The sequence below is a fragment of the Impatiens glandulifera genome, chromosome 3, assembly GCF_907164915.1.
Source record: "Impatiens glandulifera chromosome 3, dImpGla2.1, whole genome shotgun sequence".
Lineage (NCBI taxonomy): Eukaryota > Viridiplantae > Streptophyta > Magnoliopsida > Ericales > Balsaminaceae > Impatiens > Impatiens glandulifera.
Window position 1 is genome coordinate 40,736,967 of NC_061864.1, and position 72,089 is coordinate 40,809,055.

A 72,089-nucleotide genomic window follows, 5' to 3' on the forward strand; every position below is an offset into this window, starting at 1 on the left:
TAAAAGTTGTAAGATAAACTTATATATTTCATACATACCTTGATACTTCGCCTATAACCATTATACTTTGGAGTCGGATGAAATTTACTAGAAGTTTCTAGGGAACTAGGGTTTACGAGAAGAAGGTACATTTCTATTACTCTCTTTCTCTTTAGCACATGCTTGATCTTCTTCATCCAATAATACTTTGTTAATCGTTGTGAATTCTTTGATTTCTGCCATAGTTATTTTCTACAGAGATTACCACAATGATCAGAAGATCACTGTCATCGCGTATTCTCCCACTAGAGTTGTGAGTTTCATTTCGCCATTTCTCTAAGATCTGTCTTTTTTGGTTCAAGAAATTATGATTTCACTTCGCTTCGCGGTATATATATATATTCGTGTTTAAAAATTTCATGGTCTTCTTTGTCTTACTGGAACTTACTTACATCAATACTCATCTCCTTCTCTGAAAATCGACTAAGAAATAACGCTCGTGTTCTTCTTTTCGTATTTTTAGGTTTACAGCAGGATTTGAGATTAAGTTTCAAATGTTTGTAATTGAACATTTAAGTTTTCATTTGAATGTATTCTATGTTATTACTTCATCTGGAACAAAGAAAGGAGAACTGTTCTTAGCTGATGTGAATACTCAGTTAAAGAACAAGAATATTACTACAGATATCGAAGTAGACACAAGTGCTCCAACACGAGCTTTTACCCCCTTTCCTCTTTCGTTTCATTTCTTCTATCGATGCTTAACCTGTACTTTCTCTATTGTTCCAGCTTTTCACAACATTCACAATTGATGAATATATTCCTATGTTGAAGACAATCATTAGTTTCAGAGTACCTGATTAGAGATCTAGAAAGGTAAATAACATCTTATTATGTCCATATTTGATTTAGGAATGGGTCAGGGTACTAGTTTACTTTCATGAATGAATTATGAGAAAATTTTTGTAAATGACAAGTTATTTCAGAATCTAATCATCATAGATTGAGGATAAAACTCTTTTATAATTTTCACATACTCCAGTTCTTGGAGGAGGAGAAATTTAAGGAAGCTGTTCACAAGTAAGTTTTTATCATGTTTATCTCTTACTGTTTTGTTCATGTATGAGTGAGTTTCACATGATATTTGAGGCACATAGAAATAAGAAATTGAAGTACGATGTTCAATTCCGTGTTTATGCTAAACTAAAGGAGAAAGGGTACTGAGAGAAATGAAAATATGCAGATAAAGAAATGGGAGATAAATTAGAATTTGACATAACATGGTCAACTAATGTACTTGAAATAGAAAGCTTGTTATTACTAGTCGTTTCGATTCTGATACTCTTAATAAAGACTGCTTGTTCTGGTTTTTTTTGGATCAATGATGGAGGTTAAGATGTGAAAGACCTCTTTACCTTGTAGTAGGGGAGAAGGAGATGATTATTACATTTGAGTGCTTCTAGGTTCTATTTCCCTAAATCAAGATTTTCAGTTTGGTTAATAATTGCAATGAAGTTTTGCTTGCTTAGTCAGCAAATAATTGCTAACAGAAGTTTAATCAATCCATTTGAAAGTATCACTTATGCTTCTACTATTGCTTTGGGTTTTAATTTGATATACAAACCAACAATTTGCATTATCAAAACCTGAAGCAGAAACAACCACTTATTTCCTTTCTTAGCCTCTCTCACTAGTAGAGGATAATCCGAATGTTTTCATATGAATTTGATTTTGGTGATCAGACTTGAGCAAGAATCAGAATTTTTCTTCAACATGAAATATTTTGAGGAGAAAGTACAAGTTGGGGAATGGGATGAGGTGAAAATTACCTCTTTGGATTTACGAACTTTGATGACAATCGGTAGTCCATGAAGATATTTTTCGAAATTAGGAAGCAAAAGTACCTCGAAGCACTAGACAAGTACGTGTTTAATTTAAATATTTTTTCCTAGTTGAATTTGTTTTACATAGTTAAAAACTAACTTAGTTTTTCTCACATCTTTAACTGAACTAAACAGACAAGATAGAGCAAAGGTTGTTGAGATACTATATGGGTGATTTAAAAGTGTTTTTCAACATTTAATAAAGAATTATATAAAAAAAATTGCGCAGCTCTTAATGCTTACCAACTTCAGGTACACAATTGTTTAACACCAACTTTTGGATTATAAGAAGTAAAGTTTTATTCTGTCCTAAATGCAATGGAGCCCAGTAAGTTTGTGTTCCTAATGTAGACCTTATACACTATTTTATTACAATAACTACGATAATCATGATGTCACTGTCTACAGTTTAATGCTTGGGATTTGTGTTATTTCTTTTGGAGATTTGTCTTTACCTCACATTGGTTCATGATTATGTTAATATCTTCTACAAGAAATGTTTAATTTATCATATTACAGGTTGAATCTCTTTTGGTTCACTAGATGGGTTCTTCTACTCATTTTTTCCTTGGGATTATCAAAAGGTTCCCTAAATCAGACAAACAAGATTATGTATTCCAGGTAAGCCTGTCACTTGATTGCTCAATGCTCGTGTTATGGTGTTTATTTATCTTAGACGTAGATACAAGATAATATTAGCCAGAGAATTGGAGAATATAATTACATATCAGCAATGAAACCTACAAGTGTTGTGTTCACTTTGCTTCTTGTATATTCTAGTTTCATTTACTAGTCTGAAAGATATCTTGATAAATTTTTGCTTCTCATCTAAAACAAACCATCGCTCAAAATTTAGCTAACCAATCGGTGTTCATAAACTTCTCCCACTTCGTCTTCCCCGGACATCCTCTCTCTCTCTCCTTCAGCTTTACACACCGAGATTCGGAGAAGAGTAAGAAGTTGATCTAAATTCTTCTAAGTTGCGGATTTCTGCATCAATGGCTTTCATTTCTTTTATTGGCAGACTTCTCTTCGTTTTCGTCTTCATCCTCTCATCTTGGCAAGAGTAAGCTAGCTTCTTTCCTTTCTTTAATCAGATCCATCATGTTATGCTTTCGCTCTTCTTGTTTAAGCACGTTCTTTTCTCTATTCCTTAGTTTCATCTCATATTTTATTATTGCTTCGTAGTTTGGTGTTGGAAGATACAGATGAGATGAACTCTACCTTCAAGATTATTGTTTAGCTAGTTTCTGCTTATCATGATGCAAATTCTAATCAATAGATCTCGTTGGTGTAGTAGTGCATTTGTTTATTTTCCTGTCCATTATTTGCTAATACTTGTACAATAGATCTAATTTTGTATGTTTTAGTTACCCTCTAGGGTGTATTCTTTTATGATAAAATATAGTATATATATATGATTGTTGTTTTGTTCAGTCTTTGTTGAAGATGAACATTGACGGTAATTTCTCAAATTTTATGGTTATGAAGGTCTCGGCTTAGGTTTATCTAATCTACTTTAGTATATTTGTAACACAACTTTGTAGATCTTCTTATCTAAGTTTTTATAAGTTGTTGATTCTGAAGGAAACAAAAGGAAAATGGTAGTCTTTGATATTTATTAATATATTATGGGTATTAATCTTTCCCTTTAAGCAAATGGAAGATAATGATGATAAGATGCTTCTAATATACCATTGATGTTGGCTCTCAGGTTCAGTGAATTTGGGGCTGATGGTGGATCAACGGCCAAGACCCTGAAACCGAAGTTCAACATCTTCTTGAAACATGTGACTAATCATACTGGTTTGAAAGTGCCAGATGTTGAAGTAATAATCAACTAGTTAGTCTAATATAAGATGGTTTTGAAAAAAACGTAATTGTTTTATGATATGATTGTTCTTTTCTTTGACAGATCAAACATTTAATTGAAGCTTCAATTGTTATGAAGGGATTGAGAAGCTTTCTTTTCATCTTTGGGAGTTCAATTGGAGTCTATTTGCTGGTCTGTAGTGGGTATAATCTTTTTCTTTTTCATCAGAATTTGATATTGAATTCATCTCACAGTTTAGTTTTGTTTCAGCTTCTTCACAAATTGATAGCCACTCCAATCTTGTACGACTTCTACAACTACGATGATGACAGAAAAGAATATGGTCAACTTTTTGTTAAGTTTATACAGGTACAAATAACAGTCCATTTTTTCTTTATGATTGAAGATAAGAAACATAATTGATGGTCATTTTTTTTTGTTTTTTGTTTAGAGTCTGGCATTGTTTGGGGCAATATTGTTCTTCATCGGTATGAATAAAAGGTATTCATCACTCTCTTTTCTTCCCATTTCGTGATTTGTAAGTATTCCTCCTTCATTTCATAAAATTTCTATCTATAGATATGCATTTATCCATGTAATATCATCTCTATTAAGTCGATTCGAGCTTTATCTATTTCCGATCTCGATTTCTCGATCTTATATGAATTAGAAATGTATATACCATAGGTTAAAATCAAATGATGAATTATTTTCATGATTTGTGATAATTAGTTGTTTTTTGAACCGAAGATGTCAACAGCTATTGATGTTCCTCCTAAAGGTGGATTTAATCTCGATCTATGTCGGTGAAATGAAATGCTATTGAACAAAGGACTGAAATATTTGTCTTTCCTTAATACTGGAACTACCATTGTTGGCTTAATCTTCTAGGTAACTTGTTTTCTTCACGGTTCTCTGACTTCTCTCTATTGAACAAGCATTAATTATTGTTTATGAATTGATTTGCAGGATGGTGTTATTCTTGGAGATGATACCCGAGCTACTAAAGGACCAATTGTGGCTGATAAAAATTGTGAGAAAAATCATTACATGGCTTGATAGAAAAATTAAGTAAGTTAATTTTCAAACCAGCCATACATTACGAGTTTTGAATATTTATTCTAAATAATCAAAAAGGGAGAAATTGATAGAAAAATTAAGTAAGTTAATTTTCAAACCGGCCAGAAAACTAAACTACTATTAACTCTTATGCGCAGGAACAGATCAACTCGAATAAACCGGCTGGAGACTGCATAAACCAGCTGAAGAACATATCAAAGTAATCCGGCTCCAGATGATCAAGTCATGATCAAGAGGAACCGACCTCAACTTTCTCAACAGACCAGCTAGCAAAGAAAAGTTTTCATCCAAGCCGGATTATACTATGAAAGAGTCAACCGGAAACTAAGAGTTACAAAGATGACGCAATATGACGAAATAGACGTGTCTTGGAGAAATAAAAGAAGATAAGATCCGAATCAGAAGCATGCGATAAAGACAATGATGAATTACTGATCCGACTCTGACAGCCGGAAGGTGCATGCCTGACACGTGTCCAAATCTGCAAGTCGGTTACGTCATCCACACATGAGAGGTATATATGCATGCATGCCAAGTGTCAGGAAGTTGAAACGTGCAAGCAACCTTTCTGAAACGACGTGACCCTGAACTGACCAATCCCACAGTGAGAGAAGAAAGTGACCGTTGGGATCATCTTCACTATAAAAGGAAGACGAAGCGACCTCATTAATAACAGTTCGAAAATCATTAAGAGAGAGAAAGAAATCTCACGCGCGATCTAAAACTATTGTTTCATTTACCGAAAGCTTTATTGTGTTGTGTTATTGTTTACATCAAGAGTGAGTTGGTGTAACCGGTGAGTAGCGAGTTAGGCTCGACCGGCAGTGTAATTGTTGTAACTTTGAAAGTTAGTGGAGATCCTTCTCATAATCTGAGAAGAAGTGTGACGTTGGAGTGTTTGCTCTGAACATCCATAAAAAATCCTGTCTCGTGTCCTTTACTTATTTCTTGCTTATTTGACTCTAAAACCTGAATACATTAACCAAAACATAATTCTACTCCTTAATCAAAACCGGTCTACTCATATTCCTCAAACCGACTCCTCATAAACCTCATCCAAGTCGCTTGCGTTGCTTCAGACTGAAACAGACATTTCTGTCCTTGAACCCGGTTCAAGAGTCTGTGACAGTTTGTGTGCTGAGAACGGTTGTAGTCTTTAACCGAACTATCACCAAATCTTGTTGTGTTGTGTAAGCGGCAACCCTTCCAGAAACCGGAAACACCCCGGTCCTCCAAGGGCGTCCCCGATCCTAACAAGTGGTATCAGAGCGAGGTTCTTAGCACTCAAGCAACCGAAGAAGATGGGAAGCATGACCCACAGCGACAAGCCACCAATGCTAAACAATGAAGCGTTTAGCAGCTGGAAGAAACAGATGTATCTACATTTGATTACGCTGGATGATGAGATGAGCAGAGTTCTGAAGGAAGGGCCAATCAAGATCAACAAGGATATAGACGCATGGACAACTGAAGATCGAAGACGGAGTAACCTGGACAATCATTGCATAAGACACATCTACAAGGCTATAGATGATAACACACTGAACAATATATTAGATTGTGATAATGCAAAGGAAGCTTGGGAGACGATCATTCAGATCCATGAAGGAAACGAAAGAACAAAGGAGAATAAGATCTTGGTGGCTACTCAAAAATATGAGAACATCAAGATGAAACTGGGGGAAAACATGAAGGAATTTAGCAACCGGTTTACCAGCGTGGTCAACGAGCTTCAAACACTCGGAAAAAGATACGACAACCGGGAAGTAATTATTAAGGCCTTAAGATCACTATCGAGCACATGGGATATTAAAACCATGGTGATGAGGGAATCAAGCAACCTCGGGCAGATGAAACTACATGACGTGTTCGAGGATCTTAAAGCCTACGAGTTCGAGATCAAGTCTCGGATCGAGGACGAAGCATCTACGTCAACCGCAACCAGAGCTCTAGTTACATCGGTGGAACCGGCGGTCCAAGTATCAACCGTTCTGGCTCCAGTGAAAAACGCTGATCAGATTAGTGAAGATGTGATGGCGATGCTCGCTCAGAAATTTGGAAGATTAATGAAGAAGAACCAGACGCCATCTAACAACAACTTTAATTACAATTATGTTGATAAATCAAATAAAAGATGTTATAACTATGATGGTTTTGGACATTTCAGGTCAGAATGTAGGAAACCGAGAAGAGACGACAGAAAACCAGAAATCAACTATCAAGGAAACAACTATCAAGGCAACCAGTATCAGGGTAACAACTACCAAGGGAATGATTATCGGAGAAATGATAACCAACGGAACGATTACCGGAGGAATGACAACCAACAAGCTGACGAAGGGAAGGAAATACAGAAAGCACTCATTGCATCCGATGGTAGAAGCGAATGGGCGTATTCTGACAACGAGAATGATGAGGAAAGAGTAACATGCTTCATGGAAAACGACGAAGAGGTATTTGATTTCTCCTCTAATGAGTTTACTAAGGAAGATTTGATTTCTGCACTCAACGAAATGGTCGCTGAGTTCAGAAACATATCTGCCTACATACCGACTCTAGTGGAATATAAAACCGTAGAGTCAAGTGGTATCACTGATGAGTCATGCGAAACCACAGTGTATGAACCGGCTAAACTATCCTTAGAAAATGAGGAGACAGTTCAACCGGTAACTGAAGTAGATGAACGAACACTGTATGTTACGGCTGCATGGGAAAGATCTCGTAAAGCCGTAGATCAGATGTGTAATTATAAAAGACATCCCAAGTGTAGATTTGGTATTGGATATAAACTAAACAAATCAAACGAACTAAATCAACCTAAAGGGATGAAACTCACAAAAGACAATCTTTCATTTATAAGATTTGTCAAGAGCTCTTCAACCAACAATGAGGCAGAAACTGTCATAAAACTGGAACTAAAATACGTAAGCCCAACTGAATCAGAAAAATGGCTTCATCCTAAGAGAAGGAAAGCCAACCGGACAGTAAATAAAACAAGTACATTTCGACCTCAAAAACATTCATCACCACGATATAAGGCATTCTTGAGCAAGGATCAAGAAGTTAAGCCAAATACCATAAGAACAGATACCGGGAAGGTGATCCGACTCATTCAAGTCTGGATCCCAAAGGGACTAATCAACCATGGACCCAACTGAATGTGGGTACCAAAAAGGTGTAAATATTTCTATTTTACAGGCTACGAGAAGAAACCGCTAAAGAATTCGGAATGGTATCTAGTAGTGGATGCTCAAGACACATGACCGGCAACAGTGAGCTAATAGCAGATATCAAATATGAAACCGGAGCAGTCATAACATTCGGTGACAACTCAAAAGGTAGAACCGTGGGCAAGGGTAAGATTGTCCACGGTAACCTGTCTATAAATAATGTACTATTGGTAGAAAACCTGCATTTCAACTTGTTAAGCATCAGTCAAATGTGCGATGTAGGATACAAAGTTGAGTTTCATAAGAACGCATGCTTAGTTAAGAATCATCAAAATGACATTCTATTAACTGGTAACCGAATGGGAAATATCTACAAAGTTAATTGGAAAAATGAGTTTGAAAAACATGTATGCATGATAGCGGGAAACGATCCAAACTGGCTCTGGCACAAACGGCTAAACCATTTAAACTTCAAAACAATAAATTTCATATGTTCTAGGGAATTAGTTCACGGTTTTCCAAATGTTAAGTTTTCAAAAGATAAAGTATGTGCTGCATGTCAAATGGGTAAACAAATAAAGTCATCTTTTAAAAGTAAGGAAAATCATCAATCCGAACGGTGTTTAGAACTCCTGCATATGGATCTGTTTGGTCCGGTTAGAGTAACTAGTCTAGGAGGCATGCAATATACTATGGTAGTCGTCGATGATTATTCTAAATTTACTTGGGTAACATTTCTAGCTTCTAAGAATCAAGCAACACCAAACCTAATCAAACTGATTTTTAAAATACAAAATGAAAATTCTATTCGAATATACAAAATCAGAAGTGATAGGGGAACTGAGTTTACAAACAGCAGATTAACTACTTTTCTTGATGATTCCGGTATTAGACACGAGTTGTCTAGTGCCAGAACTCCTCAACAAAACGGCCTGGCTGAGAGAAGAAACTGAACTCTCAAGGAAGCCGCAAGGTCAATGATAGCCGATTCGGGTATTACTCAAAAATTTTGGGCCGAGGCTATCAACACCGCATGTTACACTCAAAATCGGTCTTTAGTAACCAAACGTTTTTCCAAAACTCCTTTTGAGATATACTATGATCGAATTCCAAATATACGGTATTTTCGAATTTTTTGCAGTAAATGTTTTGTTCACAACAACGGCAAAAATTACCTGACCGCTTTTGATGCTAAATTCGATGAAGGAATAATGTTGGGATATTCAGCTGTAAGTAAAGCATATAGGATATATAATACTAGGACTTTAACAGTTGAAGAAACATCTCACGTTGTTTTTGATGAATCGGTTGAACGAAACACCGCATTACCCTTCGACCTTCACAACAGAATGGAAAATTTCAATATCTATTCTGATGATGAAGATGAGGTTCCGGTTTTTAGACGATTTGAGAATGATCAAGCGGTTGATGCTGAATCTCAGCCTGCTCAAGCTGCTTTATCGCAGAAAGTTGACTCTTCAGTTTCAACTGAAGAAATCGGTCGGTCTGACTCTATTCGGCCTACCGATCAGTCTAACCTTGATCAGCCAACCGAAATCTTGGAAGACACGTCTCGGATAAACCTCAAAAGGAACAAGAATCATCCTCTTGAACTAGTAATAGGTAACATATCCTCACCCTTTGAACTAGGCAACAAAATTTGGAACACTATGAAAACTCAGCTTTCATATCACAAATTGAGCCGAAAAATGTGGATGAATCATTGTCAGATCCCGACTGGATTCTAGCAATGCAAGAGGTTAAATGAGTTTGAGAGAAATAAAGTCTGGTACCTAGTCCTTAGACCGAAAAACAAACTGGTTATAGGAACATGATGGGTATTCAGAAATGAACTCAATGAAGACGATTTAGTTACGAGGAACAAGGCCCGGTTAGTGGCTCAAGGCAATAAACAGGAAGAAAGCGTTGATTTTGAAGAATCACTTGCCCCTGTAGCTAGACTTGAGGCCATTAGAATATTTTAGCATATGCAGCTTTCAAAAACTTCAAAGTTTTTCAAATGGATGTTAAAAGCGCTTTTCTAAATGGTAAGGTAAATGAAGAGGTGTATGTTAATCAACCTCCAGGTTTCAAAAACTCATAATACGAAAATCATGTTTACCGGTTAAACAAAGCTCTTTACGGTTTGAAACAGGCTCCAAGAGTCTGGTATGACACATTAACGCAATTCTTATTTAATCACAAGTTTACAATAGGTTCAGTTGATAAAACACTTTTCAAATTTGAGAAAAAGGAACACATATTACTTGTTCAAATATATGTTGATGATATTATTTTTGGATCAACCGATCCAAAGTTATGTGATAAATTCTCGAAAATAATGACTGACAAATTTCAAATAAGTATGATAGGAGAACTGAGTTTCTTCCTAGGACTTCAGGTCAAATAGATTGAAACCGGAACGTTCATAAGTCAGCCAAAGTACACAGCCGAACTGCTAAAGAAATTTGGAATGGATACATGTGCTGAGGCGGCTACACCAATGAGTTCTTCTGTAAAATTAGACAAAGATGAGGATGGTCAAGCCGTTGACATCACAACATATCGGGGAATGATTGGATCCTTTCTCTATTTAACAGCCAGCCGACCAGACATCCTTTTTGCGGTCGGAGTATGCGGGTGATTTCAAGTCAATCCAAAGAAATCACATTACACCGCTGCTAAAAGAATATTGAAATATCTGAAGGGAACTCCAGATGTAAGACTTTGGTACCCAAAAGACTCAAGATTTAATCTCATAAGTTACTCAGACGCGGATTACGCAGGATGCAAAATCGATAGAAAGAGTACAAGTGGAACATGCCAATTCCTGGGTGACCGGCTCGTTACATTGAGCAGCAAGAAACAAACCTCATTTGCAACATCAACCGCAGAGGCAGAGTACCTAGCAGCCGGAAGCTGCTGTGCACAACTTCTCTGGATCCAACAGCAACTAAGGGATTTCGGAGTAATAGCTGAAGAATCACCAATATTTTGTGACAACACCAGTGCGATAGCGATCACATACAATCCGGTGCTGCACTCAAGAACGAAACACATTGATATAAGACATCATTTCATCCAGGAGCATGTTCAAGAGAAGCACATCCGGCTGGAATATGTCTCAACCGAGCAACAAGTAGCTGACATCTTCACCAAACCGCTACAGGAAGCTAAGTTTTCTCACTTCAGAAACATTCTAGGGCTTACTGATATCAAGCAACTTATACCATGATCATACATGCATACTGTTTACATACACTATCATGAAAAACCGGAATATGTGTTCAAGGAGAAGCCCTCGCTTCTCAAACCATACTCAAATAGGCCATTAAATATTCAAGGATGCTAACCAGGAGGAAGTCTCCGGTTATGCCTGATTATTTCATGATGTCAAACCATATGTATACTTACTACGCGGTTGAAATGACCTGGAAGAAGTGGATAAACTTAATCTAAAGTTGAACAAATGTTGATGCGAGTCAACATTTCGTCACACCGGAATAAAATATCCAACTAAAACCGGTCACGGAAAACTAATTAGTACAAATGCATTTTGGTTTAGATAAACTAAACTTTTCCGGTTAACGTAGAATAACTAACCGCGTTTTCATGCATACCTTGAGAAATGAAGCCTGTAATGAATAAAATAGTTTACCTCAATCAAGATGATGACATGTGTCCATCATCAAGAGAGGGAGACTAACATCTTGTCAATAGATTTATTGTCATCATGAATATCCTAGTAATGATTAACTTTGCATTGGAAATAAACATTATACACTTCAACAAGTTAAAGCCTATTAATTAATCGATGACATCACTAAGCATGATTAACCTATCGATCTAACCGAACCACTAGCTATATAAACAACTCCTTACTCTTCACAACACCTCACAAAATTCACTATTCACAAAAACTCTCTTGAACTAAGACTACCTTAAGATCATGAACTCTGATCCACTTGCCAAGAAAATCCTATTGGCTGATTTCAATTCTATTTATCAATTCGAAGACCATGAAGTTAAAGACATGTTCTTAGCCGTTGAAAGAAGAGGACTAAGAGGATTTTTGGAGAACAGATTCATCAACGACTACTTGGTAGTCGATGAGTTCTTCGAAACTGCAAAAGAAGTGCAACTAGACATAATCGTGGAACGGGTATATGGTCAATCCTTTCTATTCAGCGAGACGGATTTCGCTGAAAGCTGCGGTTTACCCACTAAAGGGGTAACCGACCTCACTTACTCCCCGGTGACCATTGAAGAAATGTGTCATCGGTTTTCCAACTCCAACATCCCGGTTAAGCCTTGGGGTGCTAAGAGCCAACTATCTCACAAGTACCAGATTCTATGTGAGATTCTGGGAAAGTCAGTTCTGGGTATAGAGAAAAGCTACTACTACACCCAGAGGCTCTTTGAGATGATGATTGTCTTCACGGTTGGGACACCGGTAAACTGGTCCTGGATCATCTTCAGCAACCTGAAGAAGATGATTCTCTCAAATAAAACCGGTTATGCTCCTCAGCTAAGTGGTTTTTGTGCTAGTCTGGACATTCACTTCGGACCTTTCGTCACTCTTCATCTGAAGCATGTGCTCACGAAGGAGAGAATCCAGGAGTTGATCGACCGGTGGGAAGCAGCAAAGGCTAAGAGGAATCAAGCTGTTGGTTCATCTAATGTTTAAACTCTCTTCATCTCTTTTCCATTCACCAAACCGATAATTTTGTTGTACTACAGGTTTGGTACGCTTTATTAATGAAAATCTTTCCTTTCCTTTTTCAATTGAAATCAAATGAATCCTAAAGAAATAACCAACATTAAATGCGCCATATCAAACCAAATCAAATTAGTCTTGAAAACTGAAATATTCGCTTTCCAAGAAGCACGCTTGATCCGATTAGACCAAACAATCCTTTACTTCCTTGAAAACTGATTAGGCATTTATGACCAGACATAATTGGTCTGATTTTTCAAATCACACTTCAAATACTTCTCTCTCTAAGCTCGAAACTTCAAAAATCTTATTCACTCCTTGCCAATATACTCTTCCAAAATGAATGCCGAGTTGAGAAACACAATCATTGTCGATTTCCGTGAAATGAGGAACGCCCGGTTTCACGAAACCATATTCTCACCGATTGTAGAATCGGGGCTACAAGGATTTCTCGAAGGCTCGGACACCATCCTCGAAGAGGAGATGTATGAGTTCTTCAACAACGGGCATATTCTTGATGATTACATTATAAGGACCATCATTAACGGAAGATTTCTTTGAATCACCGAAGAACATTTTGCTCATTTCTTCGAACTTCCAACCGAAGGATTTTCGGACTTCCCAACGCCGTACTTTCCGGCTAAGGAAGACTATGCCTTCATCTTCTCCTGCTCCATCCATCCGGTCGATGACCACGGAGAGAAGGATGATCTTGCTCCTCAATACCAAGTCTTTCATGACTTGGTTCAGCGGTCTATCATGGGCCGAATGCCTAACCAGAACTACAATCGGGAGGCTTACGACATCATGATAGCCATCGTCCGAAAATCGTCCATAAACTGGGCTACCTATCTCTTCAACAACTTGAAGAAACTTGTCCCTGCTCCAAGGGGAAGGATCGGCTTTGCTCCCCAAATCACCCGATACTTGGAGGTTCATCGTCGCAACCTCGGGCCCGGTGTTCCTGTCGGACCGGGCAACACCATGACTCTATCCATGTTGAACAGATGGATATCGAGGATTGAGGATCAAACAACCAACAACACTGTGGATAAGTGGGTTGACAGAATGATCGAGGGGGAGTGGCTCGATCTTCTTTAAAGTTCATGTATTTTCCGGTTATCTGGTCATTTTGTTGTAAGACCAGACAACCATTTAATATCTTTCCATTTCGACTTTATTTATAAGACTTCATATCTCTAAGTATCCAGTTTTCACATAATCCTCTCTCCGGTTTCACGATAACTAAACGAATTTTTGTTAATCAAAGCTTCCGGTTAACAAAATCTCCGGTAAATCGGAATCTCAAACAAAATCTGAAAAAGTTCAAAAATTTACCGCCCACGGTTTACCGCCCACAAGGTTACCGCCCATAGTTAATCTCCGAAATTACCGCCTAAAGTTACTGCAGTAACTTTTGGAGGGAAAATTGGCGCCAAAACACAAACCAAGTGACGGTTCAACTTCTAACCGTTCAAAACCGCTCCCTATATAAGACCAAAACAGTTCATTATTTGCACAAGCTTTCTCTCTCTAAAATCTTAAACTCTCTCTTGATTTCCAATCATCGCTGTTCTTCATCTCCTTCATTCATACTCTCGCCATGGATCTAGATAAAGCACCGTTTAAATACATGTTACAGGTCGATTTCAATGACATCGATGAACATGCCGCGGAAGAACACAAGGCCGTGCTGCAATCGCTTAGAGATTCTGGGTTAGAAACGTATCTTTCTGGCCCGTTCGTCGTGCATCCGACGGAAGTTGAAGAGTTCTTGACGACGGCGACTCTAACGAAGAGGACGGTCTCCGCCACTGTGAACGGCAAGGCGGTTAATGTCACTGAAGAAATTTTCTCGGAAGCGCTCGGTTTGCCGAACAGCGGGCTGGACTTCAAAACAAGCTTGACGGATGCGAAATCTAACGCTGTCTGGCTAGCCATATCGAGTGATGACAAGGATCTGGTGACTCACTCCAGCCGGAAGAACAAAATCAAGCCAGAGTTTAGATGGCTGGTGGATATAATTTCAAAATCGCTTTAGGGTAGAGGAGGAAACTTCGACAACCTGACAAAACTGAAATTGAAGATGTCGATGACAATTGTCCGCGGTGACAAGATTGACTGGGGAACCATTCTGTTCGAACAGTTCTGCGAAATGGTGGTGAAGAAGGATGGTCGGGTTCAGGCATACGCCATGCAGATAGAAAAGATCATACAATTCCTTCAAGTTGAACTCGGTGAAGGTGAACCGCTCCCATCCGGTAATGTTCTAAACTCTGAGCAGATGAGCAAGAAAACTGCTAAAGCGGTCAGGCCGAAAACATCTAGGACCAAGTCCTCAAAAGGAACCAGTTCGTCTGCACCGGCTGGTGAAAGTTCAAAACAAGCCGATCCTAAGGGAAATGCGGTTCAAACCGAAGTCACGCAGAAAAGGGGAAGAAAGAAGAAGTCAGTGAAGAAGAGCACCCAGAAACCGGAAGATTCCGAGAAAATTCTATCCTCGGACCATTCACCCAAGAGTACCGTAGAGGTTTTTCAGCCGATCCCAATCAACACAGTCCATCCCAATCCCGCCGACTCTCCCTCATCAAGGCAAACCAAACCCTCGGGGAGCCAAGAAACTCAATCACAGTCGAAGGAAAATCCAACTACAGAGGTTAGTATTCATTCCGAAAACTCCAAGTCCCCAAACAAAAACCTCGATGAAATAATGGCCGACGTAGGTTTAAGAACCTCAGAGGTCATAATGGACGTAGTCCAAACTATTGTTCACGAAACAGAAGACGATGTGACAAGTCTTCTCAAGCCAACTGATCAGGTCAAAGTAACCGGTCAGAGTGAAATCAAACCGGTCGAAGAAACGGACAACGAAGAAAACATCACCCCTCCGGCTCAGGAGGGAAATACCGAAGAAAGAGAACCATCCGGTTCCGTTGGGGGTAAATCTATTCCAACCGAATCAACTATCCAACCGGCTCAAGACGGGCAAACGAATCCACCGATCACACCTGAAGGTCCATCTCAGGTTAGAAAAGGCAAAGAAGTTCAAGTTGAGGACTCTCCGGTGAGAGGAGAAAGTACATTGCAAACCGGTTCACAAGCTGAAATCGTGTCCGAAGCCGAGGTTCCCATTTCAGCAGAAGAAGATGAGGAAATGTTCCAAAAGTTCATCAACGATATGAACAAGGAAGCTAAAGAGCTGGCCTCACCGTACCACTTATGGGTCAAGCTACGCTGTGAAACGAAGCTATCATACATGATGCCCGATCTTAGCGGTAACGAGTATTGGGAGAAACTCGTAGCCTTGGAAGAAGAAGCTCTCAAAGTAACGGGTACCGACATAATCCAAGCCGCATATGCCAAAACTATTGTGATTCAAGAATACGCCAAGTTGCAGGCAGTAGATGATGAAATGAAAAAGGCAGAAGGGGCAGATCTAACTCCAATAGAATTAAAGATTCTTGAGCGGTTTCATACGGTACGGAATGATCTCACACAGAATGTTGACTGGCTCGAGGCAGAATGGAGAGACGTGTGCAAACATGTCTTACCGCATGCCGATTATTTTCGAAGCAAACCTATTTTTCATACCGTAGAGTCTTCTAAGACAGCAGAAAACCGGAGTAGAGTTCCACCTCAGCCTGAACAGACTTCGGGACTTGAGAAAATGAAGGAGTAGTTGTTGACACAATTATCTCTTGCCTTCACAAGTACATCATTGCTACAGATGAGAAAATCGCAACCGTTCAAACCAATCTGACCGAAACCGTTCGGGCATCTATTCACTCTGAGATTGTCGAAACGGTTCAAACATCAATCAAGTCAATGATCGCAGAATCTGATCAAACCGCAACCGCTCCTCTACTTGACATGATGCAGGCCATGGCAGCTCAGATTGAGGAGTTGTCAAAACTGCAAGCTGATAAGGCTCAAGAGCAGATTCGTGCTGATGCCGAAACAACCAGGAGACTTCAAGACGAAGACGAGGCTAGGGAACGGTTAATAAAGGAAACCGAAGACAAGGACCACGAGTTGGCCAAGCAATGCAATGAGGAAGAAAAGGTCGCTCAAACAGAATCCACACTGGCACAAGCCTCTCACTCTATGAAAACAAGGAACAAGAACAAGCATAAGGAGGTTGTGACCTTGATGAAACAGGTGGAACGAAGCGGCTTAGAAGACTTTCAACCGGAAGGACAATTTGAAGAACCTCTAGATGAAGAAGAAGAGGAAGATGCTACACGACTTAACCGGCGAAAGAAGAAAGCAGTTGAAGCAGCAACCACACTTCCGAGCTCCGGTCCGATAGTTGCCCAATCATCTCGCCCACCCAGACCAGTAAGCGGTGGCTTCGGGTTCAACAAGCGAACTCCCGATATATCAAGTGTATTTACCGGATGGCAAATTGACGAAGAAAGAAGAGAACGGGAATGGAAGGCGAAAGAGGAGGAGGAAAGGAGGCAGAGAGAGAAAGAAAAGGGAGGATCATCCAATCTTTAGCTTACTTTTCTTTTATGAACAATTTACTTATATTATTTATTAGCGTGTTTGTTTCAGAATCAAGTTAATTCTCCTAATATCTCAAAGTAATGATTTCACTAGATACCTTTTGAAAAATCAACTTGTTTTGAAATTTTTCCTTAGAAAAACATCAAAAAGGGAGAAATTATTAAACACATTTTTCAAACCGGCCATACATTACGAGTTTTGAATATTTATTCTAAATAATCAAAAAGGGAGAAATTGATAGAAAAATTAAGTAAGTTAATTTTCAAACCGGCCATACATTACGAGTTTTGAATATTTGTTCTAAATAATGAAAAAGGGAGAAATTGATAGAAAAATTAAGTAAGTTAATTTTCAAACCGGCCAGAAAACTAAACTACTATTAACTCTTATGCGCAGGAACAGATCAACTCGAATAAACCGGTTGGAGACTGCATAAACCGGTTGAAGAACATATCAAAGTAATCCGGCTCCAGATGATCAAGTCATGATCAAGATGAACCGGCCTCAACATTCTCAACAGACCGGCTAGCAAACAAGAGTTACAAAGATGACGCAATATGACGAAATAGACGTGTCTTGGAGAAATAAAAGAAGATAAGATTCGGATCAGAAGCATGCGATAAAGACAATGATGAATTACTGATCCGACTCAAACAGCCGGAAGGTGCATGTCTGACACGTGTCCAATCTGCAAGCCAGTTACGTCATCCACACCTGAGAGGTATATGCATGCATGCCAAGTGTTAGGAAGTTGAAACGTGCAAGCAACCTCTCTGAACCGGCGTGACCCTGAACTGACCAATCCCACGGTGAGAGAAGAAAGTAACCGTTGGGATCATCTTCACTGTAAAAGGAAGATGAAGCGACCTCATTAATAACAGTTCGAAAAACATTAAGAGAGAGAAAGAAATCTCACGCGCGATCTAAAACTATTGTTTCATTTACCGAGAGCTTTATTGTGTTGTGTTATTGTATTACATCAAGAGTGAGTTGGTGTAACCGGTGAGTAGCGAGTTAGGCTCGACCGACAGTGTAATTGTTGTAACTTTGAAAGTTAGTGGAGATCCTTCTCATAATCTGAGAAGAAGGGGTGACGTAGGAGGGTTTGCTCCGAACATCCATAAAAAATCTTGTCTCGTGTCCTTTACTTATTTCTTGCTTATTTGACTCTAAAACCTGAATAAATTAACCAAAACATAATTCTACTCCTTAATCAAAACCGGTCTACTCATATTCCTCAAACTGACTCCTCATAAACCTCGTCCAAGTCGCTTGCGTTGCTTCAGACTGAAACAGACATTTCCTCCCTTGAACCCGGTTCAAGAGTCTGTGATAGTTTGTGTAGTGCTGAGAACGGTTGTAGTCTTTAACCGGACTATCACCAAATTGTGTTGTGTTGTGTAAGCGGCCACCCTTCCAGAAACCGGAAACACCCCGGTCCTCCAAGGGCGTCCCCGATCCTAACATGGCTCCTAATATTTATTTTTGTGGAGCTGGTACTGCGGATGATACTGAGGTTGTTACAGGTGATGATATAGTTTTCTATTTGTTATTATGATAGCATCGATTTACAAAATGTTAAACGTCTTTTGTCGTTTTTATTGTCTGTTTAGATATGGTTAGTTCACAGTTGAAGTTACATCGATTCCATACTGGTCGTAATTCGAGAGTGGTGACTGCTCTTACATTGTTGAAAACTCGTCTTTTCGGGTATTAATATTATCTTGTTATTTGGATGTTTGTTGTTTAGATTAGTTTATAAACTTAGATTTGATGATTCTTTAGTTACCGAGGACATGTCTCTGCTGCTTTGGTTCTTGGTGGAGTTGACATTATTGGTCCACATTTACACTGTGAGTTATATCTACAGAAAAATAATCAACTATATAAGAAAATGTTATTTTTTATGCAATAATTGGTTTGCAGATTTATCCTCATGGATCAACCAATACTCTTCCATTTGCCACGATGGGTTCTGGTTCACTTGCTTCTATGGCAATATTTGAACGAAATATCGTTAAGGTCTTATTGTAAGTAGGATTATATTATCACTTATTAAAAAAACAGTCTTTTGAATTATTTTTCCTGATTATGGCTTTCGGTCCTTAGAAGGAGGAAGGGTCAAGTTGGTAACTTATGCTATTTGCTCTAGTATATTCAATGACTTGGGCAGTTGAAGCAATGTTGATGTTTGTGTGATCACAAAGGTTAGTTCACTTTCTCAGTTTGTTTTAGGAGATAGACAAAGATGACCATTTTGAAGAAACACTTTCTTAATGTCAGTTATTTTAAGTTTAATATTAGACATCTAGAGTTTGTTTAATGTTATGTGAAGGATAATTTTTTGATAGTTTGGTTGATAATGAAGTAAATTATGATTGGCCCTAATGTTTGATTATGTACGGTCTTTGCAGGGACAAACAGAGTATTTAAGAAACGATCTAGCGCCTAATCCTCGTACTTATGTTAGCGAAAAAGGTTATACCTTCTCCAAGAATACTGGTTAGTAAACCTCGTTTATTCTGATTTATTATTCTACATACCTACATCATGTGTTTTAGGAGAAAATGTTTCTTCATGTTTGTAGTGCATTTCTTTGTCATACTCCTTTTTCTTTCTTTGAAAATAAATGATTTTGTTACTTGTGATAAAATATGAAAGTAAAACCAAACCTGACATTAACTATGACTATTTTTTGTTTTAAATTGTTTGGATTCTTTTACTTTTTAATTTATGTTTTATATTTCATTAGCGTGAAGAAATAGAGGTTTTGCTTCTTGAAGTGAAAATGTCGGACTGCAAAGTGAGGTAAAAATCTGCAGTTATCTTAGCATTATAGCATTAATGGTATTGAGTTATTTGGCTAATATGTTTTCACAAGTTCATTAATAGAGCTTGAGAAGAAAGTTGAGGGAATTGTGTTATTAATAGAAGCTGAAGCAATTATACCAACACTCAATGAAGCACTCAAATCGCCAGAGGATCCGGAATGAAAGTGTGACAAAAAATAGTTAAGTTATTTTCAGGAACTATTTATTTGAAGTTTAATGTATTTTATTTAAATAAATTGAACATTAAATGTAAGTTAACTAATTAATGTTTTTTATTTAATTATTAAAGTTATTTTTTATTACCTTTAAAAATTGAAAAGGTGTTTTTCATTAATTATTTAATTTATAATAAAAATTAAATAAAAACATCTTAAAAAATGTAGAATTATAAATAAAAATAAATAAAATTTTAAAAGAATTGTTAAAATAATAGGTTAAAAATAAATTAGACTTTTGGCGACGTTTAATTACTGTTACCAATGCTTAAATAAGCGTCGTTAAAATTCCTTTCTTTTGGCAACGCTTAAATTTTTAATACCGACGCTTAAATAAGCGTTGTTAAAACTTGCGCCCACCCTGCTTTCGGCGACGCAAAAATAGGTGTCGGTAATATTTTTGGCGATGCTTTTAAAGGTTGGTAGAGATCTTTTTAAGCGCCGTCGTTGGTCTTTTTTGTTGTAGTGTCAGAAAATAATAACAAATCAAAAACTCAATCGCATCAACGAAAAAGTAAGAAACGTCGTTCGTCGATTAAAACACGATCGGCACGATCGACACGGTTGGTACAACACAATCGACGACATGATCACCACGGTTGGCACAGCACAATCGATGGCACGATCGATACGAACGGCACGATCAACACGAACGGCACGATCAACACGATCGGCACGAATGATACAATTCGCGAAGTAAGTGACGATACTCTAAATCTCCCAGAATTTTGTTGGTAGCTTTTTTGGATGCTTATTTCCTGATTGTTAGCACCGGTGTGTTCTCTAATCTTTGGTGTTCTTGGAAGATTGCCTTTCGAAACGATTTTATCACTAAATCGTTAAGGTTTTTGAATTGTCATGTTTCTGCATTTACTCTGCTTTATTAATTTGTTCTGCTCTTCAACTATGGGGAAAAAGAAAAGTAATAAACCAAAGGAAGTCAAAGAGTTTGTTATGGAAGGTCTCAGGGAGATTGCTGATGAAGTCATTCAAGAAAAACATGACAAAAGCAAAGGAAAATCAAATGTTGTGAAAAATTCTGAAGACAATAATGCAGGAAAGCAGGGGAAGAAGGTTTTTGAAGAAAATAATGCAGGAAAGTAAGGAAAGAAGGAAGAAGTCTACAACGTTGGCTAAATGAGAGAGCCAATCTGTTTGGCCTCAAAAACCAGATCACCAAGCTTCTAATGCATTCTAAAAAATAAGAGATTATTCTTAATAAGGAGAAAGTTCAACATATAACAATTCAACTCAATATTCATTATCTCCGGGACTAGAATTTGCTGAAGAAGGAAGAATATGAAGAGATAGTAACCTGGTCAGTGTCTATAATGAGGGAGTTGATGAAGGCCTCTAAATCTAAGACCTATACTATCAAGAGCAACTCTATCTGGAAAGTAAATGAGGTATGGAATAAAAATGCAGGAAAGAAAGCTGAAGACTATACCTACAAAGGGAAAATCCTCTTGGGGGATATTACAACAAAAGTGGAGATACTTAATTCTCCTTTTGAATTTAAACTTCCTAATGAATTAGAAGAAAAGTGCATAAAGGAATGGGAAAATATGGTGGTAGGGAATTATATTGGAAAAAACAGAGTATTATTCTCAATCACTAAAGAAGCTTTAATGAAACAGTGGAACGAAAATGGGCTAGAAAAGATCTCTGTAAATGTTCATTATCTCTATTTTCTTGAATTCAAGAATTGATCGAATTTGGATGAAATTGTAGAACATGGGAATACATATATTGGATTCAACTACATGAAATTGGAAAGATGGTCTGAAGATTTGAACATGTTAAGTAAACCTATGGAGACAACACAAATATGGTTCAAGCTTTAAAATATCCCTACACACATGTACAAAGTAGAAGTCATTAGTCATTTTGTAGGGTTATTGGGAAACCATTATACATGGACCCAATAACAGAAAGAGGAGACCATCTATCATTTGCTAAAGTTAGCATAAAGCTGAATTTTCGTAGCACATTGTCGAATAATATGACAGTGGTCGATAGGAAAGGAAAATCTAATGTCATGGGAATCACTTATGAATGGTGACCGGACATGTGTGCACTTTGCAATACTTTTCAACATGTGGGTACAAAATGTGCTAAAGCTATGGAAGATGAGCAAAAGATACTGAAATGACAAGAAGCAAAAAATCAGGAAAAAAGAAACAGAAACAGGGGAGTCTAAAATCAAAGAGAAAAATGTGGAGGAAGAGAAATAAGCAGAAACCAATGAGAACTCTAAAAATGAAGAAAGCAATGAAATTGAAGAAAATATATTAAGGGGATTTCTGTTGAAAAATAGAATAAAGTTAGCAATGAGACATAGAATGAAAAAGATGAAGGAAATTGATTCTCAAGCAAGTCAAGCTGTAATACAGGAAACTAGAGAGGAGAATACTCAGAATAATCAAGCTGGAGTAGATGTTACCAAGGGTATTGCAGAGGATACCATTGGTGAAGATGAGGGAAATAAAGACAAAATCATGAGACTCATCTAGAAATTCAAGTTCAGAACAACAAGGTGAAGAGTCCGAAAATCCTGAAAAATAATTCTTTCTATCAAATCAGAACGGGTTCATATAAAGAAAGAAATAAAAATAAGTATATGCAGTATCCATCAATCTCTTCAGTTCATCCCCCTTTTATTTCAAGAGGAAAGGGAAGAGGAATGACAATGGGAAAAGGAAGACAATTTGTTGATACAACAGGTTGATATGTAAAAAAAAATTCTGATTGGGATAATTAGGATTTGATACAGTGTATAATCTTTGTTAAGTGTCATGCTAGTTCTTCATAATTCAATAAAATTACAAATATAAATGCTAGTTCTTCATAATTCAAAAGAAAAATTAAATAAATAAATAATTTACAAATATAAATTTCTCAATAAAAATAATCCAACTATAATTGCAATTTGTTAAGTGTCACTCCAAAAACGAACTAATTTTTTTTGAGGGGGGAGGAGAAACGGCTTAGCGTCATTTCATTAAAAATTCTCAAAAACGAAAAAAACCATGAGTTTAAGAGATCAATCTAGACAGGCCTAAAATGATTTTGAAGCCGTGACATTCTAAATAAAAGCTAAAAAGCTAAAAACATAAATGAATTATCTAATTACAATGTTTTTTTATTCTAATAATTTCAGTAAACGGTAAATTCCAATTTTGCTCCATAATTGGAATTTTTCTCCACGTTCTCGCGAGGGCGCCACAGTCCGATACTATGTCCTGAATAATTCTTTAACGCTCCTGCGAGTTCTGTCATATACTCTTGCATTCTGTTCATTCCGGATGTTATAAATTACTGCTCCAAAGCCACACTTGAATACATTTGTTGCGAATTTGTTTCCTTTGGCTTTGAGTAGTGTTGCGTCTTTGATTTCTTTTCATTCCTTCTAGAGGTTGATCAGCTTCAGGCTTTTCAAAAATCTGTTCGACATCTCCGATGCTATGATGCAGCTCCCAAACAGGTGATTTATGGTTTCTTCATTTCCGTTGCATAGAAGACAACTCACATCCGGGATGCTCATATACTTGCTGATACGGTCACGGGTGTTGAGTCTTTCCCAGAAAGCGAGCCATAAGATGAACTGATATCGATGAATGATCTTGGTTGACCATACAAGAGGAGCTCATTCTACTTTCTGTGCTTTTTCCTGGGTTACATCCCATATTCTCTTTGAGACCAGTTTCACATTGTCCTTCGCTTTACATTCATGAATTTCGGGTATGTCATAGAATTGAATGTTACTAATATGATCCAATATCCTCTGTGTTTCTGAATTTCTTCTCAAAAGAGAGTCTCATTTCCCGTCTTTGAAGACGAACTAATTTGAGTTATAAACAATGAGTGTTGAAATAGAGTAAGTTGAACGAAACATTGAGCGACATTAAATATTTTTAGATCAGATAATTTTGTTTTCTTTACTGTTAAGAAATGAACTAACACGAACTTAAGAAAAAAATTATCAACATAATTGAAAAATATGAACAACAAAGACTCACCATTAGAAATATTATTCAAAAAAAAAATTCAAACCGAATCAAGCTTCTCCTAGTATTAGAAAAATTGTTGAAAAAGTAAATTTCAATAAAAAAAAATTGACTTTTCAAATTCTGGTTAAAAAGTAAAAAAAAAATGACTTTTCTAGTTCTTCAAAGAGTTAAAAGAGACGAAGTTATTTGATAAATCTTTCCATCTCTTCCCTCTCTTCCCATCTTACATCTTCAATTAAATTAAAATTAAATTAACATAAAAATGAATTTATTTTAATTTAGGTTCACAAAAAGATTATTTAAAATTTAGAATTGAAGGACATAAATAAAAAAGAAATTTCAGTTTGACTTTAAATTTTTAACAATATTTTATGGATTTTATCATATTATTATATCAAACTAGCATGTATCTCGTGCATTTGCACGAGTGATTATATAAAAAACTGTGAAAAAAATATTACGATAAAAATTTTATGGGCGGGTCAACCCAATATCCGACCCAAATATCATTTAATCTCACATACATCCAAATTAACCACAGCTCTCGACCCGGCAATCCGGACACTTTAAAAATTAAGCATCATTATATATATATATAGATTAGTTAGTTACAAAGTTAACTTATATTGTTAAAATGTCACGCGTTTATCAAATTTTGGGTTGAATTTAAAATATAAAGTGTTATTAGCCTAGTTAGTTAAAATGTTGTACTTGTTTTGTTAGGTTGCAAGTTCGAACCATACCTATAGCAATTATAATTTTATTTTTAACCGTTTTAAGTTTATGGGTGGGTCAACCCACCATCCGACCCAAGTATACATTTACTCTCACATATATCCAAATTAACCACAACTTGACCCGGCAATCCGGACACTTTAAAAATTAAGCATCATTATATATATAGATTAGTTAGTTAAAAAGTTGAACTTATATTGTTAAAATGTCACGCGTTTATCAAATTTTGGGTTGATTTTAAAATATAAAGTGTTATTAGCCTAGTTAGTTAAAAGGTTGTACTTGTTTTTGTTAGATTGCAAGTTCGAACCATACCTATAACATTTTTAATTTTATTTTTAACCGTTTTAAGTTTATGGGTGGGTCAACCCACAATCCGACCCAAGTATCCATTTACTCTCACATATATCCAAATTAACCACAGCACTCGACCCGGTAATCCGGACACTTTAAAAATTAAGCATCATTATATATATATATAGATTAGTTAGTTACAAAGTTTAACTTATATTGTTAAAATGTCACGCGTTTATCAAATTTTGGGTTGAATTTAAAATATAAAGTGTTATTAGCCTAGTTGGTTAAAAGGTTGTACTTATTTTTGTTAGTTTGCAAGTTTCAACCATACCTATAGCATTTTTAATTTTATTTTTAACCGTTTTAAGTTTATGGGCGGGTCAACCACAATCCGACCCAAGTATCAATTACTCTCATATATATCCAAATTAAACACAGCTCTCGACCCGGCAATCCGGACACTTTAAAAATTAAGCATTATTATAAATAGATAGATAACATAATAAAATAATATAGTACCATCAAATCAATGAAACCCAAACAAAGAATTAACTAACTAAACAAAGTAATCAATAACATTGAGTGTATTAATATCTACATCATCTAAGTCAAATGTTTTATACATATCGATGGATCACTTGTTTCTTCGTATATAACTTACCAACCATGCATCCTGTAATTAATAAATAAAATATAGTCTTTGATAATCCCCAAAATGGTAATCTGCAAGGGTGTTCAAATTAAGCTCTTGCTTTTATAGAATAAGTAAACATTCGGTCGATATAAAATCATTTGTTAAGTTATTGCGTCATTATCCCATCCCTATAAAACAATGAGATGCAATGTTTAACACATCAATATGTAACTCCAAATTATAACATCATCTACCAATACAATAACAAAATTGCATCAACATATATAGTCATATCCTTATAATCTAGTCTCCTTATCAAACAAATCAATCAAATGGTCGAACTGATCATTCTCAAGAACCTATATCTAAACAACAATCACCGCACCCCATATCCTAGAAGCAGGGTCGGCGGCCCTGAGAAGTCTTGAGATTTTGGGGGCCCTATGTAAATTTAAATTTTAGGGCCTCTAAAATAGTAAAAAAAAAAATTAATTTTAATTAATAAAATAAAATATAAATAATTAATATATTATAATACGAAACTAAAAAGGAAATAAAACAGTTATTTTTATAATATATATTTAATATTAAAGGAGAAAAAAAAGGAAAAAATAATATTAATAATATAATATTATTAAATAAAAATAAATTGGACCCTATAAAAGTGGGGCCCTTATGGAAGTGCATTAATTGCCTTATCCTGTGCCGAACCCTGCCTAGAAGCTAATACAATAATCTTCTTCCATTAAGTAATACAATCATTTTATAGAGTAACAGTTAATTAACATTGATACCTTTACTACATGAACCAAATCTTACATTAATAAACTAGTATGTAATTCTACAATGTTACTTTGTCCTAGTCCCAAATTATCCATATAGTTTTTTTGGAACACTTTATATTAACTCATGATCATTGTAGGTAATCGTGAATCAACATTGTTAACAATTACAAATTAATGAGAACAATTCTGGTTGGAATTTGTTTGGTGTAGTGTCAATCATACCTTACTTTCTCTGGTTATGTTACATCATATATATAGTTTCTGATGTAGAAAAGATATATAAAAAAAATAAAAATGTAAGATTGTATCTTAGAAGAATTAAAGTATTTTTTTTTTCATTTCATTTTTGTGTTGTTCTACTTAAAGGTTCTAACTATTTTTCATGATACATAATCCATTTAAAAAATATGTTCAATTATTGTTGTCAAAAATATATATATAAGACAGCCTTTTTTTTTAACATAAATATTTTTTTTATGGGCAATCAATGACATTCAACTGAAATTACTAATTGTCTATTTAAGAGAAATAAAACTTGTTAATATTTAACATTGAAGGCATATAAAAGTCATAAACGGAACCTTGCTGATTGCAATAGCAAGCTGCAATTTGCATTCTCCAAAAGTCCAACCTCATTAATTCAAAGATTATTTTTCAATATACCGAATTAGAGACCACAATTAGGGTTGATTATCTAATACTACACTTTATTTTTATTTGATACGTACGGAATGTTGATTTGTTAGATTATAAACGTGATCATATATATATATATATATATATATATATATATATATGAAGACTTCTTCAATATCTTCAATGACACTGGCACTTTATTCTTCATACTATGTATATAGTTGTAATGTAATGTTTAACTTAAATATCATTTGCTTATAAGTCTAGTTATCTACCGTTCATTAGTTAATTAAGGAAACGTTCTATAGTTAGAAAAGTAAGAACTACTCATTAAGAACTTATATTAAACAATAATATGATTAGACAATTATATTTCATAATATAGTAATCTTAAGAGTTGAAATTAGGGGTGAACATATCTATCACGAGTTTACTGGATTCATATACCATTTCAAGTACGATGTAAATTATATATTTCGGTAACATAGTTTGAGTTCGGTTGAATTCTCCTTATAAGAAATTTGGGTTGGATTTTAGTAACTTACATGGATTTTAAGTAATTTACAAGAGTGTGTTTTATAAGAATAATTAAGAAAATAAAAGAAATTATTTTGATTCATTTTATATTTATAACTTAATATATTATAAAATTTATAATTTATTCTAAATAATAATTTTAAGTTAATTAAATTACTTTATAATTTATTGAATAATGTAATCATATTAAAATAAACTTAAATCACATTATTTAAATTATAATAAGATTTTAAAAAAATATATAAAAACAAAATAAACTTATTACTTAGATGAAAGGAATTATAATTAAAAAAATTAATGTGATTATTTTAGATTTTATACTTTCTAATTTATAAATTTATTTTAAAATTTTACTTAAAATTTATTTTTCAGGTCAAAAAACATGCTAAATAGATCAAAATGTGTTAATCAGCCAAAAGAAATTGTGTTAAATCGGTCAAAATTATATTAAACGAGCAAAACAAGAAGGTTTTAAACATGTCAAAATGTGTTATATAGGTCCAAATGTGTTTAGCAAATAAAAACGTATCAAACAAGTCAAACAAATAAAAAAAACATATTGGCCGGGTCAAAATTTGTTAAATAATTAAAAAACGGATTAAATAGATACGAAATATTAAACTAGTTATTCACGTGTTAAATATAACAAAATGGGTTAAAATAATAAAAAGAATATTAAACTAATTAAAAAACGTATTAGTGAATTAAAACGGATTAAAAACGTATTAAACGTCTAAAAACGTATCAAATAAAAAAAAGCGTTTAGTTCAAAATATGTTAAACTTTTTAGGGATAAATTGAGCATATTTTTAATAATTCAGACTAAAACTTAACCAAATACAACGGTGATCTCCACGTTCAAGCAAAGGCCAGTATGGACGAAAAGGAATAAAAGTTGCAATGTCAGGAGCGATCAAACTCACAACTAAAAAGTGAAATACACAATAAATTAATAATAACAAATATATATATATATATATATATATATATGACAAGATTTCGGATTCCGATCAAGACTTGATTTATAAAATTTTTTTTTAAGGATTCAATACTTTGTTTTATAAATTAATTTTTGTATAAATTTAAACATTATCTTTATAAGTAACCGTTTGTTTTATAAATAAATTTAGAATCTTTAAATTCTTTCTAATCCTTTTAATTTTTTTAAATGATGAATATATATTTTTACAGTTTAATATTGTTTGACCGTCATAACTAAACATGGAAAAAATTCGGTATAAAGGACATGAAAAATATATATTTCTTATAAAAAAATTTATAAAAAAATTACCAAATAATATTAAAAAGAATGTTATATTGAAAAATTAAATATCAAAGTTTTTTCTTATAAAAATGTGAATTAAAATATATAAAAATGGAGCTCTTTCTCATGTTAGGATATTAATTATGAGGATATAAAGAAGTGATGCCAGCTAGGTAGTATGCTGTATGATGGCAAGAAATGGATGGTTTTATGTAGAGCATTTTCATAAGTTGAGTTATTTCCTTACAATTTCTATGGAGAGAGATTCGTGGGAGTAACATGTCTTAAAAAATACAATTTATTTGATTGAAGTGTTATTCACAATTCATTAGGAGGATGGATAAGATATGGAATTTGTGATGACTTTGTTATTATATTAGCCGAAAAAATGATAAAATGTGAGAAAATAGGAAATGACTTGTTATTACATCAGCTGAAACAATGAGAAAGGAGAGAAGAGAATAAAGCGAAAATTTATTATTTTTTCATCCAATTAGATTGCGACACGTAATTCTCTCTCAAATTTTCTATCCCAACCATTTCTCTTTATTTAATATAATTTTTTTTAAATATTGTACTTAACTTTGTTTTGATTAAATTATTCTCATATTTTTATTTTCAAAAAAAATAATATATATATATATATATATAAGTAAGAGAATTAAAAGATCACTTCGATTATATTTTTGGTCGCATTTTTTATCTGTAAAGTTTGAGAATAAATTTTAATGGACATTTTGATAGTGTTCATAAAGATCATCAAGGTTAATTGCTTCCAATTTCCAAATTCTTAGTTTAAATTATTGTCGTTAAATCATTTAGGGTGTGTTTGATAACCCTGGAATTGACATTGGAATTGAAATTGAAATTAAAGGGTTTAATTCTAATTTTTATGTTTGTTAGACACTTTAATATTAAGAATTGGAATTGGAATTAGAATTCGAATTCGAATGGAATTCAATATATTGTAATTTTATAGTTCTCAATTCCAATCATTTTTAGTCAAAATTGTAATTCCAAATTAATACGTTTTTGACATGTTTAACACGTTTTTCTCACATTAAACACGTTTAACACGTTTAACATGTTTTCATATTTTTGGCACGTTTAACACGTTTTTGGCACATTTAACACGTTTTTAACACATTTAACACATTTTTCACGTCCTTGACATGCTTAACACGTTTTTGACACGTTTAACACAATTTTAACGTTTTTAACACGTTTAACACAATTTTCACGTTTTTAACACATTTAACACGTTTTTGATACGTTTAACACGTTTTTTACATTTTGGCACATTTTGCACATTTTGGCACGTTTTCACATTTGTAGGAAAGTGATTTTTAACTACGGTAAATAAAAGTTATTATTTAAAGGCTTTATGTGTATGGCCTTACACTCTTAGAACAAATTATTAGAATATAATATATTTATAAGATATTCTCAAAATATGATAAATTGTGATAATATCAATATTATATTATCTTATTATATTAGTTTTCTTATCAATTTAATTATGTAAGATATTATCACAATATGATAAATTGATATAATATCAATATTATATTATATTAGTTTTCTTATAAGTTTAATCTAATATTTATATATCAGACATAACCTATGTAACTCAAAAACACGATTCAATATAATCTCCTTTCTCTCTATATTCTAACATGGTATCAGAGCTCTCTCAGTGAGAGGTTTCGTTTTTAGTCTTCTGTTGTCTCCATCAATGGTTATTTTAGCCATTGATGGAGGGATATAAAAATGCTCTATTTATTATTATTATATTTTAATAAAAAAAATTTCTTTAAAAAAATTATGTTGATGAACTTATTTTTCTTCGCCAATCACAATCTTTGAGTTTTATTTTCAGTTGTTGCTTTATCCCAGTAGTCAATGCCCCAATTTTATTGGTCTTAATCCAATTATATGTGCTTATTGACGTTATTTAGTCAACACACTACCATTCTTTTGTTAGGATGAGTTTATTTTCAAGTGTTGTTTTCTATTCCCATGGGACTACCTTCTTTGTTGGTTTTTAATTTTAGACAACACATTGTCATCCCGTTATTGGATGGATCTCGAAACTCACGAGTAATTTTAGAGTTTCTTTTCGGTTGTTGTTTCACTCAACATTCAATGCCCATGGGATTTACTTTCTTTAATGGTTCTCTTTAGTAAACACATTGTCATCATGTAATTTGATGGATTTAAACACTCACGAGTTTTTGAAGCTTGAAGAATACATCATCAATATTTCAACATCTCGATCGTCTTCAACCTCAAGTTGTTCAAGCGTTTTCCATCTTGAGTTTGAGGAGAGGTGTTAGAATATAATATATTTGTAAAATATTATCACAATATGATAAATTGTGTTATTATCAATATTATTATATTAGTTTCCTTATAAGTTTAATTCAATAAAATATTATCACAATATGATAAATTGTGATAATATCAATGTTAGGATTGAGATCGTCAATGGAGATTGGGGTCTCACAGAATTGAATACTTACACACACTTCGTTCGATATTAACTCTATTAGAAGTTAATATCTGGTTTTTATTCTTCACAAGTCGTCACAAACACTTGAATCGAGTTCAAGTGCGGAAATGCTTGTTTCTACTTGAAGCAACACAACGAAATTATAGTAATGTAATAGAGAAGAACACATGACACAGAGGATGTGTATGAATATTCGGAGATAAAGCTCCTATGTCTCCCTTCTTCTCAACCTTGAGAAGGATATTCACTAGAAGATTTGATTGAATAAAACACATGTACACAACTCAGTCAAACAGTCAGGACTTAGTTACTGCCTGATTTTGAACTCCTAGCACACACTCTCTGTTGAACATAAACAAATTCTATCAACTTACAATGCTAACAAACTCATACAGAATAGGTAGTATTGTAATACAACTTTAAAACTCTAAGACTCTTGAAGGCTTATGAAATTTTTTTAGATTTTGAAAGAGTTGATAGCAGAAGGATTGTTCCGAAAGTCGGTTGTTCGAAAAAGATAAGGTAATGTTCAGTTTGTTGGGTTTCTGAAGAAGATTAGCCTCTGTCTTCTATGTAGACAGAGTATCAACAAATATATTTGCTGCTCAACGGACATATTTTGTTGCATAGGACATCAGTCTTGATCTTGATTGGTTGAGGTCCAGAATAGTACTTTAAATGAGATTTACAAAATACAAATTTGCAAATATACCAGATGCGTGCTTTGCAAAATACCAATTTGCAAAAATATCGGACGCGTGCTTTGATATAAAACTGATGTTAGAAAATGCCGACTCCGCTAAAATACTGATTTTGGATAAAACCGGTTACGCTTCACATAATACCGATATGTTAAAATACCGATTCCGCTTCTACATAGTACCGATATGTAAAAATACCGATTATGCTTCATAAAACTGATATGTCAAAATACCAATTCCGCTTATACATAATACTAATTCACTAGAAAACCGACTCCGCTTTTGCAGAGTACCAATGTGCTATAAAACTGATCTTACATAATGTCGATTACGTGTTTATACAAAGAGCCGATATATGGAAATACTGATTCCGCTTTATAAAACCGATATGTCAAAATACCGATTCCGCTTTATAAAACCGATGTCAAAATACCGACTTCTTTTATTGTAGAATGTCGATATTACAGATATCTTTTGTTGTAGAATGTCGATACTCATATTACCAATATCTTTTGTTGTAGAATGTCAATATTCATAATACCGATATCACAAAACTGTTGATTTTGCTTCTTCGTACGATGTCGATTACTTAAGAAGAGTATTGACTTCACTTTAAAATATCGTTCATCTTTCTCTGATTTATCTGCACATGATTAGTTTGTCACAGTTAGGTTCTTATTTAATAGTTAATTAATACTAATACTTAATTAACTATTTTACTTATCAATATCTCTCTTTTTGATTTTTTAAAGTAAATATTCAAAACATGATATTTTTGCAATTGTTGTCTAATTTTCTTAAGTTAATTGGCTAATTTAAACAATATCTCCCTCTTTGATTGTTTAGAATAAATTATCAAAAATTTCTATTTATTTCTTAGCAATTTCTCCCTTTTTGATTGTTTTAACTTAAAACTATCAAAACCAGTTAACTTGATTCAAAAACATTTATAATGTGTAACAATTAACAACCATGTCTAATAACTAAAACAGTGAACACAGTTAGTCAAAAATACAAATAGTTCCACAAAAATATTAAGAAGTTCATAAGTGAAAAACAAAGGAGGAAATGGTATTAGTGGAAAGAAAGGTTTAACGTCTCCCTTTTGATGCCCTCCTTTCCATGTCCTTTCTTAGCCCGGGCATGAAGGTACCACTAGGTTTCCCTCCGGCATTACCTCCACGACCCCTCCCCCTTGATGGAACATGATCTTCATCAACGGCAGAACCATCACCTCGGCGTAGTCTTCGATTGGATCGAGCACTGCGTGAAATGTCAAGTTGAGACCGAGAGTTCACAAGTTGGTTTTTCATTTGGGATAGAGTCATCTGATCTTCCTCAGTCTCAGTTTGTTTAGCAGCCTCAACAGCTGCATTTTCTTCATCCTGAATATGTTGAGCTAGGGCCTCCTATTCTTTTAACTTTTCAGCATCGGCATCATTTTGAGACTTGGCCATTTCTAGTATTTGAGAAGTAAGAACCTCAATAGCCGACTTGTCTTATTTTGGAGATTAAAGTATTTACTGAAGAAAGGTTCGAACTTCTTGAGATCTTTTCACATCTCTTTTCTCAACTTTTCTAATCCTTGGTTGTGAGCGTTAAAAGAGGACGCTTGCAAGGTCTCCATTCGTTCCAGTCCAGATTCAAAAGATTGGAAAATGTCTTGTAGTGGAGCTATGGTTTACAAGACTATCTGTATGACATCCACTTGTCTTGGTGTTCCTTCCTCAGATGTGGATTGATAGGTGCAAATTGGAACAACATTAATATGAATAGGGTGACGAGTTCTAACCTCCATTAACATCTTAGGTTTTGGTGGAGTATCTTGTTGTCTTCCTGATTTCCTTGTCTCATGAGTGCGATTAGAAATTCCTTTAGATTTAGGAGACTTACCTATAGAGGAGTGAGCTGGAGTTGGAAACTTGGGATTTTGAGCTTCGATCTCTTATTCAATGGCCATTTGGTTTGGAGGAGGAACTTCATCACCGGTTGGTTCAGGATTTTCGACTGTAAGACCCTTGTTTGTTGAGGGTGATGGAATCGAGTGGGTTTCATCTTGCCCAACAGTACCTTAAGATGGAGACCCGAGGAGTCCTGAATCTGTTACGTCAGTAGACGTAGGTGTCGTACGTTTATGAATACGCTCCCAATCCTGCTTAGACAAACTGCCGTACTACTCCTTAACACACGGTCCTTGTACTTCATAAACATCGGACTCTTTACGTTCTTATACGTTCGTCTTTTTTTGCATGTATGATTGAGCTTCTTCAACCGGTATCTGCTCAGTTCTTATCGGTTGAAATTCGCCTTGAGGAGGAGGCATGTCTTAAAAGAAGTCCAATGGTTCATTCTCGTCGTCATGGTTTAAGTCGGTTCGATGAGAAGGAATGCACAATTCTTCTGAGTTGGAGCTTTCACCTCCATCCACATATTTAAGGGTAGTGGATATGTACCTCTCCAGTAGACCATTAAGGTGATTAATTACTTCAACATCTGTTTTTGTTGTGTCATAGGTGGGGTTAAAATTCAGTCGGCATGCTTTGATGGAAGGAAATATTGCGCGACCCCTTGCATAAGCTTCCACAAACTCACTTCTTTTGAGGGTTACGACAACAGTCCTGGTTTTTGTGATGGATAAGACTGATTCCTCCAATTCCAAAAGTTTTTCCATTTCTGATCTTCTGCTAAGTTCAGGAACACCTCACTGAAATTCTTTTCCAATCTGAGGTTCGCCCAAGAATTAAAAACATCAATTTTTTTTCATAGCCTCAGCTTCAACCTGTTCAAGAATCGACTGAATGGATGTATGTGCCTCTGGGTGTCATCAAGAGGCGAATTAGGAGGAGGAAGAGTGACACCTTTGTCTGGTTTACCTTTGCTTGGCTCGACAACTTCTGCTTGTTCAGATTTTGGAATGGTTCTCTAATCTCAAGTTGTCTTGTTGTTCTCATTGCAGCAAAAGAAAAGAATGATTCAATCGGATCCCTTCGTACAACATGTTCATTTGAAGGAGGCATCTTAAATAAAATTTCTCGAGGAAATGTTGGAGTGGGAATGAATTCCTTATTCGCGAATGTTGTAGTCGTCTGAACATCAATAGTTGACGAAGTCATTACCGGAGTTGGGATCTCCTTCTGAATGGCTTGATTAAGATCGATTTGATTGGTTGTCGCAATTTCGTGCTGGTCAGTTTTATCAGCTTCGAACTGATCAGTTTCCAAAGGATTAGACCGACTGGTAGAAGCAACTTTTATCTGTTTGGTTTGGACACCTTCAATTTGCCAGTCGGTTTGCACGATATCAATCCGATTAGTTTGAGCAACATCGGACCAGTCGGTTTCAACAGCTGACCGATCAGTTTAAGAATATTATTTAGCCGATCGGTTTAAAAAACATTCGAACGATCAATTTCAGTAATAGGGGGCATTTCGGTAACAGTGGGATCCACAATTTTGGCCGAAATATCAACAACTCCCAATTAAGCCTCTAAAGCCGTAGGCTAATTCAGAATAATACCCTAAATTGCACTTTTCATAGGTAGGAAAGAGACATTGAAAGGAGGAGGAGGGGGAGTATTTACCTCAAACCGAGTTCATTTTCGGGATGATGTGATCTCACCGTTTTCTCCTGATCCGGTTCTAGCAACACTTTTCGTGCTAGTGGTAGACTCTACGTTCGATTTGAGTCTTTTTGAGGACGTGGCACGAGTGGCGGTATTAATGCTCTTTGAGCCACCCACTGATCTTCCTTCTACCGTTTTCGTGCCGCTAGTTTTACCGCCACTTGACTGTTGGCCAGAAGCTTTGGAGTTAGACTCCTTGGCTTTGTTGATTCTGGTGAAGTATCGACCAATAGATGCAGCATTCAAGATCTTGCTAGGGTTTATCGAAGTACATAGACCGGTAGGCACATATAAATACTTCAGAATCCAACCTATCTATACTGCGAAACCGAGGCTTCGTTTGTTATGAGAGGACATCATTTCGCATAAGGTATTGAACAGAACCAGCCACTAGTTAATAAGATAGCCTCTAAAGATGGCACCCATCATATCGAACTTGGATTGAGTGATAGTGTCGAAATTTCTGTCTCTTCCCTGTAGTGCTTTAGCAGCAATATCGCATAGAATACGGTATTGGCACTTGAGATCCCTTTTCTTACCGCTAACGCTTAACGGAACAGTGCTGTCATAAAATATGGATTGTAAGTGGGCTAAGGTTTCAGGAGACATTGCTTCAGTAAATAAGAGTTGACAGGCTGTTTTTCAAAAACCGAAATAGGAGGATACTGAACCGTCACATTTCTGGTGTGTGTTTCGAAAAAATCACTAATAAGGAAAAATGGCGTCATTTTTGAAAGTAGACATATTTCCTAGAAATAGGTATTATTATTTTGACTTATGAGTGTAATATAACGGTTATAAAATTTAAATTTGAAAATTAACTTATAATGACATTTAATGAATGCACCTTATTTTTAATAACCCATAATTTTTATTAATAAATAGTTGAATAACCGATTAAAATATATACTAGCCGGTTCATGATACAAAATGACCGGTTCACATTTTCTTAATCCTAACATGATGAAGAGAAGACATATCCTAAATCTTGTGACTCGGAGACCCTAGGAGCATTTCCTTCTTATCCCTTGGCCTTTCTACCCTAGTGATGTAAGAGTAGATTCTTTCATCCATTATAAGTTGGGAAGGAGTAGGTTTGATTCCTGGTCCAATATAGACATTTATGTCGAAGAAGAGACCACTTAACTAAGACACATAATCGGTCAGCATTCTTTCTGAAGATATCATTTTCTTCAGGTTGTCGAAGATAACTTTCGACAAGTTGATAGGAATGCCTATAGTTATGGCTATCATCATCTCGAAGATCTTCTTGGAGTAGATGTGAGTGAAGTCTTTGGCCAAAATGGATTTGCCAATGATGTCATTACGAATCTGGAAAATAGTTTTTAGGAGAGACTTAACCCCATGGGTTTCGACGTGATTGGATGAATTTCAGAAGAGAGTTCACATTTTGTAAATAATGTCATCTAGAGAAGGAGAGAAATAAGAGAAACCTTATGTTGGATTATCGTAACTTCGTGTAAGATCTTCTTCAGAGAATAAGAATTTTTTCCTTGGACTTTGGACATGATGAATGTATCTTCAATCACCCTAGCATTTTCGAAGAACTCAAATATTATGTCATTATAAATGGCATGAAGGTCCTTAAGAAATGTTCTTAAGCCTGTGTTCTCCAGGGATTTGAACATGGAGGTAATTTCTTCATCTCCGATGGACAGAACAAATTCGAAATCGATAAGAAGAGTTTTACGAACAAAAGCTGGATTCATTTCTTCGATTTCAAAGAAGAAGAAGTCCTTTTCTTGAGAGGAGAGGATATAGATCAATAGAGGATGAGAGCTTAGATTTCTTTGAGGAGATTTTGAAACTCTTCAGATGGATAATTTTTCTTCAATAAAAGCATCATTAAATAAAGAGACATTTATTTAAGATTCATCCTAAATTCCATTGGGCAAGAGAAAGTGATTGTTAGATGTATGTGAAAGTAACCGTTTCAAATATATTAGTCATCCTTTTTGAACGTTGAGAGACACATGTCTTCACGTTCTTTGAGGTAGGACTGTTTGATTTCTAAGAGAGAATATAATCAAACAGATAATTAAAAAATTGGACAGCTGTCCCATTTTGATTTGAAGATAAAACTACCGAAATTTTCCATGTAAATAACCGAAAAGACTGTCTGCAAACTCTATATGTATAGAATCGGTTATTTAACCTTGAAGAAAAACCGCTTCCTCTTGAAAATAGCGAAGATTTTAATCGAGCGGTAATTGTTCAATCTTATAAATAACCAATCAGTTTGATTATTTAGTTAGCTTATGTCGTTCGGTTTTATCTACAATTATTTCCGCAGAGTGATCTGGTCGGTTTCAAAAGGAGAAAACTGTCCGATTTTATCTGTCTGATTAGTATATTTTCCCTCTAAATTTATGCACACATATGTTTTATAAAGTTATGCAACAAGTATGTTTTGAGAAGCAGAGGCTTCTCCCTAAGTCCATTCATGGTGTTATTATTAAAATCAATTTTATCACAAATATTTTTGAGAAGCACCGGCTTCTCCCTCAATGCATGCCTAGTTTGTGTGAAAGTATATGCAATGTGAGTATTTTAAAAAAGAGGGAGCTTCTCCCCAAATGCATGCTTTTTTGCAAGACCCAAAATATTTCTAAAGTAAGAAAACTTAGTCTCTTGGAGTGGCTTGGTAAAGATGTCAGCCACTTGCTGATCGGTTGATACATATTCCAGTCGGATGTGCTTCTGCGCCACATAATCTCAGATGAAATGGTGCCTTATATGAATGTGCTTGGTCCTTTAGTGCAACACCAAATTGTATGTTATGGCAATGGCGTTGGTGTTGCCACAAAAGATTGGGGACACCTCAGCTTGGATACCGAAATCTTTAAGTTGTTGTTGGATCCATAAAAGCCGAGCACAGAAACTTCCAGAAGCAAGATACTTTGTTTCAGCCGTTGATGTTGCAATGGAGGTCTGCTTCTTACTAAACCAAGATTCAAGTCAATCACCAAGGATTTGACATGTCCCGCTGATGTTTTTCTTATCTACCTTACAACCTACATAGTCTGCATCAGAGTAGCTTATCAAGTTAAAACTAGATTCCTTCAGATACCATAGCCTCACATTTTGCGTGCCCTTAAGATATTTCAAAATTCTTTTAGCAGCTACGTAATTAGATTGTTTAGGATTATCCTAGAATCTCCCACAAACACCAACAACGAAAAGGATGTCTGGCCTACTTGCTGTTAAGTAGGAGCAATGATCCGATAATTCTTGGATAGGAAGTTATATCAACACTTTGACCATTTTCATCCTTATCAAGCTTGATTGATGAGCTCATTGGAGTTAAGGCGGTTGAGCAACTCTCCATGCTGAACTTCTTTAACAACTCATTCGTGTATTTTGTTTGATTGATGAAGGTGCCTCCTTCAAGTTGACGAACTTGAAGACCTAAGAAGAAAGTTAGCTCCCCCATCATACTCATTTCAAACTTATCTGTCATCATCTTAGAAAATTTCTCACAAAGATTGGGGTTAGTTGACCCAAATATAATATCATTAACATATATTTGGACAAGTAATATATGAGAATCTTTTTCAAATTTAAACAATGTTTTATCAACAGATCTTATAGTAAAAGCATGATTAAATAGGAACTTAGTAAGTGTATCATACCATACTCTAGGGGCTTATTTAAGACCATAAAGTGCTTTATCCAATCTAAAAACATGACTTATCAATGTGGGATTTTTAAAACCGGGAGACTGCTCGACATACACCTCCTCATTTATTATTCCGTTAAGAAATGCACTCTTAACGTCCATTTGAAAAACTTTGATGTTTTTGAAAGTTACAAATGCTAAAAAGATTCGGATTGCCTCAAGTCTGGCAACAAGAGAAAATGACTCCTCAAAGTCAATGCCTTCCTACTATTTGTATCCTTGGGCCACTATTCTAGCCTTGTTCCTCGTGACCAAACCATCTTTACTTAATTTATTTCGAAAGACTCATCTAGTTCCAATGACAGATTGATTATCTGGTCTTAGAACCAAATTCCATACTTTGTTTCTTTCGAATTGGTTTATTTCTCTTGCATTGCAAGAATACAATCTGGATCTTGAAGTGCTTCATCCACTTTCGTAGGTTCAATCTAAGAGATGAAAGTCAAGTTTTCGAATTCATCTAATGATTGAAGTCTAGTCCTAAGAGGAGTAGAGGATTCACCTATAATTAGCTCAGAAGGATGATTGTTGTTCTATTTGAAGTTTGGTCCCGAAACATTTGCTGACCGACCGGTTATTTGATCAAGATTTGATAAACTAGTGGGTTGATCAAAATCTGACCGACTTTACTAGACTTTCATTAGCCTGTTGAGTTGCGGTCTGATCTTGTTGAATTTTAACATTCTCAACCATCTAGTCAGAAACAATGCTTTGAATGACTATATCTTCATCTTCGCTATCAGATTGGAGGTTGACGTCCTCCATTCTGTTAGACAAATCAATGGATGTTGAAGTGTTACTTTCGACAGATTCATCAAACACAACATGGGATGATTCTTCAACAATTAGAGTTTTATTATTATATACTCTATATGTTTTACTGACTTCAGAATATCCTAACATAATACCAACATCAGATTTGGCATTAAAATCGTCAAATGATTTTTGTCATTATTATGAATATAACACTTATAGTCAAAGATTCTAAAATACTGGATATTGAGGACTTTGCCATGGTAAATTTAATAAGACGTTTTGTTAAAAAAAATTATTAATTATTGACCGATTTTAAGTATAAATGTTGTGTTGATAGCCTTTGCTTAGAGCTTTTGAGCCACTCCAGAGTCAGCTATCATAGATCTGACCGCTTTCTTAAGGGTTTTGTTTCTCCTTTCAGCTAAGCCATTTTGCTGAGGGGTTCTAGCACTAGACAACTCGTGTCTAATACCAGATTCCTCAAGATAGCATGAAAGAGTCCTATTAATAAGCTTAGTACCCCTATCACTTCAAATTCTATCAACATTTACCGATTTCTCATTTTGTACTCTTTTAATCATTTTAATCAAGTTAGAAGTTGTTTGATCTTTAGAATCTAAGAAAATAAACCAAGTGAACCTAGAGTAGTCATCAATAATTACCAAAGTATATTCCATGCCTCCTAAACTAGTTACTTTAACTGGGCCGAAAAGGTACATTTATAGAAATTCTAAACATCTTTCAAATTGAATATTTCTTTTACTTTTAAAAGTTGACTTGATCTGTTTACCCATCTGACAAGTAGAGCATACTTTACCGTTAGAAAACTTCAAATTTGACATACTTACGACTAGCTCTTTAGTGCATATAGAGTTAATTGTCTTGAAGTTTAAGTGATTTAGTCTTTTATGCCAAAGCCGGTTTTAATCATTCTTAGCTATCATGCAAATGATATTAGGTGATTTATTTTTCCAGTTAACTTTATAAACATTACCTATCATGTGTCCTGTTAGTAGGGTACTTCCCTGTTGATCCTTAACTAAGCATGTTTGCTTATGAAATTCAACAGTATATCCTATATCACACATTTGGTTTATACTAAGCATGTTATAACATAAGTTTTCAACAAATAACACGTTGTTTATAGTTATATTATCATGGACAATCACACCCTTGCCCATAGTCTTACCCTTGGAGTTGTCACCGAATGTGATTCTTAATCCAGATTCCTTCACAATGTTGGTAAGAAGTTTTCTATAACCGGTCATATGCCTTGAACATCCACTATCCAAGTACCATTCTAAATCCTCCAGGTAACTGACCCTTTTATCCTTTTTGACCGCTTATCATGTTCATTTCTAGTCGATCGGCTGGCTTTCCTTCTCTCAGGACTAAGACATCGTGACTTATCGGTTGGCTCCACATATTTTATTTCCCTTTAGTTGTTGACTCAGTACCCTTGACAAAAATTATGAATGGAAGTTTGCCTTTTTTAGGTTTCAACTCTTTGCATGACTTGTCTGGGTTGATGCTGTCGTATCCTAGTCCAAATTTGTATTTGGTTGGCCTCTGATAACTCTACATCTGGTTGACTGCACCCCAGACTTAGTCCATTCACAAATCACGTAGTTAGTTCTCTCGTTTTCCTTTGTCAATAGCTGAACTGTCTCCTTGAGCTTTTCGTTCTTAGAGGATAGTTCACTCGTTTCATTGATTGTGTTATCTGGTTGAGTTGAAACGAGGACGGATAGTTTCTTGTACTCAATGACTATGTCATTGAGTGTAGTAACTAAATCATCTCGAGTGAACTCTTCAGAGGGAAAATCAAATACCTCTTCATCGTTGGCCATGAAACACCTGACTTATTCATCATCACTATCCGAGTCACTTTGAGCTCAGTTGCTTTTGCTCTCCTCTACCACCATTGCTTTTTTTATCTTTATTATGGTTTGATGATTTATTTTCCTTCCTTGGTTTCTGGTCAGCTGGTTTCTTGTCATCTCTTATTGGCTTCATACATTATAATCTGTAATGACCTAAAGTATCACAATTAAACAACGAATGTTAGCCTTGTAATCATAAGATTGGTTGTTGTTGTTGTGGTAAGATGAGTTGGATTGATTTTTTTTCATGAATCTGCCAAACTTCTTCACGAGTAAGGCCATTGCATCTTCGTTGAACTGCTCAGCTGACTTGTTAGACTCAGGAACTGCTGGTTCCACAGATGTTACTAATGCCCTGGTTACGTTTGAGGATGATGGCTCATCTTCATTCCTTGTATTCATCTCGAACTCATATGCTTTCAAGTCGTCGAACAAGTCATGCAAGGACATTTTGTGGAGATTTCTAGACTCCCTCATCACGGTTGTCTTGACCTCCCAGGCACTAGGAAGTGCCCTCAATGCTTTGACTATGATCTCTTTGTTCCCATAGTCTTTTCCCAAGATGGCAAGCTCATTCACAATACTAGTTAAACATTCGTCAAATTCATTCATCGTTTCTCTAGGGCGCATCTTGATATTGTCGAACTTCTGAGTGGCCACCATAATTTTGTTCTCTTTGGTTTGTTCATTGCCTTCATTTTGTTGGATAATCTTCTCCCATACTTCCTTGGAGTGGTACATGTTCTGAGTTTTGCAAAAGTATTCTTGTCCATAGTACCGTATATAGCATTTCTGGCCAGGTTGTCTAGGTTGTTCTTCTTTATATCATTATTGGTCCAATCGAATCTTTCCTTCTCAATCTTGATTGGGTCGTCAGTAAAAACATACCACATGTCATCATCCAGCGAATCCAGATACACGTTCATACGTAGCTTCCAGTCAATAAAATCTTCACTTTTGAACATAGGAGGCTTGGTGAAAGAAGTCATGATGATAGTCGAGTTCTTGAGAATAGAAACAAGCTGCTCTGATACCACTTATTAGGACCAGGATCGACAATGGAGACTGGGGTACCACAAAGTTGAACACTTACACACACTTTGTTCGATATTAACTCTGTTAGAAGTTAATATCTGGTTTCTATTCTTCACAAGTCGTACAAAACTCTTGAACCGAGTTCAAGTGCAGAAATGCTTGTTTTGACTTGAAGGAACACAACGAAATTATAGTAATGCAATAGAGAAGAACACATGAAATAGATGATGTTTATGGATGTTCGGAGATAAAGCTCCTACGTCACCCCTTCTTCTCAACCTTGAGAACACTTGTACACAACCCAGTCGAACAACTATGACTTAGTTATTGCATGCTTTCAAACTCCTAGCACACACTCTCTGTTGAACAGAAACATATTATGTCAACTTACAATGATAACAAACTTACACATAATAGGTAGTACTGTAATACAAGTTTAGAACTTTAACACTCTTGAAGGTTTATTAATTTTTTTGAGATCTTGAATGAGTTGATCGTAGAAGGATTGTTCTGAAAGGTGGTTGTTCGAAAAAGATAAGGTAATGTTCGGTTTGTTGGGTTTCTAAAGAAGATTGGCCTCTGTCTTCTTAAGTAGGCAGAGTATCAATGGATATATTTGCTGCTCAATGGACATATTTTTCTTCATAGGACATCAGTCTTGATCTTGATTGGTTGAGGTCCAAAATAGTAATTTAAATAAGATACACTTTAATTTTGTCTGTTCTTGGATGATAATAAGCCAAATTGTCATTAATTTGGTTATGATTTACGAGGAGCGTAAATCTCAAAGGTTTTGACTTGTTTTGATTCTTTTATCATATCTCTGCTGCTGCCAAAAAGGTCTTCATTAGTCTTTGCACCAAAATGGAAACAAATTGTTGAGTTCAATAAAGTTAATATCTACAAGTACCAGGAATTGTTTATATAGTTCTGAGGCTGATAGGTTGCGAGAGGCAAAAAGCGTATCAAAAACGCTTCTAAGTAACTGCCGATTTTATTGAAAATTGATTTCAATAAAATACAAGGAATTCTTCTTATATAACTGAAGTTATATAATACCGGAAAATAAAAGTCGGATGCATGCTTTTCAAAGTACCGATTTGCAAATATATCGGACGCGTGATTTGATATAAAGCATGTGTTAGAAAATGTTGACTCTGCTAAAATACCGATTTGGGATAAAACTGGTTACGCTTCACATAATACTGATATGTTAAAATACCGATTCCACTTCTGCATAGTATTGATATGTCAAAATACCGATTCCGCTTCATAAAACCGATATGTCAAAATACTGATTTCGCTTCTGCATAATACCGATTTTCTAGAAAGCCGACTCTGCTTTTGTAGAGTACCGATATGCTATAAAATTGAAATTATATAATGCCGGTTACTTTTTTATACAAAGAGCCGATATGTAGAAATATCGATTCCGCTTTATAAAACCAATATGTCAAAATACTGATTCCGCTTCATAAACCGATAAATCAAAATACTGATTTCTTTTGTTGTAGAATGTCGATATTCATAATACCGATATCTTTTGTTGTAGAATGTGGATATTCATAATACCGATATCTTTTGTTGTAGAATGTCGATATTCATAATACCGATATCACAGACTGCTGATTTTGCTTCATCGTAAGATGTAGATTACTTAAGAAGAGTATTGAATTCACTTTAAAATACTAGTCATCTTTCTCTGGTTTATCTGCACATGATTAGTTTGACACAGTTAGGTATTTAATAGTTAATTAATACTAATACTTAATTAACTATTTTACTGAATAATTTCTCCCTTTTTGATTATTTAAAGTAAATATTCAATACATGATACTTTTGCAATTGTTGACTAATTTTCTTAAGTTAATTGACTAATTGTAATAATTTACCCCTCTTTGATTGTTTAGAATAAATTATCAAAGTTTGCTATCTATTTTTTAGCAATCAATATTATTTTATATTAGTTTCTTTATAAGTTTAATCTAATGTCTATATATTAGACATAACCTATGTAACTTAAAAACACGTTTCAATATCATTCAATACAAACTCTTTTCTCTCTATATTCTAACACAAATGGTTGCTAATTAGTACTTAAATTTTATGAAAAATTTAAATATGTTTTTTATTATTCCACAATATTGGGAAGATTACAACTATTGGATACAAAACTCAAAAATCTATTACAAACCAAGATTATATTTACTAGATGGTACATGAATATTAAAAAATATATAATAATTGTTAAAGTAAAATGACAAATCATGATATGATGAAATAAAATTATAAGCAAACAAGTCACAAATTTAAAAATAAAGAAAGAATACAAACTCGTTATCCAACAAATTATGGAGTTTATAAATACTTCAAGATATTAATTATTATAAATTAATATTTTTAAATTAAACGACAACAATTTTATCACAAGAAAAAACATAAAATGGTGGCAAGACAAAAAGAAACAACTAGATTTAGGACAAGTGAGTTCAAACCGATATTAAAGAGGGCTCTCTTTTGTCACGGTCTTTCTTGACTCTTTTGCGACCAAAATTCACTCCACGGAGTTGATGTTTTTTGAAATTTGAATTTAGTTTCTCATTCTTCTCTTTTTATCGTTTCTTGTAGAATTATACCGTATCCTCATTTGTGTTAGTGTATTTACCAAGTTTCTTGAAAACGCTCTTAATGGAAGAAGAGGGGTGTCATATTTAGTTTTCTTTATTTTCAAATTTTTTTATATAAAAAATGGGTCCTTGTTTTGAATTTTTCCATCAATGTTTCATTTTTTTTTGTAATTGAACATTTACTTGTTTGTACTGCAGTTATATTGGGCTAATAACTAACTTTTAATCTCGTACTTTCTTTCAACTACATTTGTTCTTATTATAAACTAATATTAACTTAAAAACAAAATAGTAGGATCACAATATATTTGAAACTGTAGTACAATATTTACGGTTTATACATATTGTTTTCTCAAATACGAAACAATACATTAATATAATCTTCCAAGTCACATGACAATCATTTTGACTTTATATCACCAATTAAAAGAATAAAATAATACCTATTCTCCAATTCCCCGCCTATAAATATTCTTAAGCTACATATATGTCTAAGCCTACAAACACAAATCTTAATCTCAATCAAATTTTCATCTAATATAAGATGTCCTCTATTTTCCTTCATTGGATCTACATTGCTCTCTTTGTTTCAACACTTATTGTTGTTACTGTCAGTCGGCCAAGTTGTGATAAAACACTTTATGTCAATAAATCCGGTCAGGGTCGTAATTTCTCGACCATCCAATCAGCCATCGACTCTATCCCGTTGAAGAATAGCCATTGGATTTGTATTTCCATCAATGCGGGTGTTTACAAGTAATATTAATTATAACATCATTTTCATATAAATAAATTTTAAATATTTCTTATGTTTTTTATTGTTTATAAGAATTCATAATATGTTCAAACTAGGTTTATAGAGACATATCAAATGAATGCTTATATATAATTGAGTTATTTCCAATAACATTTTAGGAATTTGAAATTATAAAATGATAATATGATTAATAAAACAACATAGTAATAATAATTTTAATTAATGTTGAGTTTTAATGGTAATGAAATGTGGGTCAAACAAATTAATGTATTTTAATAGTACTTCATTAATACAGACATTTCATCAAATTCACTCCATCTCTTGTATTTTATTTTTAATTATCTATCTTATTATAGATATATATTATTACTTATTTAATTATAATAATCCAGAGAACAGGTTAAAATTCCAGCTGAAAAGCCATTTATATATCTAAAAGGAGATGAAAATAAAACAACCATCATAGTTTGGGGCAACTTCGGTGATGTTCATACAAGTGCAACTTTTATCTCTCTAGCAGATAATATTGTGGTCAAAAGAATAACATTTCAGGTATTAAATATATAAAGATATGGCATAAACTCATTTAATATTTCTCACTTCAATATACATATTCTGCTTATAACATATAGCTATATATTTCAACATTAAAATTTAATAATATTTTCCACTAAAAGTTACATTTGAATGACACATTTTACTTTTTTTTTATTTTTTTTGTAGAACTCGTACAATTATCCACCAAATAATGTGAGAGTGACACAGGCACTCGCAGCTCTAATTGCGGGTGATAAATCATCATTCTACAACTGTAACTTCTTAGGATTTCAAGATACTTTATTGGACGCCAAAGGAAGACATTACTTCAAGTCCTGCTTCATCGCCGGAGGAGTCGATTTTATTTTTGGGGCTGGTCAATCCATTTACGAGGTAAATATTTTTCGATTCCTTGAAAGTATAATTATATGCAGGACTAAATGTATCGTTTATAGTATGTACAAACTATATGAATAATGTCTTACACTATTTTTTGAAAAGGTTAAATAAATTAATTAATCAAGTAAACATGAAGATTGCAAAACTTTTAAAGTGATTTTTGAAATGTAAGTTTCTTCAAATTACAAGCTTATACTATTGCAGAGACATTTAATAGAGAGGTAAAATTGTATGAGAAACAAGTTTTCATTTTACAAGTTTCAACTATTTAATTGATCACACCATGACTATGAAATAAAGGTTGGAAAAAAGCTCTCAAATAATGACACATTATGAATATATAATACAAGAATTCTTAGTTAATTTATAATTTATTATAACGATGAAATAAACTTATCCAATTTATGGGTGTAAAAATATTTATATTACTCCAACAAATTCAAAAAGAGATGCACTTTAATATCAAGTTTTTGTAAGAATTGAAATTAAATTAGAAATTGAAGTGGATTTTTGAATATATTGAAATTAATTTGAAATTGAAGTGTCTTTTGAACATTGTTTTAGTCGTAATTCATAGTAAATTTATTGGACAATATAATTATACAATATCATTTTGTATTCATTCAACTTGTGACTCAGAAGTCTTTTTTTTTTAATTTTGATTTAAAAATGAATTTTTTTTATTTATCCATAATAAAAAAGAATAATAGAAAGTGACAGACGTCAAACAGCACACTAAGTTAGGATTTGAACTTTATGGAAAATAAGAAAGTGAGTTATAAGTTGATTATGAAATATTATATATATATATATATATATATATATATATATATATATATATATATATATATATTATGTTTATTATAATTTATATAAAATTATTTATATTAATAAAAATAAAAGCAAAGTAATTTCACATTTTATATAATAGACAAGTGACCATGTATATTATACAACCAAATTTATATTTTTAATTATTTAAAATATAATAGTTAAAATACTTACTCATACTAATTGAAGTGAATAAGTTTGAAATGACAAATTTAACGTTTCAAATTTAAATTTCTCCAAAATTTTAATGGAAGGAGTCAGACTAAGTTATGTGAGGGAAGAGACACTAAACTAAAAGAAAATTAATTAAAACACTTACATAATAATTTATAAAATAAATGATATATAATAAATAATCAAAATAAAAGTTCAATGAATAAAAATAACAATGGAAATAAAGTAAAAAACCATAAAAAAATAAAAATACAATTTCACATATGATCACTTAATTAATTGAACCAAAATATATTTCTTTATATTTTGTTTTTCACAAAATTCAAGTTTTTTCTCTAATGGAGAAATTTATGACATTAAAAATTGAGAGACTGAATGTTTAATGAAAAGTTTTAACAGTTTTTGAAAGAAAAAAAAATTCATACAATTACTATTTTAAACTGAAAAACAATAATATATACCATTTATATTTCATGTATATCACTATCATTTAAGGTTAAGTATAATCGATTGTACTTTCAATTGTGGATCCATAAATTTAGGAAAGACTAGGGCATTATCCATTAATTTCTGATTTCTTCCAAATTTTCTTTTACCTATTTATTTGGTTTGTTTGATTACTTGTTTGCTTTGAATGATTACATGTGATGTGGTTTTTGATACCTGTAACATTGTTTTTTTCTTATTCTATATTGATTTGAAGAGTTCCTCTCACATTATTTAAGAATCAAACTTTTCATAATATTTTTTTACAGGGTTACAATCATTATTAGAATATTACAAAAATCTGATTATCATGGTGAAACATTTTAGTTGACAAAAGAATTGTAATATGTTAATCATAAATGTAATCAAGAACATCAAAAGAAAGAAAACTAAAACAAATCTCAATTCTCCAAAAAGAAATTATTGGAAATGTTGAAATCAACTTGCACTCCTAATTGTTGTAAAGTTTTCTATGAACTTACTTCAACCTTATACATTTCTAGTTTGTCACTATAAATTTAGTGATTCTAAAATTACTTTTAATTTTTTTTTATTCTACTTGTAACAATTTCATTTTTAGTTCCATATAAAGTTAATGTCAAATTCTGCCTTTGCCAAGTTTACTTTTCTCATTTATATATTTAACCATGGCTAAAAAAAATTCATATGTGCGAAATTGGAGTCTAAAAAATTGGGAGTTCACTAAAACAAATGAAATCGCATTAGTATGAAAACTACCGTGGGTTTACATGTGTTGTGAGACGAGTATTGAAATTTAAAATATAATAACTAAATATATACATCATAAAAATGTATTTTAATTTGTTTGTGATATTTAACTTTAGGGATGTACAATATCAGTAATCGAAGGAGTAATAGACAACCGACTAGCCGGATTTATTACCGCTCAAGGAAGGACAAGCCCCAATGACACAAATGGGTTTGTGTTCAAAAGATGCAAGATAACGGGAGCAAGAGAAGCCTATTTAGGAAGAGCTTGGGGAGCATATGCTCGAGTCATTTACTTCAAGTCTGTCTACGAAGCCACCATTGTTCCTCAAGGATGGGATTCTTTTAGTTCCACAGGCAAAGAGTAAGATATGTGATTATGATTTTTGCATTTAATTGTAATTAGATTTTCTACATGATTATAGATGAGATAACATTTTAAAACAAAACTTAATTAGATATAGATTCATAATTAATTTGTTAATGTTTTCTAATCTCAAACTTAAAAAGTGTTTTTTTCAAATGAGTTTCGTATATAATGTTTAATTTCAAATTATTTGATAATTATGAAAATGACATAAAACAGGAATAGAATAACATTCGTGGAAGAAGGTTGTTATGGCAAGGGATTTAATACTACTAGCCGAGTCAAATGGGAGAAAAAACTTAGCCCGAAAGAATTGAAGTATTTCACTAGTATTACTTACATTGACAATGAAGGCTGGCTTAATAAGCAACCTAATTAATAAATCAACATGTTGGCTTTAACACATGTTTATGTTTCTTTTTATTTCTCTTCCTTAATTTGGTGTACTAAATAATGCTCTATTTATCATTTATACTGTCTAATATCTATGAAAATAAGAATGATGATGTGCATGTTAATTGTTCTAATGTTAAGTATCTTTCTTATATTGTTTTTATTTTTATTTTACTCATGATAATTTACCAAATATTGACTCTATTTGTAATCATTCATGCATCACATTTTTCATATAGATGTGGATTCAAATAAAATTATGTTTTAAAGTGAACAAATCGACACAAATTCAAAATTTTAATTTCTAGAACTATATGCCCTCAACACCTCAACTTTAATCTCAACATAAATTTGTGGGTAATTTAACGGTACACTAGTGAAAATTGGGCCACACTTCAAGTATAAAATTAATTTTAGTTAAGTTCAAAACACTTAATAGAAAAGAACCAAAGTCCAGCGCCATTTGTTTCCCTAGACAACACTAGGCCCATTAAGGAACCCTAGGCAGATGGAGTATGTCTTATTAGGGATTCCAAAGCATGATTTTGTGTGCTTTCATGTAAAATTCCATCGATTGCAATTTTGTTCTCGGATAATTCCAACTCCAAAGCTCAATTCACTTGAACAATGATGTGCTGCAAAACCAAAAGTCAAACAGTAATCAGTCTAAAATTTTGATAAAATGTTAAAAATAAATAAAATATATATTTTTTAATTAAAAAAAACTAGTAGGATACCTAAAACCATGGTTTCCCGCTTAAATTTAAAGTTTTTAGATGAAATTGAGTTTGTGACATTTTGATATCTTAATCCGACTCTTACAATTGGGCTAACTTGGTGGGGTTAAAAATTGCACAGCGGGTTAAACACACATAACTCGCAAACACATTTAACCATTTAATCATGTACGGAATTTGTCGTCATGACAGGCTCGAACCCAAAATCTTAAAGAAACTGATAATATTCAACTTTTGTTGTTACTAAATTAGAAGAAAAATATCATAAAGTAGAAGAGAAATATCATAAATAAACAAACTTAAATGCCAAAATTATAGATGGTAAAATAAGAGAAGAGACATGAAAATTCAGTCAAACCTACCAAGATCAAGTGTCAGAGAGTGAAACCATAATTCATCAATTAGGATTTGTTTGATGTTTGTTTATTAAGATAAAATTTATTTTTTATTTCAAAATTTAAACGTTATATCAATAATTTGATTAATAATTTTATTTATTTAAAAATCAAAATTATTATCTAATTTTATTATATTTCTAAATCATCATTCTTTCATCTATGCCATATCTTCTAAACTTTAAGAATAAATTACTTTTTAAATTTTAAAAACTGATTTTTTCCTAATTTTTATCAAATAAAAATTTTAGAAGAAAACCAGGTAAAATCCAAACAATTCTTTCCTCAAACAATCCCTTAGAGCTTATTAGATGAATATGAGTTAAATTTTATCTTTTATATATATTTTTTTTCAAAATAACCCTTATTTGATCAAATAATGAAACTATATTTCTAAAATTAATGAATCATGTTGTCAAATTCAATCTACAAATTTCCCAATTTTTTAAATTTATTCCATATATACCCTCCCCTATATATATATATTATATTAAAATCAATTTTAAAATATAATAAAATAAATATTACAAAACTATACTTAAATTAATATTAACTTTTATTAAAATAAATTAATTTCATAATTTAATTTATATTAAAATAAAATTTTAAATTATATATATATATATTAATATTAAATTTCATTAATAAACACAATCTTATTTATCAAAAATAATTTGAATAATTTTTTTTATAAATATTTAATTTAGATGAGGTATATTTATAAATTAATTAATATTTTTTATTTAAATATATTAACTTATTTTATAGTATATTTATTTAATTATTTGAATTATTTAAAATTTAAATATTATATTAATGTGTGTTTTAATTTTTATTTAAGATAATTACAGAATTTAATTTGTATTAAAAAAAAATTAAAATATAAATAAATATTATACATATAGATATATTCATATTTTTCGTGTCTCCTCAAAACATTTATATATATATATATATATATATATATATATATATATATATATATATATATATATATATATATATATATATATATATATATATATATATATATATATATATATATATATATATATATATATATATATATATATATAAATAAAAGTGATAGAGAGAGAATTTGATGAGAGAATTTGGTGAAGGATTGCCTTGGTTGTAAAAATATAAAAGTGAGAGGAAAGAGAGAAAAAAAAAGAGAAATTATTTGATTTTTTCAGCGAATAAGATTATGACAAGTTCCCTCACCAAATTCTCTCACCTAATCATTTCTCATATATATATATATATATTAAAGTGATTTTTTATTAATATAAATTAAAATATTTAAATGGAGAGTAATTTTAGTATTTATATGAATAAAATTATTAATTTAATATGTAATGTGATATTTAAGTTTTTAGATAAAAATATGATAAAATTAGTAACTCATTTCTCAAACAAACCTTTATATTTGAATATTAGGTTAGATTGATTCAACTTATTTGTATTATTTAATAACATTTAATTTGTTAAAAAATAAAAATACAAATTCTATATAATTCAATTCATTCTCTTAAACTGTAACAATTTATTCACAATCATAACGTATTCACTCTAATCAAATTATCACTCACAAATGTGATTGTATCATCTTTTCATAAAATTTAGGTTTTATTTGGATTTCGATTATTTAAATAGCTCATCTAAATTATTTAAATAATTGTGTTTGATATATATAGTTAAAAAATTAAATTAATGATAAAAATACTTTAAAATATATTAATATTTAATAAAATATAATATTTGATTAGTCAATTAAATATAACTATTTTAATATTTTAAAATTTTTAATTATGTAAATAATCAATTGTTAAGAAGAACTAATGGGAATGATATAAGAAAAATATAAACTATCCATATTAAGGACCCACCCACACTCACATCAACTGATGGTCCTCACCATCTAACTTTATTATACCAATATAAAGTGGATCCCTCCTTTCTCGTCGCTCCAAAATTAATGGACCCTATACCATGTGACAGCACAGTGGAGTTTTGCCTTCTTCTTCTTATAATTATAGGTTTTTTATAATTACAAATCTATTGATAAATTAGTATAATTAAATTATTATATATATATATATATATTCAATTTTTAGTATATATAGTAAATATATTATATTTTTTAAAAAAATTTAAGAATAGTAAACTTTATAATTATATTATTAATTAATTTAAAAAAAAAAATTGATATTCAAATAAATAGAAACACTGGTGACATAATTTGGGTGAAATAAATTTTCAAACAAACTCATATGATCCAGACACCGTGGTACTTATCGATATATAAGGTTGTTGGGTCAAATTATTTTGAATAAAATAATTAAGAGAATAAACATATTCTATGCCAACTGTATTTTGATGATATCTGATTAAAACTTAATTATGCTTAAAACTTAGTTAAGAATGAAGCTACTTTGTCTATTTGTTTCTATGCAGGTTCATCAGACTTTGCTAACTTAGACGTAGTCTAAGTAGGCTAATTAGACGTGTTGCGTAGTTAGACGTTGAGATCTAAATCCATTAGACGTGGTAGTCTAATGGGTAACGTAGTTAGACGTTGGCGTTTAACTCCTTCAGACAAGTCTGAAGTGATACATAGTTAGACGATGCAATCTAACAAATACGTAGTTAGACGTTGCAGTCTAACAAATACGTAGTTAGACGTTGAAGTCTAACTCCATTAAACGTGATAGTCTAATGGGTAACGTAATTAGACGTTGGCGTCTAACTCCTTCATACAAGTCTGAAGTGATGCATAGTTAGACGTTGTAGTCTAACAAATACGTAGTTAGACGTTGAGGTCTAACTCCATTAGATGTGATAGTCTAATGGGTAACGTAGTTAGACGGTGGCGTCTAACTCCTTCAGACAAGTCTGAAGTGACACGTAGTTAGACATTGCAGTCTAACAGATACGTAGTTAGACGTCGATGTCTAACTCCATTAGACGTGGTAGTCTAATGGAAAACGTAGTTAGACGTTGGCGTCTAACTCCTTCAGACAAGTCTGAAGGGATACGTAGTTAGACATTGCAGTCTAACAGATACATAGTTGGACTTTGAGGTCTAACTCCATTAGACGTGGTAGTCTAATGGGAAACATAGTTAGACGTTGACGTCTAACTCCTTCAGACAAGTCTGAAATGATGGGTAGTTAGACGTTGCAGTCTAACTCCATTAGACATGTCGGTCTAATGGAACACATAATTAGACGTCGACGTCTAACTCCATCAGGCTAGGAAGTCTAATGGAGCATGTGTAATACCTCACTTCAACAGTCGTTTGAAATTAGCATACGTCTACCCACGATCAACTAAATGTCTATTACTTTACTCCACTCAGCCTTGTGCAGTCTGACAAACCAGCTAATTGTATCCAATGAATGAACGCCACGTACGTAAATGTACTTCCAATGATTTGTCTAGTATAAGACAATATCATAGAGGATATTCGGCACACTACCAGTTCGGTATGGTCACGATCCATTTGCTTAGAGTCTGTTGTACTCTTGTCCTATGGGCGGCCTTCCAACAGACGCTTGCCACATGTCCATAAAGAAGATTTGACCGTTGGTGTCCTTCTACTACAAATAGATGCTCAAGGACAATGGACGAATGACTGCATCATTTCATCAGCTGTATTCACAAGCTTACTCTTGCCTTACTGATTTCTTACATCATTCAAGTTCAAGAGAGAAAGAATCAAAATACTATCTAGCTGTGAGAATATTGATAATAATATTGTAAGTTGAACAAAGGTTGTTCTGTTCAACAGAGTGTTAGCTAGTTCAGTAAACTGTATTTGATTCAAAGAGTTTAGTAAAATCCTTCCGGTTGTGTAAGAAGGGGTGACGTAGGAGGGTTTGCTCCGAACATCCATAAACAACTCCCTGTGTTCTTTCCTTTCTGTCTTTCATCTTTCATTGGTTCAAAGCTTCAAATCCGACGAACACTTCCGCACTTGAAATCGTTTCAAAAGTTCGAAGAATCTGTGAAGAATATAAATAGATTTTAACTTATAATAGTGTTAAAATCGAATCATTTGTCATAAGTTGTTATCAATAGCCAGACCTTAGTCTCTATTAGTTGCACCGATCCTATCAATTGGTATTAGAGCGATGTTTTCTATTCTTAAGCAACAAGAACCTAAATCATGTTTGTTGTCAACCAAATTCCTGTGCTCTCAAAAGAAAACTACGATTATTGGATGATGACAATGAAAGCTCATTTGGCTGCCCTTGATTGTGACATGTGGAATGTCATTTCTAATGGTCCTATAAAGATTGAGAAGCGATGATGTAGCTCGACAACTGAAGATAAGATGATGAACAACCTGGATAATGTTACCAAAAATGTATTGTTCAAGTCGATGAACATGAATATATTTAGTGAGATCAAGTCTTGCTCCTCGGCTAAGGAAATCTGGGAGAAGCTAATTCAAATCTATGGCTGTAATGTTCAAACAAAAAAGAACCGAACAGAGCAGAAGGTCCTTATAAGTGTTGAAAGTAAGTCCAAGTGGGACGATATCGACTTAGAGGACTCCTCTGGCGAAAGTGATAACGAAGTCATCACATTCTTGATGGCAAATGACCAATCCAAGGTATTCGACTTCTCCTCAAATGATTTTACTAAAGATGATTTAACTATTGCACTCAATGACATGGTTATTGAGTACAAGATGTTATCAGACTCATTTAATGAAATGAAATCAAAATATGAGGCCAACAACTCTCCTTCATCTCAAGTTTCTAAACCAAAACTTTCTGAAAATAAAATAACCGAGCTCTCATCTGAGAATGAGACTCTCAAAGAAAAGGTTCAAACCCTATTTTCTAAAAACTAACGCTTGACATATATGGTCAGTTCCTGGACAAAGTCTGGAGATGCTGTCAGACAACAAATTTATATGTTGAGGCCTGCCGGATGCAAATCCGGTTTAGGATTTGACAGTAATGACTCAGAAAAATTCTATAAGAAGTTAAACTCAGCAACAAACAAGTTTAAGCCTATAAACTATGTCAGAGCGAGTTTAATGATAATGGAACTGATACAAGATGTAAGGATCTAACATTAAAGGATGAGATTATTCATATTCTGCCAATTGTTAGCTAGATGAAACCTAGGAAGAAAGCAGCTAGCAAGTCTGGCAAACTAAAATCTAACAAGAATTCAAGGAGTTATAAACAAAAACTATCCTCTAAGTTTAAGGGAACAACTACTAGCAGGAAGTCGTCTGCTAAGCCTAAATCATACACACATATCACTACATAAAAGGGAAGTCCATCAGAATAACTCAAATATGAATTCCTAAGGGACTGATTGATCGAGGATCCAAGTGAATGTGGGTACCAAAATATTGTAAATATGTTTTTGTGTAGGTTGACTGCCTGGATAATTTAGTTTGGTATTTGGACAATGGATGTTCCAGACACATGAATGGAGATAAACGACTTCTAACTGAAATAACAGAATGCTCAGGTCCTAAGATCACTTTTGGGGATAACCGCAAGGGTAAGACCATGGGTAGAGGTAAGATTATCTATGGTGATATAACCATCAACAACGTGCTACTTGTTGAAAACTTGTGTTATAATCTGATCAGTATTAATCAATTATGTGATAATGAATTTTCTGTTGATTTTCAAACACATGCATGCCTAGTTAAGGTTCAAAAGGGTAACATTCTATTGATCGAAAGTAGAGTAGGAAATTCTTATAAAATGAACTGGAAAAATGAGATATCTAATCTCATATGCATGATTACCAAAATTGATCAAAACTAGTTACAGCATAAAAGATTAAATCATCTTAATTTTAAAATCATTAACTGTTAGGATCTAGGTCGCCGCTGGTGGACCGGGGGTTGGACCGGTTAGCGATTCTCACTCGTAGGGTGGTGGTTAATTTGGTTAGAGATTAACACCGGGGTTTCAATACTACACAACCTGTCACAAACCCTTGAACTAGGTTCAAGCGCGGAAGAGGTTTGCTTTCAGGTTGAAGCGGCACGCTTGTATGATAGGCACGGTCGGTTTCGGATGATGGAGATTTGGAAATGGTGGGTTAGTTTCGGTAATCTGGATATTCGGTATGATTAGTATAAAGTCGGTTTGGAGCGGTGTGGTTAAGTTAGTCGGTTAGATAATGAAGCCGGCAGAAAATAAATGACAAGGCAGATTTTATGGATGTTTGGAGATAAAACTCCTACGTCACCCCTTCCTCTCGAAACCGCGAGAAGGATATTCACTAAGGAATACAAGTACAGGCCGATCGAGACTTATTTCCTGCTCGATAACACTCTTACAATTTACACCGAAGTTGTAAAACACACTTTTACTTTCAACACTTAGGCTTTCTAGCACACTCTATCACTTGTAGTAAATGCTCTTAATATCACAGTTGTCTCTTAATGTCTCGCTTAAGTCCCCCCGCATTTACTCTTCTTCAGCTACCCCTTTTATAGGTGAAATATGCCAACGGTCATATTTCACTGCCTTGAATCTGATTGGCTGATCAGAAGTGCAGTGATTCAGTGTTTCAGAGGTTCAGACCTGCGGTCGTTTCCTCAGACCTGGTACTATGTCTCAGACCTGGCGGTCTGTTCTTCCGGTGTGTAAGACAAACCTGCCGGGTTTGTCTTTTACTTGATGTAGGCACTGTCTGTTGGACAGTTGTCTGTACTTGGAAGATTTCCTTTCTGGCTTATCCCGAAGTAGAAGGATCCGGTAGTACTGTTTTCTGCAGCCTACAGTCTTTCCTCAGCCTTGCATGGATATGGAAGTATTCAGTCTGTTCCTTTGGTATCATTCTCAACAGATACCCAAATTGTCTTCTTGTACTGGTCGATCATTTGACTTGGCCGAATGTCTTTTGGTAGTGATGTAACCGGACTTCTTCCGGTTATTCCTCTCTTGTGGATGATCGGCTGTTTGATGATTCCGGTTTTGAGCTTTGGCCGATCCTTTCTTTGTGCGGTCACGTTCCGAATACTCTTGATCGGTTTGGTAGCTTGACCGGTTAGGTTTCTTTAGTCGGTTCTCTTGTTCATCCGGTCCGGTTCCTTGTTCCTGCATGAAAAGTTTATTTAAGTTAGGTTTATTTGAACCGGTCTTATTTTATCTAACAATTTATCCCTTTTTGATTATTTTATTTAAAATTATCAAAATCATGTAAGTTTGCAACCGTAGGCCGGTTGTTTTGTTTGGCCGTATTTTTGACTTGGGAGAATTTTTCGAAAAGTGTTTGAATTTTTTTTTGGAAAAGTCTTTATAAGAGTCTCTATCTTTTATCTTATCAATTTCTCCCTTTTTGATTATTTTATTTAAAATTATCAAAATTAAGTAGAAATGCAAAATAAGGCCGGATTCAAAAATAACTTTATATATTTATATATAGATGACCGGAAAAGACAAAGTATATAAAAATACTAAGGCCAATAAGAAAAAGAAGGATAGTCCCTATTCAGAGTCCGTGAATTCATAGGCGCTCTTCTTTTTCTTCTTCGGTTGCTGTTGCCCGGTCGGTTCGGAAGAACGTCGCCTTTTAGATCGGGACCGCAGTTGTTCTTCGACTTCATCCTCGAGTTGGTCGGCTTGCTGCGATGTACTCGGGATGACCGGTTCAGAGACTTCTCTGAGCAGCTCGGCAATCTGAACTTTCTTAGGGGCCTCCCTGTCTCTTTTTCGGTGCTGAAGCGGAGGCGGCCGCCTTCTTCTTCTTGTTTACTTCAGAGAATTCTTCCAGCTTCCGTTTTTGCCTTTCCAACCGGGCGGCATCCTCCGCAGCTCGGGAGGCTACTTTCTCAGCAAACCCTAGGAATATAGCCCCAGCCTTTTTAATTCGTGCGGCTTCTACTTCTTCTTCGGTCAGCTGAGTTGGGCGCGGTGTCTCTTTATCTGTGCTAACTTCGGCGTCCAGCGCATCCTGGACCCTCTTAGCTACTTGAGCATCCGCCGCTATAGCCGCGGCGTCCGCGTCCGCCTTAGCCTTTAGAATTTCGGCCACTTGTTCGGAGAGCGCCTTCACTTCGGCCACGAGACTCTCGTTTGTTTTCTCGAGTTCGGAGACCCGGTTAATTGTTGTATCGATCCGTTCGAAGTCTTTCTTTAGATCGGAGGTCACATCCTCCAGACTTGCGGTTCGCTGAGCCAATTTGTCGCGCTCACCGGCCTCTTCCCACAGTCCGGTGCCGAGTTCTGAAAGTCGTTCTTGATGTTTTTCCAGAAGCAGCCTTGTCACGTCTGTGAACTTTACGCCCGAATCAACTATTCTGTTGTATCTATCCTTGAATGGTTGAAGCTCGGACACGTTGTGTTCTTGTATGCGGTCATCGATCCGCTCCGATATGGATGCTTCAAGCTTTTGAAGATGATCCTCAACCCATTCTTTAGCAGCCAATTCTTTAGGTGGGTCTGAATCGGTGACTTCCGGTGGTGGGGGAGGTGGTTGCTCGGTGGGATCTGGATCGGCTCTTTCACCGGATTCTATCGGTGCCACATCCTCCCTTGGAAGTTCTAATGGTGCCGCATTCTCCAAGATCGGTACCGCATCCTCCAAGATCGGTACCGCATCCTCCATTGGGGTGTTGGACAGTTAACTGGAAACTTATCTATTACAGGAGCAGTATAGACCGGTACCTGCATTCGGCTGCATATCGCTTCCAGCCGCTCGATTTCTTGAAGTATTTCCCTTTTGCCTTTTTCAAGCCGTGTTAACACCCGCGGCGCTACGGTGTCCAACGATCCCGTCTCGTTGTGCTCTTCCTTAATTCTCCGGATGCGCTTTCTTAGTTTCCGAAGTTGGATCCTCGGTATCAGGAGACAGGTTCGGCTTTGTACCTCTTGAATTGTGTTGGATTTTGTGAGGCTCAACATCAGGTCCTCTACTTCCTCCAATCTGTCGATGCATTGTTTTTCCGTGTAGCCCGGTAGGATATTTCTATATGGTGTACCGAACCGGTGCTCATGCCACTCCAAGTATAGCTCTTCAACGTCTTCGGCTCGCTTGTTAACACCCTGAAGGATTTTCTGGGCTAATCTATCGGCCTCTGCTTCTTCGGCCTCCTCCCTCTCCGTGTTGTAGCCTTCATCATTGGCTTCTTTATCAACCCCTTCTTCACCCTCGGTGGTCTCAGGGTTGGTGTTTGGTTCGGCATCGTTTGGACTCCGAGCCGAATGATCGTCGTCATTGACCGTTCTATCATCGGTCCTCTCCGTGTCGGTTTCCGCAGAGGCCCACTCCTCATCTTCTGTGTGCTGAGGTGGGTCGGAGACGGTTATCTTTTCTTTGCCTTTTCCTCCGGTCTTTGCTTCGGCCGGGGCATCTTTCTTTGCGGCTTTCTTCTTTCGGCCACCTGTGGAGCTGGGGGCCGACTGTGTCCTTTTAAGGAATTGCCTTGATCTGATGAGGCACCGTTTTGCTACCGCAACACCGGGACCGATGTTGAGATTTAAGTGGAGGAAGATCTTACCGAGGGGCACGACGTATCCCCACGACCGGCTTGAGTCCGGTTTCACCATATCCATGAGGTTGCTGAACACCGATCTTGCCCAGTTGACCTCTTTACCCTCCAACAGACCGATTAGCATCTTGATTTTGTCCCTTGTGAGGTTGTTGAGGTTTCCTCCCCTTGCCAGGATCGCCCTTGTGAAAATGTCACATATCGGGATATACTCCGGCCTTAGCATTTGCTTGCTCCCGGATGTTTTGATCGGCTCATGAGATGCCGATAGAATGTAGCAGGCCGAGTCAAAGGTGTTCTGGTCTATTTCTGCCGTTGCGTCCTGACCGGAAGTTGGAAGACGCAGGCTTTCGGCCACCAATTCTTCTGTGAGCTCTATTCGGGAACCGCATACAGTCGCGGTGATCTTGTCGTAGGCGATAGTTGCGGTGTTGAAGAACTCTTCGACCGCATCTTTGTAAATGACGTGAGGACCGCCTAGGAAATATCCCAGACCGGTTTTAATCAGCCGGTCAATAACTGCATTCGCCTCGGTCGTACCATTTAGCCGGATTTCCTTGAAATCCACTTGAGAGTAGAGTCTGAACAAAGCCGAATCACGACCCATGTTAAAGAGTTTGAGAAAGTGAGAGAGAGAGTCGCTTTAAGAGAGTTAGAAAGCTTAGAGAGAGAAAGTAGATTCGCGTGAGAATGAAATAAAATGACCGAATGTCCCTTTTATAGATGCGGTTTGGAAGCCCAACCGTCCCATCAATAATGGGCGGGAATTTTCCCTCCAAAATGAAAAGACGCCAAACTATGGGCGGTAAAACAAAAGAGGTGGGCGGCAAATTTGAGCGGGAGATTTCCCTCCAAAATCCTTTGCTTATGTTATTGATGACGCACTCTTCTTCTAGAAACCGATGGATTGAACGGTTTCTAGGTTCAATTGATTATTTAGAGTGTTAACAAATTAGGAAGATTTCATTTGGCCGGAAAAGAACGCGGTTATAGATTGAAGATGTGAGTTACTTAGACAAATGTTCAAAGAATTGAGAAGACACGGTCATTTAAACTGAAATGATATTAAAATTCAAAAGATAGCAGATAAAGGAAACCGATTATAAGATTCGGTACAGAGATAGGCATACAGAAACAATGTAAAGTATAGCCTATTCAAAAGACATTCTCCAGAGTCGTTCTCTTGCCGAATCACTGTCGAGGATGTTTGAAGAGGAAGCCGGTGTGCCCGGTCCGAACTCTGGTCGGTACCCAAGAATCAGCTTGCTGATATGCGGTGCATACCCGAGACCTTTCTTGGTCAGCACCATATTCTTTAAATTTTCCCATATGACCGATGACCAGTTGATGGCCGATTTGTAGAGAATGTGGGTCATGATGTTGTAGGTATTCCTGGAATACCGTTGATTAGGTGATTGACACAGAATTGACCGAGTCACGATTTCGAGCAGTAGCTGACCGTGACTATCAAGTTGGGTTTTTGGCCCAAAGTGTTCCACCGGAGAGGGGGTGGCCGACAGGTATTGTGCGGTTTCAGATCCCGCACGGTCCTGAATAGTCGGAAAGTCAGAGAAACCTTCAGCGGGCAGACCGAAGAGTGAGGTAAATTCATCCTCGTCGATCCAGAACGTATGGTTTCTAACAGTCGAGACGATGTACTTCCCCCTGATGCAGGCGCTTCGAAAGAAGGCCTTGACATCATCTAGAAGAATGGGACCGGCCTCTTCAAGAAACGGTTGAAGACCGGTTTCAGCAAGAGAGTCATACATGAATTTCTGCTTAGTAGTGCAATCCCTTATGTCCGTGCAAGAGTCGAAATCGATGCATAGAAAGTTTCCCAGAGTTCTGCTCGGCAGGATTTCGGTATTTGAGAGAGAGACGGGATTCAAGAATAACAGATGTGATCTTGTGCTTTCGGATGTGATGAAATGAGTAGAGGATGGCTCCTTATATAGGATTGGTTTTGGAGGGAAAAATCTGAGCATTGATGGTCAGTTTTTGTTTTATTAAGGAAAGGAATCTTTACATTTTCAAGGCGCATGGGGAAGCGGCAAATTGCAAGGCCCAAGGTAAATGTTAGTTGGGAAGTAACCAGTTTGGTTGGAAATTAAATGTGCGGGTGGTTGACGGTTATTTCATTGATTGGAATTATCTCATTAAATGCACTTGAACATAACCGAGATTAATTAGATAGATGCCGAAAATAACAGATACAATGCCGAAAATGGCATACATGAACGATGAAGGAAACATGAAATCAAAGAAAGACACAAATAAAGCCGAAAGAAACATAGATGAGGCCGAAACGATCAAACTTGAGTTGGACAAGAATACACCCGGTGCATGAAGCAAAACGACCGGGTGCAGGAAGGAGTGACTTAGGGTGCAAAGGGGTTGACATCACCGTTGCGGTTTCTTCTCCTCTAGGCCCTCTCGAACCGCCTATAAAACGGGTCGGTTACTTCTTTGGTGAGCACCTGAGCTTGGTTTAAACCTTCGCCGGGACATGTCGGTACTCCAAGCTCCACAAGGAGGCTGCTTATTTGAGGAATGAAACCAACTGATCGGATGCCGATCATCTAGATAAGGGTGTCGAAGAGCACCCTAGACCAATTTACTGGTGTGCCGGTGATTATGGCCGCCATCATGTTGAAGTTCGAGACACTGTAGGTGTTTGTGACGTCCCTACCAAAAATGCTCTTGCCGATCACATCGTTGAGAAGCTGATATTCAGCTCTCAGACATGATTTTGCTCCATGGTCCTCAACCGGGTCGTTAGACCGAGAGAGGGCGATGCAGACTTCGGCTTTTACATCCCCAGGGATGTCCAGATCTGTGATCCCGTGCCTTGGCAGGCTATGACACCTTGCAAAGTCCCGTTCAGTGAAATCGAAGACAATGCCTCCCACCTTGGATTGGATGTGGGTATCAAAGTGGGGGATGCCCCGAAACACTCTTGCATTGTGGAAGAACTCCAGAACGGAGTCCGGATAGATGGAGTGCTTGTCACATAGGAAACTTTGGAGGCCGGTTTCCTCCAAAGATTTTATCATCTTCTATATTTCATACTGGTCTGTGGAAGAACAGGATTGAAAATCAACCTGAAGGATGTTGGGAAACTGAGACATTTTGTGCCTTAGTGAGAGGATGTTCTTGTGACTTGTGTGTGTTGTGGTGAACGTTTGCTTCACTTAAATACTAGTTTAGGGACTATCCTATTGTCCAGGCATTAAATGGGATGACATGTATTAACTGCAGGATAAGAGATATTGCATGAAATAGGCATGTTTGCAGTCTAGGTGTCGGTCATAGGCCTGGACTGTGAAATATATCAAAAGATCTTCACGTCTTTTTAGGCGCGACCATATTACTTTGAAAGGGCAATGTTTCAGAACAGATATCTACAAGCATTGATAGTTATTCAACATCTGTGTAAAATTCAAATAATCTAGAATGACCTGCTTCCAAACCGGTCAGGTATCAGTTGTTCATCCCGATGCGGTTATTTGGTGCATGCACCAAGTAGCCGGTCGGTTTACTCTATCTGATAGACTGGGCGGTTCTTCCACAAACACCCTGAAGATTCGAAGTTCAACAGTTTAGGAAGAATTACCGGTTTTGTCTGTCTAAACCGGTTTCCCTTTAAGCATCCTTTGGAAGGATTTGGCTAATATCGGTTAAGCCGAGAGTAAGCCTGAATTGAGAAAACTTAGCTTCCTGTAGCGGCTTTGTGAAGATATCGGCTACTTGTTGATCGGTCGGTACGTATTCCAGCCGGATATGCTTCAGCGTGACATGCTCCTGGATGAAATGATGCCTTATGTCGATGTGCTTGGTTCTTGAGTGGAGAATCGGATTGTAGGTGATCGCTATGGCACTCGTGTTGTCGCAGAAGATCGGGGACTCTTCGGCTATGACACCGAAATCCTTCAGCTGTTGTTGTATCAAGAGAAGTTGAGAACAGCAACTTCCGGCCGCCAGGTATTCAGCTTCTGCAGTGGATGTGGCCACAGATGTTTGCTTCTTGCTATGCCATGAAACGAGTCGGTCACCAAGGAACTGACATGTTCCGCTGGTGCTTTTTCTGTCAATCTTACACCCTGCATAGTCTGCGTCTGAGTAACTTGTCAGATTGAAGGACGAGTCTTTTGGATACCACAGACCGACATCAGGTGTGCCCTTTAGATACTTCAGTATCCTCTTTGCGGCTGTGTAATGGGATTGCTTTGGATTTGCTTGGAATCTCCCACAAACACCAACTGCAAACAGGATGTCCGATCTACTCGCTGTTAGGTATAAAAGGGATCCGATCATGCCTCGGTATGCAATCTGGTCTACCGATTGGCCCTCGTCATCCCTGTCCAATTTGATTGATGAGCTCATTGGAGTAGCCGCCGAGGAGCAGGTGTCTATACCGAATTTCTTTAGCAGCTCCTTGGTATATTTGGGTTGACTAATGAATGTTCCTTCCTTGAGTTGTTTAACCTGAAGACCTAGGAAGAAACTTAATTCTCCCATCATACTCATCTCAAACTTGTCAGTCATCATTTTTGAGAACTTGTCACATAGCTTAGGATCGGTGGAACCAAAAATAATGTCATCTACATAAATTTGAACAAGTAGGATATGTTCCTTCTTTTCAAATTTGAACAATGTCTTATCCACTGAATCGATGGTGAAATCATGTTCTAGTAGAAATGCGGTTAGTGTATCATACTAGGCTCTAGGTGCTTGCTTTAGACCGTATAAAGCTTTATTTAGCCGGTATACGTGGTTTGGAAATGCAACGCTTTTGAAACCGGGTGGTTGTTCAACATACACTTCTTCACGTAGGTCACCGTTCAGAAATGCACTTTTAACATCCATTTGAAAAACCTTAAAGTTTTTGAAAGCAGCAAATGCAAGAAAAATCCTAATGGCTTCAATTCTGGCTACAGGAGCAAATGACTCTTCAAAATCAATGCCTTCTTCCTGTTTGTAACCTTGAGCCACTAATCTGGCTTTGTTCCTCGTGACCAAACCGTCCTCATTGAGTTTGTTTCTGAATACCCATCTTGTTCCTATGACCGATTGATCTTTCGGTCTGGGAACTAAGTACCAGACTTTACTACTCTCGAACTGGTTTAGCTCTTCTTGCATTCCCAAGATCCAATCCGGATCTGACAATGCTTCATCTATTCTTTTCGGTTCAATCTGGGATATGAAAGCTGAGTTAAAATATCCTTCCAGAAGTTGACTTCTAGTTCGAACAGGTTCTGAAGGGTCACCTATAATTTGCTCAGGAGGATGTTTACTGTTTCTTCTGAGATTCAATTCAGGGATGTCTACCAAATTGCCGTTAACTTGACCAAGGCTAGACATGTCGGTAGGCTGAACGAGATTGTCAGACCGACCGACTCCCTCGGATTGGACCGAAGTGTCAGCTTCCTGTTGTGGAACAGCTTGATCCGGCTGGGTATCAATAATACCCATTTGGTCATGGACAAACCGCCTGAAGACCGGAGTCTCATCTTCACTATCAGAATGAATATCGTTATTTTCCAATCTGTTGTGTAGATCAAAGCATGAAGCAGTATTGCTTTCAACCGATTCATCGAAAACAACGTAAATTGTTTCCTCCATGGTTGCAGTTCTATTATTGTATACTCTATATGCTTTACTTACTGCCGAATATCCTAGCATGATTCCGGTATCGGTTTTTGCATCAAAAGCGGTGAGTTGGGTTTTACCATTTATATGAATATAAAATTTAAAACCGAAAATCCTGAGGTACTTGAGTTTGGGAACTCTGTTAAAATAAACCTCATACGGTGTTTTGTTGTGAAATCTGTTTATCAAGGACCGGTTTTGTGTATAGCATGCAGTGTTGATAGCCTCAGCCCAAAATTTCTGAGCAATGCCGGAGTCGGCTATCATGGACCTTGCGGCTTCCTTGAGAGTCCGGTTTCTTCTCTCGGCCAGGCCATTTTGTTGAGGAGTCCTAGCACTAGACAACTCGTGTCTAATGCCGGATTCATCAAGATATGCAGTTAATGTACTATTGGTAAATTCGGTACCTCGATCACTTCGAATGCTATTAATACGAGTGGATTTTTCATTTTGCAACCGCTTAAGAAGTGTGATCAGGTTTGATACAGTTTCACGTTTAGATGGTAGAAATATTACCCAGGTATATCTAGAATAATCATCAATAACTACCATGGTGTAAAGCATACCTCCTAGGCTAATTACCTGAATCGGTCCAAATAGATCCATGTGAAGAAGATCTAGGCATCGGCTAGATTGAATATTTCCTTTACTCTTAAAGGATGACCTAGTTTGTTTACCCATTTGGCATGCTGAACAAACCTTATCCTGGTTAAATACTATATCAGGAATACCTTCAACTAGCTTTTTACCACGAATGTAGTTTAAGGTTTTCATGTTTAGATGGTTTAGTCTCTTGTGCCATAGCCAGGTTTGATCAGTCTTAGCTATCATGCATATAGGATATTCTATTCTGGTTTTCCAGTCTACCTTATAGATGTTACCTATCCTATTTCCGGTTAGTAGTACAATACCTTGAGAGTTCTTAACTAAGCATGCATGTTTAAGGAATTCTACCGTGTATCCGGCATCACACATCTGACTAATACTAAGTAGATTAAAACGTAGGTTTTCAACTAAAAGTACATTATCAATAGTTAGATTACCATGGACAATCTTACCCTTGCCCACAGTTTTACCTTTTGAGTTGTCACCGAAGGTAATTAGGGCACCGGTTACTAATCTAATGTCGGTTAGCAAATTACTATTTTCGGTCATGTGCCTGGAGCAACCGCTGTCCAAGAACCATTCGGAGTTTCCTAGCCGTTTCTTTGGATCCTGTAAAATGTACATATTTACAACTGTTTGGTACCCACATTTACTTGGGTCCACATGCGATTAGTCCCTTAGGTACCCAAACTTTGATAAACCGGACGGTCTTCTTTGCTAGGGTTTTAACTGTCCTTTTGACACTTGGTCTGGTGTATTTTGGTTTTCCTTCAAATGTCCTAAATGGTGATGGTCTTTGGTTCGGTGATCTATGGTTTGACCTACGCGGTTCAGGGAAGTTTTTCTTATATCTGAGGATTTCGGCTTTTCTTTTCTCAGGGTCAAGCCATGAATCGGTTGGACCAACATAATCGTATTTTAGCTTCTCTTCCCTATAGTATGCGGTTTCCTCTTCTTCAGCTGTACAGGTGCTCTTAAGAAATTTTATAAAGGGGAGGTTTCCTTTTGTAAGCCTTGCTTTCTCTATGGGTTTTCGGTCTTTAGAGCTATTCCCTGTGTATCCAAGGCCACGCTTACAACGAGGATGCCTATAGTGTTTATTCATATTCTTTACTATATCGCTAGATCTCTTATAGGCGGCCATCTTATATTGAAGTCGGGCATTCTCTTCCTCGGTTAGTTCTCTAGTCGGTTCACTGGGTTGTTCGGTATTAGGATCTAATTCGGTTTCTAGAGTATGGGTATCATCAGATTGTATGACCTCCGGTTTAGGTATGATAAGTACCTCTGGTTCTGTTGGGATAGGTACTATGGGATCGGTTCTAATGTTGAGATGCTTGGGTAGCATGGTCAATAGGTTCTTATATTCTTCTACCATGTCATTCAATGCATTGTATAATTCATCTTTAGTAAATTCCTCACAAGGAGAGTCAAATACCTGTTCCTCATTGGCCATGAGACATGTGAGTTCATCGTCACTATCACTGCGAGCCCATAGACTTCCTCCATCGTCGGCTATCAGTGCTTTCGGTATCTCACTTCCTTCACCGGCTTGTTGATAATTGTTTCTGTCATTTTGATAGTCCGGTTTCTGGGTATCCCTCCTCGTTTTCCTGCATTCCCACTTAAAATGTCTCAAACAGTTACAGTTATAGCATCTTACATTAGATTTGTCACCATAGTAGTTGTTTGTAGGTTGGCTCCTTTTCATGAACCTCCCAAACTTTTGTGCAAGCATTGCCATGGCATCCTCAGTGAACTGTTCGGCGGTTCTGATCGGTGCGGGTGCAGGAACCGGTATCGGTGCAGGGGTAGGAGCAAGTGCAGCCGGTTCTGTAGATGTGATTAGTGCTCTGGTTGATGTTGAGGCCGAGACTTCCTCTTCGGTTCTGGATCTCATTTCGAACTCATATGCCTTGAGATCTTCGAATATATCGTATAGTTTCATCTTACGTAGCCTTTTTGATTCCCTCATTACCATTGTCTTTATATCCCAGGCACTTGGAAGAGATCTCAAAGCCTTCATAACTACCTCTTTGTTCTCATACTTCTTGCCCAGAGTTGCTAGTTCATCTAACACACCGGTGAACCGGTCACTGTATTCCTTCATAGTTTCTCCTGGTTTCATTTTGATGCTTTCAAACTTCTGTGTGGCCATCATTATTTTGTTCTCCCTTGTTCTTTCATTTCCTTCAAAGATCTGGATGACCGTGTTCCATGTCTCCTTCGCGGTTTTACAATCTCTGATCTTGCAGTATGTGTTTCTGTCCACGCTGTTGGAGATCCGGTTTCTTGCATGGTTGTCCAGATTGTTCCTTCTCCTATCTTCAGCCGTCCATTCTTTTCTATCTTTATCAATGACTATCGGTCCTTCGATCAGAATGGATTCCATTTCATCATCCAAGGTGACTAGGTGCAGGTGCATGCGTGCCTTCCAGTTGGCAAAGTCATCACCTTCTAGCATTGGAGGCCTATCCTGATACATGTTTGCTTGAGTATTGAAACTAACTGCTCTGATACCAATTGTTAGGATCTAGGTCGCCGCTGGTGGACCGGGGGTTGGACCGGTTAGCGGTTCTCACTCGTAGGGTGGTGGTTAATCTGGTTAGAGATTAACACCGGGGTTTCAATACTACACAACCTGTCACAAACCCTTGAACTAGGTTCAAGCGCGGAAGAGGTTTGCTTTCAGGTTGAAGCGGCACGCTTGTATGATAGGCACGGTCGGTTTCGGATGATGGAGATTTGGAAATGGTGGGTCAGTTTCGGTAATCTGGATATTCGGTATGATTAGTATAAAGTCGGTTTGGAGCGGTGTGGTTAAGTTAGTCGGTTAGATAATGAAGCCGGCAGAAAATAAATGACAAGGCAAATTTTATGGATGTTCGGAGATAAAACTCCTACGTCACCCCTTCCTCTCGAAACCGCGAGAAGGATATTCACTAAGGAATACAAGTACAAGCCGATCGAGACTTATTTCCTGCTCGATAACACTCTTACAATTTACACCGAAATTGTAAAACACACTTTTACTTTCAACACTTAGGCTTTCTAGCACACTCTATCACTTGTAGTAAATGCTCTTAATATCACAGTTGTCTCTTAATGTCTCGCTTAAGTCCCCCCGCATTTACTCTTCTTCAGCTACCCCTTTTATAGGTGAAATATGCCAACGGTCATATTTCACTGCCTTGAATCTGATTGGCTGATCAGAAGTGCAGTGATTCAGTGTTTCAGAGGTTCAGACCTGCGGTCGTTTCCTCAGACCTGATGGTCAACCTCAGACCTGGTACTATGTCTCAGACCTGGCGGTCTGTTCTTCCGGTGTGTAAGACAAACCTGCCGGGTTTGTCTTTTACTTGATGTAGGCACTGTCTGTTGGACAGTTGTCTGTACTTGGAAGATTTCCTTTCTGGCTTATCCCGAAGTAGAAGGATCCGGTAGTACTGTTTTCTGCAGCCTACAGTCTTTCCTCAGACTTGCATGGATATGGAAGTATTCAGTCTGTTCCTTTGGTATCATTCTCAACAGATACCCAAATTGTCTTCTTGTACTGGTCGATCATTTGACTTGGCCGAATGTCTTTTGGTAGTGATGTAACCGGACTTCTTCCGGTTATTCCTCTCTTGTGGATGATCGGCTGTTTGATGATTCCGGTTTTGAGCTTTGGCGGATCCTTTCTTTGTGCGGTCACGTTCCGAATACTCTTGATCGGTTAGGTTTCTTTAGTCGGTTCTCTTGTTCATCCGGTCCGGTTCATTGTTCCTGCATGGAAAGTTTATTTAAGTTAGGTTTATTTGAACCAGTCTTATTTTATCTAACATTAACAATATTTGTTCGCATAACTTGGTTTTCGGCTTACCCAACTTGAAGTTTTCAAAGGACAAGGCTTGTCCTACTTGCCAGTTAAGCAAACAGAGCAAATCATCGTTCAAAAGTAAAGGGAAATCCGACTCTAACCGGTGCTTAGAACTTTTACATATAGATCTGTTTGGTCCAATTCTTATAAAGAGCTCGTGAGGAATGACATTCACCCTAGTCATTATTGATGAATTCTCACAATTTATATGGGTTGTGTTTTTGCAATCTAAGGATCAGACGGCTGAGAATTTGATTAAGATCCTTAGAAGACTTCAAAACCAAAAATCTTTAAGTATTATTCAAATTAGAAGTGATCGGGGAACCGAATTCACCAATAGACGTCTAACTTCCTATCTCGAGAAATCTGGTATTAGACACGAATTGTCTAGTGCCCGAACTCCACAGCAAAATGGTGCTGCTGAGAGAAGAGTCAGGACACTGAAGGAAGTAATGAGATCGATGTTTTCCGACTTAGGTATTCCTTAGAAGTTTTGGGCAGAAGCCATAAACACAACATGCTGTACACAAAATCGGTCAATAATTTATAAACGCTTTGACAAAACACCTTATGAACTGTTTTATGGAAGAATTCCTACAGTTTCTTACCTTCGAGTATTCGGGTGTAAGTGTTTCATTCATAACAATGAGAAAGAATATTTGACCACTTTTGATGCTAAAGTAGATGCTGGAATCATGTTAGGTTACTCCTCAGTCAGTAAGGCTTTTAGAGTGTACAATAACTGAACACAAACCGTT

General features: G+C 35.6%; 1 protein-coding gene, 1 long non-coding RNA gene and 1 pseudogene across 2 annotated transcripts; all 3 read left to right on the forward strand.

The window, feature by feature from the left end:
• Positions 1–2,253: 2,253 nt before the first annotated feature.
• Positions 2,254–3,936, forward strand: LOC124931703. Its single transcript, XR_007098707.1, has 2 exons — positions 2,254–2,928; positions 3,577–3,936. It is a non-coding gene; the product is annotated as an uncharacterized LOC124931703 (long non-coding RNA).
• Positions 3,937–4,082: 146 nt separating this feature from the next.
• LOC124931702 lies at positions 4,083–19,752 on the forward strand (annotated as a pseudogene).
• Positions 19,753–43,327: 23,575 nt separating this feature from the next.
• On the forward strand, positions 43,328–50,212 carry LOC124930222 (probable pectinesterase 29). The gene is made up of 3 exons (XM_047470581.1): positions 43,328–43,339; positions 47,412–47,618; positions 49,961–50,212. The coding sequence occupies exons 1-3, from the start codon at positions 43,328–43,330 to the stop codon at positions 50,210–50,212; spliced, it is 471 nt and encodes a 156-aa protein (XP_047326537.1).
• The last annotated feature ends 21,877 nt before the right edge of the window (positions 50,213–72,089 follow it).

Excerpts from the sequence above, each read along its gene's own strand:
- LOC124930222 (XM_047470581.1), top strand. Across the intron at positions 47,619-49,960 it reads CTGGTCAATCCATTTACGAG|GGATGTACAATATCAGTAAT; the intron begins GTAAATATTTTT and ends ATTTAACTTTAG.